The sequence below is a fragment of the Eucyclogobius newberryi genome, unplaced genomic scaffold (assembly GCF_026437365.1).
Source record: "Eucyclogobius newberryi isolate DKJ021-1_F unplaced genomic scaffold, fEucNew1.0.hap1 SCAF_17, whole genome shotgun sequence".
In the NCBI taxonomy this organism is placed as follows: domain Eukaryota; kingdom Metazoa; phylum Chordata; class Actinopteri; order Gobiiformes; family Gobiidae; genus Eucyclogobius; species Eucyclogobius newberryi.
Window position 1 is genome coordinate 9,009,265 of NW_027315801.1, and position 72,089 is coordinate 9,081,353.

Consider the following 72,089-nt stretch of genomic DNA (forward strand, 5'->3'; position numbering starts at 1 on the left):
GTCTTTGAAGACCTCAAACGAGCAGGAAGGTGAGGTAAGTGCAGAGGACCCCGACACACGCTCTGCCTTCCCTCTTCTGTTTGCAATCACGTCTTAATATGTCTGGCGGACTCCCCTTGCTGTGGCATTGAAGTCCAATTTTACTGTCATAAAAATCACCTGGCGAGCTGCAGGCCATAGACTGAAACATCTCAGCCACAAGTCAGACGTTGAGTTCTGGGTAAAGCAGTTTGTTGATTGTTTTGCTGTTTTGTGCGTGGGTCGTCTGAAAGCCGCCCGTTAGTGTGGAGAGAGGGTCAAGAGCGCTCCATTAAAGTGCGGTGTTTAAGAGGTGCTGGGGCCTGGGCGGGGGAGCAGCTGCCAAACATGTGCTCCCCTGCTCCTCATCTGCTCATTGTCTGTGCATCTTTTCCTGTCACACAAATCCCCTTCATCCACACGCACAACTTCAAAAGATGCTATGGGATGTAGCACCGTTTGAGCGGCTTTGTTAAGCAAATAACATTAAAGATGCACCGTGTAACTTCTTTAGTGAAATGTTCACCACCTTCTTGTCTCTTGGAGGTATTATTGGGTATTTTTTGTCTGTTTGGATTCAAATGTACACTAAAGTGCGGCAGTGTAGTAATACATAGTGTAAAACAGTGCAAACTAAACAAACAATACAAAATATTTTATATAGTCTAGTCCTCCATCCATAGAGACAAGCAGTGGCGTGATCAGGCCAGGTCAGATCTGTGGAGAGGCGACCCGGCATACGGTAAGAATACATATGTTTAAAGGTGTTTTTGAGCACACATAGTAATATTGACAGTCCAGACAAGACAAGCAGGTGGCGGACACACCCCAGCAGGAAAGCAGCGCACCTTTAATCATTCAGCCACGTGAACTTCGATCTTGCACCTGCACGAGAAACGTAGGCTGTTTTTCAGTTTCAACATCATCAAACAACGATTATATTCCATTATTCCATTATGAATGCAAACATCTGCACCACTCTGAGCGCTATTAAAGTGACACCACGTGCGCCTCTATAACAAACTATGACACAAATGCCTCTCTAATCCACGTTGCGTTTCGTACACAGCGCCCCGGGACCTTTTCCGATCGGCAACAAAAGCCACTACGAAAACCACAAATCCTCTCTCTCCCTCCCTCTGCTCCTCTGTCTCTTTCCCCCCGCTCCTCCCAACTCAGAGCGCCTCCTCGCAACTTCTTCTTACCTCTCCCGGTGTTTTGGACGCACACGCTCCGCTCGGCACCAGCGCGTCCGCCTCCGGGGTCGCGCGTCAAGTCAGTGAGGTTCGCGCGCACAACACTTGGCGAATGAATCGGGGAATCGACACGTGAGTTTACGTCGATGCGTCGTTCGGGACAGCTTCAGGGAACATGCGGGCGCCACACTGACCATGGGACATCACTGAGCACATGCCGCCTCTGCCCCCAAGTTGCTCCCAAGTTCAACATCCACGTCGCCCCAACGCCTTTTCGCCGAAGCGCAATTACGCACGTTCCCAGCCATGGCACCGGTGTGGGACAGACGCGGGCCCGCTCTGCTCCTGCTCTGGAGCTACTGCGTCCTGGCGGAGTCGGCGTTCACGAACTTCACGCTGGACAACGAATTCCACTCGAGTTTCATCCACCGCCGCCTGAAGAGCCAGGAGCGCAGAGAGATGCAGCGGGAGATCCTGTCGATCCTGGGGCTGCCGCACCGGCCCCGGCCCCACCTGCACGGGAAGCACAACGCGGCCCCCATGTTCATGCTGGACTTGTACAACGCGATCACAACGGACGTGGAGGGGAGATACTCGTACCCGTACAAGCCCGTGTTCACCACGCAGGGGCCCCCGATAGCCAGCCTGCAGGACAACAACTTCTTGAACGATGCAGATATGGTCATGAGCTTTGTCAATCTCGGTGAGCAGCATTTCCCCCCCCCCTGTTTTCTATAACTAAATCACAGCTGTGCAAATGTCAAAACACGCGGTTGTCTTTCTGATTGTACTGTGTGATCCACAGCTGCTCTGATAGTCCATAGAAGAACATGCGTTTCCATAACCTGGGTGCAGTTCTCCGCTAATGTGCAGGAGTGTCACATTCCAGTGTTTCTCTCTCAAACAGCCTTGCAATCAGCTAAAGGCTCAGGTGCTGGAGCTTCAGATGCAGGACTAATATGTCAGCCACATGTTATCTAAAGAATGAGCAAGTCAACAGCAGATAGGTTCAAAGTGCACCCTGACTTCCTTAGACTATGAACATGATTTCTTTAGTTTACACTTTATACTTTTGGTTCATTAACATACCGTAATATTGCACGGACTTATGTTTCTTTGGGGCACATTCTTGGAAGTGCTTTTCGATGGCTCAACACCAGATATGTATTATCTTTATATTTCCACATAAACATTCTTATCAATGTGTTTATTGATGCCAATTGGCTTTAGGTGATAGAATTACCCGAGTGCAAATTAACACAGCATTTGGAAATAGTTAGATAGTGACATTGTACCTGTCAGCTTTAATAAAAAAAAATAAAAAAAATCTTTACACTACTTGTGCTGCGCAGTTTACTTCTAATATTCCAATTTTGACAACATTTAATTTAAAAGTGGAAAGAGAAATACTTACTATTACTAAGTAAATGTACAGTTACACGGCTAAAATACTCTCAATTACAAGGTTGTTTATTTGGATTCCCACCAGGAAACAAAAAGCCACAACTACAACTACTGCTGCCAAATTTGTGTTTGTGTATAAATCTAAAGTACACATGCAAAATTATCTTATAAGTATTTTATACAAAACTCAAGTTATTAAACATTTTAAAGCTCAATTAATGATGGCAAATCAGAGCAGACAATGTGGTGTCATTATGTGATGTTTAGAAATGAGCAGAGACAACATTGAGACAGCTGTGCTTTGGAATGATTGGGACGTGTAACTCATCCTGTAATGAAGTACATTTACATGGCTAGAAATATACTCAATATTACTTGAATAGTAGTAATACAATTTGTAATTAGTTACTTTCCACCCCTGAAATTCTAAATACATTTGCTTGTAACCCTGAAGGAAACTCATTTCTGGGTCACATTGGCAAGTAAAAGGGAGGTGACATATAGTGCAGTGTGTAATTACTGTGGGAGCTACTGCATTGTGACTATTTTTGACAGGCTGTGACACAGATGGATTCGACCACAGAGGCTCAAAGTCGAGGGCTTGTGTTGTAAGGTAGAGCTTAAGAAAGGAAGTATGGAAAGTCACAGTTTGGACTCATTCATTCAGACAGCATCTATTCATGGTACAACGGTGTATATGTGTATTCATAAGTTCTTTATCACAAGAATAGTTGGTAACTTTCGGGTTATGTTTGGCATCCTTTTTGTGAGAATATAATATACGGTATATAATATGTACATTGCCAGTGAAAGAGAAGTTCATAGTTAGGCTATAGGTCCTGACCCTTGTGTGATGTTCAGTAACAGTGGCAGATATTTTACAGCTTTTCACAGTCACTGCTGCTGCTGAAAAAAATTGACAGTTTCCTCTTGGAGTTCCATTTTGGCTCAAATTTGTTTTCCATAAAATAAATGTGACAGCTATTTAAATTTTCCCCAAAACACCAGCCCACAGCTTCCATGCCAGCTTGTATTAGTCAGACTTGTTCACTAAAATCTTTCCTGTTTTCTTTCATTTGGGTCATTTGTCATATTTTTCCCGCAGAGGAATAGGAAATGCTTTGATGTATTTTACTATCTTGCTCCTCTAAGAGCACACATCTTCCATGTGGATGACCTATTAAGAAGCACATTGTCTCTGTGCTGTGTCCAGTGAGGGCGGGTGTGGGCTCTGGGACAGACCCCAGGCCAGGGACGTCCCCTCATTGAGTCACTTGACTTTAGGAGAGCCAGCTGTGTAAATGGCTTACTGCATACATCCAGAATGTACACGGCTAAATGCAACGCATGTCGCCCTGATGCAGGGCGTGTGCCGCGTGCAGGACATAGGCCAGGGTCTTAACACAACACATACGGCTAAAGGGGCATATATTCTCTAAATTAAAGCTGGGGTCAAAAGTTTAGCATTACTATAGTTGTTTACTGTAACCAAGGAGTTCATTTGTAAATATTCTTACATAAGAGTTTTTATTAACCGAGGTCATCTGGCATAAGCCCCTGGCCACTGTGCATTAAGGCATTTCCTCTTGAACAAACCACAGCTTCCAGGCTTCTGGCTGCTCCTCCTGCCTGCCCTCCACTTCATTCACTTCCACTCACCCAAGTCCATCTGAGTGAGGCATGCTCACTCACTGCCTCATCTAACTACCTGTTACGTTTATCCCAAACCACAGAAAAGGCACATGACTGGGATGACTGTTATCTTCTTCCTGTGTGATTTAACGAGGAGCAACTTCGTCACCTTTATTTACGTGCGTAGCATTAGTCATTCAATTTTATTTACCTATTCTTGCAGTACACATGTACGTACAACATTTTTAGAAGGTCAAATATTTAATTAAAGCCGCGGTAGCGACGATGATGGCTCTCGCCACCCCGCGACCGCTTTCCCAGACTTGTTGTTGTTGTTGTTGTTTTATGGCGGTTGGCATCCAATTGTTGCATTACCGCCAGACTTTGTTCCTCAGACTTTTCGTAGTTGTTGTTGTTGTTGTTGTTGTTTTATGGCGGTTGGCATCCGAGTGTTGCATTACCGCCAGACTTTATTCCTCAGACGTTTCGTAGTCCTCAGACTCTGTCGTAGTCCGTAAAAGTACTCCTTCCATTGCTTTGGTGTTACAAAGCCCATGAGGTCATGATATGACTTTGTGACTAGAATAGTTGTTGTGTTGTTGTTGTTGTTGTTGTTGTTGTTGTTGTTGTTTTATGGCGACTTTTCGTAGTCCTCAGACTCTGTCGTAGTCCGTAAAAGTACTCCTTCCATTGCTTTGGTGTTACAAAGCCCATGAGGTCATGATATGTCTTTGTGACTAGAATAGTTGTTGTTGTTGATTCCAGACTTTATTCTTTAGACTTTAGACGTTATTCTTTAGACTTTATTCTTTAGACTTTTTGTCTTTAGACTTTATTCTTTATTCTTTAGACTTTATTCTTTAGACTTTATTATTTAGACTTTATTCTTTATTCTTTAGACTTTATTCTTTAGACTTTTTTTCTTTAGACTTAAAAGACTTTATCTTTAGACTTTAGACTTTATTCTTTACATTATTCTTTAGACTATTCTTTAGATTTTTATTCTTTAGACATTATTCTTTAGACTATTCTTTAACTGTCTGAGGAAGAACAAGCCCTGGACTAAAACTGTGAGGAGACCTTGCTCAACACCCGGTCTGGAGAGACGGGAGATGGCGGAGGAGAGTGGATCGGGGATGGAAGACGTTCTGGACGGCGTGGAGGAGCAGCCTTTTCTGCCTGCACGTGCCCGGAAACGTAAAAAGTCCCTTAGCTCGTCCGAGGGTTCTGGGAATGAGCAGCAGGATGAGGCTGAAGCTATTGATATCCGGAGTGAGAGCAGAGACTGTAAGGTGATCATAAAGCTTGCACAGGATAGTGCATCCTTTAAGGAGTGGAATTCAGTGGCATTGTCAAAGAGCCTAACTGTAGCTGTGGGAGTGATCAAGAGTGCGAGTGTCCTTAAAGATGGCTCGCTGCTGGTCGTGTGCAAGGACGCGGCTCAGCAACGGAAGGCGATTGGAACTAAACGTCTGGGTGGAAAGGACATTCTTGTGTCTGATGCTGAAAGAAACACGGTCAGAGGAGTTATCGTAGGTGTCCCTACGGCGACGTCTGTGGATGAAGTTAAGGAGAATTTGACTGGAGCTACGGTGGTGGACGCTAGGCGGTTGAAGGTGACCCGGTCTGGGGTAAGATGTGATAGCTTGTCGGTAATGGTAACGCTTGAAGGGAGGTGCCTGCCTAGTAAGGTGTTCATTGGGTTCATGTGCCATGACGTTAGGCCATATGTTCCACCGTCCCTGCGTTGCTTTAAGTGCCAGCGCTTTGGGCATATTGCAGCGGTCTGTAGAGGGAGGCAAAGATGTGGTAAATGTGCAGGAGATCACGAGTATGGGAAGTGTGACGTGGGAGCAAAACTGAAGTGCTGTAACTGTGGGGAAGAACATAGCTCTGCCTATGGGGGATGCATGTTTAGCAAAAGAGCTGCTGAGGTGCAGAAAATGAAGGTCTCTCAAGGTATATCCTATGCAGATGCAGTCAAGAAAGTTTCAAGTAACGAGTTTAGAGTAAATACAGAGAGAGGAGCCAGCGCTGCTCCCAGCCAGGGCGAAATGAGAAAGGCCAGCGTGGCTCCCAAGAAGTGTGAAGGTTTCAAGAGTGGAGGTCCCAAGTGTGCAGGTTCCAGAATTAATGAGAATACCTTGGTTGTGGATAGAGAGGATTTTGTACTCTTTATGGTGGATGTTGTAAACTGTGCTGCTCAGACTCAAAGCAGAACTGAAAGGATCAGGATCATTGCTAAAGCTGCAGGGAGATTCCTTGGAACAAAGGAGCTTGATTGGGCAGATATAGAAAACAGGCTTAAGGCGCTAAATGGGAGTCGGAGTGATGGGGGTCTGCTTTTGGGGAGTCAGAGTGATCAGAGTGACGAGATGGGGGTGGGGGTGGTCTCCTGTCCTCGTCCAGTCTCGTAGACGCACGGCTACCAAGCAGCGACATCAGTGGAAATATTAAAGCCTATAGAATGAAGCCTAAAGAATAAAGCTGTACGGTGGAAGCACCGAACGTCAAAGAAGGAGAGGAAGATGAAGAAGAGTCTCCCTGGAATAAAGCCGGTTGGTCTCTGAAACAACAACAACTATTCTAGTCACAAAGACATATCATGACCTCATGGGCTTTGTAACACCAAAGCAATGGAAGGAGTACTTTTACGGACTACGACAGTCTGAGGACTACGAAAAGTCTGAGGAATAAAGTCTGGAGGTAATGCAACAATTGGATGCCAACCGCCATAAAACAACAACAACAACAACAACAACAACAACAACTGGGCGAGGACAGGAGACCACCCCCACCCCCATCTCGTCACTCTGATCACTCTGACTCCCCACAAGCAGACCCCCATCACTCCGACTCCCATTTAGCGCCTTTAGCCTGTTTTCTATATTTGCCCAATCAAGCTCCTTTGTTCCAAGGAATCTCCCTGCAGCTTTAGCAATGATCCTGATCCTTTCAGTTCTGCTTTGAGTCTGAGCAGCACAGTTTACAACATCCACCATAAAGAGTACAAAATCCTCTCTATCCACAACCAGGGTATTCTCATTAATTCTGGAACCTGCACACTTGGGACCTCCACTCTTGAAACCTTCACACTTCTTGGGAGCCACGCTGGCCTTTCTCATTTCGCCCTGGCTGGGAGCAGCGCTGGCTCCTCTCTCTGTATTTACTCTAAACTCGTTACTTGAAACTTTCTTGACTGCATCTGCATAGGATATACCTTGAGAGACCTTTATTTTCTGCACCTCAGCAGCTCTTTTGCTAAACCTGCATCCCCGTAGGCAGAGCTATGTTCTTCCCCACAGTTACAGCACTTCAGTTTTGCTCCCACGTCACACTTCCCATACTCGTGATCTCCTGCACATTTACCACATCTTTGCCTCCCTCTACAGACCGCTGCAATATGCCCAAAGCGCTGGCACTTAAAGCAACGCAGGGGCGGTGGAACATATGGCCTAACGTCATGGCACATGAACCCAATGAACACCTTACTAGGCAGGCACCTCCCTTCAAGTGTTACCATTACCGACAAGCTGTCACATCTTACCCCAGACCGGGTCACCTTCAACTGCCTAGCGTCCACCACCGTAGCTCCAGTCAAATTCTCCTAAACTTCATCCACAGACGTCGCCGTAGGGACACCTACGACAACTCCTCTGACCGTGTTTCTTTCAGCATCAGACACAAGAATGTCCTTTCCACCCAGACGTTTAGTTCCAATCGCCTTCCGTTGCTGAGCCGCGTCCTTGCACACGACCAGCAGCGAGCCATCTCTAAGGACACTCGCACTCTTGATCACTCCCACAGCTACAGTTAGGCTCTTTGACAATGCCACTGAATTCCACTCCTTAAAGGATGCACTATCCTGTGCAAGCTTTATGATCACCTTACAGTCTCTGCTCTCACCCCGGATATCAATAGCTTCAGCCTCATCCTGCTGCTCATTCCCAGAACCCTCGGACGAGCTAAGGGACTTTTTACGTTTCCGGGCACGTGCAGCCAGAAAAGGCTGCTCCTCCACGCCGTCCAGAATGTCTTCGACCACCGATCCACTCTCCTCCGCCATCTCCCGTCTCTCCAGACCGGACAATCATGACCTCATGGGCTTTGTAACACCAAAGCAATGGAAGGAGTACTTTTACGGACTACGACAGAGTCTGAGGACTACGAAAAGTCTGAGGAATAAAGTCTGGCGGTAATGCAACAATTGGATGCCAACCGCCATAAAACAACAACAACAACAATAATATGAATAATGAATAATAAGAATAATAAATAATAAGAACCCTGGCAAGAACAAAGAATGGCTCGAGCCAATTAATTGCGTCATATTGCTATAAAGTTGTACGTTGCTGCTGACACGTTTATGAACTAGGACGAGATGTTTGCTATGTTTCTTATGACGGAGTTTTCTGGGAGGTTCTGTTGTAAATAAAAGCATATAAATATCTAACCATTGACAAGCATGTGCTACCCAGTTTTGTGTAATTGCAGGCAGTTCGGCTCCTGTTAATCCAGAGCAGATGTGGCACATTTAACAGAAAGTGGAAAACAAACATGTCGCCGGTGTTTTATTTATTTCGCTGTTATTATGCATCAATTAGAAATCCATTGTCTCACATTAGCTAATACTGGATTACACGTTTCATTTATGTACACAATGAGTCAGTGCCCATAGCAGGTCATTATTTTGTGTTGCCTGGGTGACCTGCCACCTGTCTCAGTGCACCCACACCCTTCATGTGCTCCCCAGAGCTCCTCCTGCAAAACTAGCAACATAATTTTATTTCACAAGGATTCGGAACTAAATTTGAGCAGGTTTTTGAGAACTGCTCAGGCTGAACATTCTCAAAATATACAGGCTTTGGACAGTGTCTAGTGTGTATTATCCCAGGATTTGTTGATGATGGAGCATAGTTGCATCAATGAAATTTCCCCATGTGGGACAATAAAGGAATATCTTATCTTATTTTATCTTATCTTATCTTCGTATTAATTCAAGTTTCTTCCACACTAGTCCTAGTTTGGGCCTGGTCTGAGCCTAGTTTAGTTCTGATATAGACTTGTAGGCCCTGTATTTGTCCTGTTGTTGTCCAGGTTTAGTTTTAGGTTAAGTATTCGTTCACACTTATCGTTTTCTTATCCTAAACGGAGCCCATTTTAGTCCTGATGTCGACTTGGTTTGGTCATCTTGTTTAGTCCGATCAGTCCTGGTTCAGTTTCGTCATGGCTTCGTACCATTTTTGATTTGGTGAATGTGCAATTGTGAACGCACTTAGTCCCTTTAGTGATGTGTGCGTGTTTAGTTTGAGTCATTTAATTTAGTGTTTTAGTTTTGAGCTAAACGTACAAAAGTTTAAAAGTATGTGCAGTAAGAGGCATTATACATTATACTAAGAGGGCTTACATCACAGCCTGTGCCTCATAAATATACATCATTAACATATAAATATTAGATAAAACTTGCTATAAATGAAACACACAATACAAGTTTCACTGAAAAATAAGATCTCTGAAGGAGTCTGGATTGCATCTGTGTTAGAGGCATTGTTGTTTTACAGTTAAACACATTTGAGCATATTTCTAGTGACGGTATAACCTTCTTAAATCTGTCCTGTCATGTGATTTTTCTCTCTACCCCTCCTGATTCTCATTGCTCCCTAAAATCTTCACACTAATGCAGATGTTTCCCTGAAGGCCTGTACAGATGTGCTTGGAAACTTTATCTTTTCTGAGTCCAACAAGTCCCCTCATCTTGACCTCCAATCTATCTCCCTATCTTCACGCACGAAACAACATATGATACAACACCTTCCCTGCGCTCACCTCCTCGAATCAACATTGATGATTGTCAGTGAAATCCCGGGTTTAATTAGTGAGATTCAATACGCTCCCTTCAGCGTTGCGTGATGTTTGGTCTCCCGGCTTCTTCCTCTGGAGATTTGAGCCGCCTGTGCTCAAAGACATAAAATATTTCAACACTTTCTCAAGTTCTTTTTGTGTTTTTCCACACCCCACCCCCTGCACTTTCGCACATGGAATCCTAAACTTCCCAAATGTGTTATCTTTTATAATTTAAATTCTTTGCCGTGCCAGACATGTTTTTCACATGAAGATTAAAAAATGTAGACTCAAAACATGAACGTAAGAGGAGCAGTGGTAGATAAATAGACAGTGCTACGTATTCCATTTACATTGTACAACTTTAGATGATACTTTTACATAAATCTATTTTCAGACAACAATATTTGGATGATACAGAATATAAACTTTTTTGCGGTGTCAGACATATCCTTGAAGTTCACTGTTCTGACTGGTTGTAATCACTTCTTTGCTCTTTCTGTCAGTGGATAGCTTTGTCTGTCGCGCTGACTGCCACTGTGAAAAACACTTATGGAGTTTGGCCAAAAGGAATGTTTCTGGAGCTAATTAGTGTTATTGAGTGCATGTTTTATGGCCTTCTGCTGGTCAGGGAGTGAACAGCAGCGGAGGAATGTTACTCTTGGTACAGAGGATCTTAGCGTTTTTAAGGTAATATTTGAAAGCAACATAGTAAAGTTTACTTTTTGGAGTGGTTTGTAAACTGTTTGTAATCAGTATTTCTGCTGATTTTGTCTCTTTACAGCGTTACAGATTAGACAAAGATGAATAATGCATGATTCAAATCAATCGTAATGCAAGATTAACTCTTATCTTGTGTTTTTATACTAAGGAATAGGTTTGATATTCCATACAAATTTCATAACCCACACTGATAATTTAAACTGCTCTTTTTGGAATGTCATTTCAGCACAAAATTTGTATCGATCAGTATCTGATTTTCTAAACTAAAATATTAACATTGTTTTAATTGTCTATAGTCTGTATTTCCATAAAACTAGCTACATACTGTCATACCAATTCTATTGATATGGTTCAATTGAGCGTCGTCTAAAGTTACGCAGCCCCACATGATTTTCAGACCTTGTTAGATTCTTTTAGTGTATTATTCTTTATTTGATAGTCACCTGTTGAGCCTGGGAGTCCTGTATGACATCTGGCGGTACATAACAGAGACTGGGCCAAGCAGAGAAGACAGTTGCTGGGAGAGATGATGAAACACACTGCGGGTGGGACTCGATATTGTGGCAAGTGGTCAAAAGGCCCAGATGTACAGAGCAGCGGGTGTTCTCGCTATCCCTGTATGATGGACTGAGCGCGGTCACTGCCAGGAATGTAGAACCCGTACTAGTTTCTCCAATCAATCTCCGGTGGCAGGTTAACTTGATCTTGAATCTTGAAATGCCTCTAAATGAAGACAGAAATGGTTGGAAAATGAGCCACAGCATGATAAATGTGCCGTTTTTTTTTTTTTTTAATGGAAGTTACTTTGGCATTGCCTTATCAGGAGTGCATTCAGACTCCCCTCCCTGCACATCTGCAACCCCAGGTACCAAGCAGTGAAATCCACATGCGATTGCAGCCGGGGAGCCGAGTTCTTTTCAAACAAAACAAATAAAACATTTTTAGAAAGCATATTAAAAGAATACCAGACATTTTAGGGCAACATCTACTGGCTTTGTCTGTTTACATTCTGTCCGATTTCTGTAGCCAAGCCACCTAGCTCTTTCAGTCACCAGCTGCACCGGTGATGTATTCACCCTAGCGGAAATTGCGTTAGCTGAACCCTGTAATACTGGCCAGATTCCTGTGCAAGATCCAACAGCCAAAATCAAAGCCCATAAAAGCCTAGGAACAACTATACGCAAGTGTTTTTTTATGATTGCTAGTGAAAAATAACATCCGTGCAATGTGCAATATGAAATTTTGCTGTCCGGTTGCTATTTATTTTTATGCAGTTCAGTCCAAATTGCCGGAAGAAGAGATTTAGGAAAAGCTGTTAAAATGTGTCAGTTTTCCTGTCGATTGTTAATAGTATTGCAAAATCCTAAGGTTTTATGTAGTTGTGCCACTGTGCTCTTAAATGAAAGTCTTAGAGGTCTTTAGGAAGAGGGAGACTTGACTGGGTGAAATGGGTGTGCCCCATTCAGTCACCAAATGAAAGAACCTCCAATAACAAGAGGTTAAAGGGAAGAGTGAGAGGGGGAATGTCAAAAAGCTGTGGTTCCATAAGTTGTTTTATCCTGCCGAAGAGAGGAAGTGCGCTGGTTATGGAAGGATTAGCAGTGGAGGATATTATTCCTTGGCATGGTAAGGTCTGTCACCACATTAAATCACATGCCAAAGTTGGGTGACTGCACAAAGTTAGGCTGTGGTTTCCTTTGCCCCAAGGCAAAGGAAAGTGCCTAATGTACAAGCTGTGAGATTTATTTTGTCAGCGGTTAAGTAGACATAAGATTTGATCCAAAAGCTAAAGGATGTTGTTGGTAAAGCACATACGAAATACATCTCAGATGACCAAACTCAGGTAAATGTTACTGTAAAGATACAGTAGCTCAAATGTGTGTGAACTGCCAGGTGTCATGGGATCAAAGATGAATGCCCCAAAGTCATTATCGTACTTTTTTGTACTACTCTACTTGTAAGTATCGACTCATCTTACCTTGTGTCCGGCTTTGATTCGGAAAAATCATAAAACACTTGCCATTTAGATTCCAAATGAATGTATTTTAAGCATGTTATATGGAGTGTAAGTGATATAAGATGTTTTTTATTCATATCTTAGCTGAGAAATTCACAATTGAGTTCTATACACCAGTGGTCTATCTACCAAGAAATGACTGGTTAGTACAGGTACCGTTTTTAAAAGCTCTTGAGAAAGGAAGAAAGTGGTCAGTAATGCTGTGTTTCATCTTACCCAGGCCCCAGTGCCTTTAGGCTGAGGATCTCACAAAGGTTTGATCTGACCACAAGTCTTAAATGTAAGGACTCCTCTTCCTGTGGTCGCTGTTTATACGTGAGCACGGGCATGAAAGCAGCTGAGAGGCACAGGGCTGTGGTGAGTTAATGGTCATTAAGAGCGAGTAAGTTATAGCATCAAACTCCACTGACCCTTTCCCTACAGCGGCAGAAATACATCACAGGAGCATGATGTCATCACAAATTGCCAGTGGCCAGGATGTTTCCAAACCTGATAATCACCCCACTGTGTGTAGTCACCAGATCCTCAGAGATCAGACCCTCTGTGTTGTACAAACACGTCTTCTTCAGGACCTGTATTTCTTCCATTTCCTCTGTTTACTGGATGGAAAGTTTGACTTGTTTTGCTTTGGTTTTAGAGTTGTGAGTAATGGAGATGCTACTGCACATCCTTTTATAACTATTATGACCATTTCATGCAAGCGTTAATATTTGAGAACGATTTTCCCCCAATAACTAAAATCCAGCCGTAATGTATAATTTTGACAGTTTTCTTTATTTTGAACCAATCCCTTGTGGAAGAGAGGTGAGAGCAGGGTGTGATCTCTTCCCCGCTGTGCGGCGGAAGCAGACATGTTTAGACTGAGGGGTGTGAGGGCGCCGGACAGACACTTGAGCTAATGTGAGCCGTCATGGCTGTCCACTGCTGCTGTGGGACCTGAGGTGTGAGAGAAGTGTCCTGGGCCAGCCAGGCACAGCAGAGCCGATGAGGAAAAACTGTAGAAGGAAAACAAGGCTGTGAGAGTTTGGCCTTGAGCTGTGCACGCTGCTAAACAAGATGAGGAAACGGAAGTTCTGTAGGAGGCATAAATCTTGTAGATGCGAACGAAATACAGTAGTAGCTCTCTTGTTGCCAACGCCTTTTGGGATGAGAGAAAAAGCAATCACCATTGTCCCGGTTCCTCAGATGTGTGCACTGTACTGCTGTGTAGTTAAGCGGAGAACACAAACCAATGATATGGCCTAATGTTGTATCATCAGCCTATCATCAGGAAGATTACAGGTTTCCTCAAACTAAGAAGAGATGCCCAGTGGCAAAATGTTTACATTCATCTCAAATGATAGTTTATCAAAGGCCAGCATGTTTTATTCATAAACATGCTGGAACATTTGGAGGCAATTTCACAATGTGTGTGTGGGAACACCTGTGCCTCTTAAAGCTAAGGGCTTATCTGACATGTTTGTGGTGCAGTCTCTTTGTGACACAGGGTGTGATGGCTACTCACTTCCTTCCAAAGGAAGTTATAAAGACACCCGCTTGAGTCTAAGTACTATGGTCCTTGTCTAATGACTACCATATACTGTGAAGAAAATGGATGCAGAAATGTGGCAAATCCTAGAACCCTTTGGCTCTCTGAGTGATGGTGAAAGGAAATGATAGATGGAGTGTCTACAGACGGTTCATGAGGAATGAAAATGCAGAATGAAGTGATAGAAATACTTGGTGTGGGTGTTTCACAGCGGCAGCCAGCTGCTCTCTCAAGCAAAGATAAAGAGCTTTACAGTAAAGGGCCCGGCTGCTCTGGAGGCAGAGGTCTGGGGTTAAAGGGAGTGCACCTGCTTTGAGCTGGTAACGAGCGCGCACAGCCTTTCAAGGTTTAGAAGGACATAAAACTGTGAGACAACATGTCACTAAAACTTGATGGAAACATGTTTTCTGAACATGCATGATCTAAGGGTATGTCTTTTATTGTTTTTATTGCCCTCTACAGTTTATTCCGGTTGCCTGCAGTCTGCCACCTCGCTGATGTCTCTAAATCCCACACACCGATCAAGTGGTAATTACACTGGTTCAGCGATAAGTGTGAACTGAGCATTACCATGCTGCTGATTGCTGCCAACAGCTTTAGCTACCAACAACCTCAAAATGTATGCACTGTCAACACATTCAGCGTCATGTTGTAAGAAGTAATCCCGATGAAAGACCTGATAGATGCGACGCCCACCTCACAGGCCGGGCACAAGTGTGGACAGAAAGTGGGATGTAGTATAAAGGACTGGGTGATGCAGAGCGTAAGTAGGACAACAAGTTGATAATGAGTTGCAGTGCTGTTATGAGGAGCTGGCCTTGAACTGTATTGTTTTCTATAGGCGAGTGTTTAAACCATATGTGTGCCTGCAGAAGAGGAAGGACAATGGTTGAGCCCAAAGCCAGGCTCCTTAATGACCAGCAGAGAGCCAAGCGGTCCCTCTCTCAGCAGTAATTAGATCCTTCTTTACTCCGGCTCTGGCCAATCAGCTCACAGTGCAGCCTTTGTACCCACTCCGTCACCAACTGGCTTTAATAGAGATGCAGAGTCTGTGGGCAAAGCATGAACTCAAAGCCATGCTGAGAAAGTGGCAGGTGTGCAATAGGAAGTCACACTGTACTTTTCGCACTTACCTCACTGCACCTGCACGGCAAACAGGACAGACTAATGACATTATAGGGTATCTCTTATTTAACTGTTGCCTTAATTGTGTAACAGGAGTAAGAGGTTACTACTAAACATTAAAACAACAAAATATCCTGTCTCTTTTGGGTGTTAAGTATACAACTCGCTTCTTGTAATTCTTCTTGTAAGTTTAGAAAGTCATATTTCACCTCCAATTTGGACTGTCAACAGAATCCCAGCTTAAAAATATAATTGCTTTCAGATATTTCTTACCCAAACTTATTCAGGCTTAAATCTCAGCCTTATCAGTCTCTTGCGTTTTGAGGGATGTACATTGAGGGAAGTTTTATGTTAGATGCCAGTCATTTCCCCAGGCTTTGTTCCAGCACATTGAGTACACTGGTTGGTACCTTGTGGATGTCTTATTTGGATCCAATGATATTCAAGCGTTTTAAATCAAATGTGTTTAATACATGTTCACTCACATGTGTTTGTTTATGCGTGTGGGGTCCGACTGGCAGTTGAGAAAGAGGCAGCCTGAGGAAGAAGCGGGACACGATGAGAGACGAGGCCCTGACCTCTACGACGTCCCGCTGAGACATGAGAGGTTTGGGGTCAGGGGGGCCAAGTCTGGGGGGTGCCGCGATGGAGGGGATGGAGAGTTCGACTCATGAGAACCAGATGAAGGGCAGCCTTGACGACTCTCTGGAGCGTCCAGAGGAAAAGAAGTAGAAGAAACAGAGGTCGTAAAGCTGTCAGAATGGGCCCGTGTCTCTCTATCATGGTGCTGTGCACACCAGCTGCATTTCTACATATTTTCATGAAAGATTCAATCATGAGCCAACATGTGCATTGCACATACAGTATGTAGTAATACTGTAATCATGTAATTTTTGGGATCAACCCAACTAGTTTTGTCAGTATCTCGCTAACAAGTGATGGAGCGTGGCAAAATATATACAGTAGAAATTTAATATGGCAGCTGCGAATGTTTATTCCTATATAAAATGGAACCTAATATACCTTTTATAGTTTGACTTCCCTGTGACCTCTGTAAAGTGGTCTAAACATGCATTTCTTGATGCCTCTCATGTGTTATACCTTTTTTTTAATTTTGCAGTGGAGCATGACATAGAGTTCTTCCCTCTTCGGCGGCATCATAAGAAGTTCCGCTTCGATCTGTCGAAGATCCCAGAGGGCGAGGCCGTCACTGCGGCTGAGTTCAGGATCTACAAAGACTTCATCCACGAACGATTCGACAACGAAACCTTTCGCATCAACGTGTACCAGGTGCTGGAGGAGCACTCTGACAGGTGAATACACGTTTTATTGACCAAACGTGTTTTAGCCTACAAGTGACTAAAAGGGCCAAAGCCAATGAAAACATATTGTAGTATTGCTTGAAATAATTTTACAGATTATTTATTTATTTTTATTTATATTTGTACACGTTAACAAATTAAGTCTGTAAATAAGATAAGAAAAGCTTTTTTTCCCTCCACAATGGAGAAGTCTCTTCTTAGTTCCATCTCTACCTTCCATCTTCTTTCCTCCACCCAATACCACTGCAGCAGCAGAACCATCAGTCACCTCAGCCACACAATCCTTTCTTCTTCACAACCTGTACCCTTACTGTACTTTTGTTGAGGAGATGGAAGTTTCACCATAAATTTTGGTTTTAATTACAATTTTGATACCTAAAATGCCATAGTTTGAATCAGACAATATCCTGAGCCAAATCAAATTGTAGCTCCACCTTTTTATGCCTCTATATGCATAATAATCAGACCACATGGTTTTACTAAAGGTTTCTGATGTCCAAAGGGAACAACAAAGCCATTTATTCCTTTGCCAGGGACAGGCCTGGATACACAACTGAAGCAAAGCTCTGACACACTATCTGCCTTCGTTGAAAAGAGGTCAGAATACACAAACGGCCCTGTGAAGCGTTTTAGTTCAATCCTCTTTGTTTCTGGACAATACGGTGGACTTGGACATGTGCTGTTTCACACACTGCACTTCACAGTCTCTACTCGTGCAGCTGTGTTGAGGAGCTGGCTCTTTATTTTGGACTTTTTATGTAATGTAATTTTATGGCTCTTCATCAAAGTCTAGTAAATAATGGACAGTGTGTGCTGTATGAAAGGACATAATGTTTATAAAGCCATTATTGTCAATTAAGAAAATGAAGTGTTCCCCTGGGCCTCACCATCTGGAGTTCTGCCTCGCTACCTCCTCTCGCGCTCTGCTCTATCTCCTCCGCTGTTTCGCTCGTCACACTCCTCGTCACACTCCTCTGACCGCCGCGCTCTGCCGCTTCAGCTCCGGTCACTTGGCTTCACTTTGTTGTCCAGGCCGGTTCTTGTAATTGTGCATCCAATACTTGCGGATACATGTGTGTGAAATGTGTTGGCTTAAACTAGGATTGTGCAATTGATCACATTTTAATTTACAACCAATAATTTGTAATGGTCTGATCAGCATGAGTCCTTTTTATTGAGCGGTTTACAATCCTCTGGCAGTAAAAGCAGAAGAAATGTGACTTTTTTGTGTGTTAATGGTAATGATTAAAAGTTAGAAAATTAATAATGGAAGCATTACTTATCCGAATCTAACATTTTGATATATTTTTTCATATCCTTCCAGTCCTAGGTCAAACTTGGGAAGTCAGAAATAATCAGACTTATTCATTATAATTAGGGCTGTACATCTTTAGTTTTTTAGTTTATCAATCAGTCGATGGTGTTTTAGTTGATTACATTTTCACTTTAGCCAGTGTTATGCCTCGTTGCATTTCAGTCAATTAATCAATGCACAGGCCATGTCTTTATTTGATCAAAATTGTCTTTAGTCGACTACAGCCATTATCATCATCATCATTATAGGTGAGGATTTAACAACAGTACTAATCAGATTCTTTGTTTTGTAAGTGTGTAACCTTTCCCCCCCCGTGTGCTTCTTAGAGAGCCGGACCTCTTCCTGCTTGACTCGCGGGTGATCTGGGCGGCGGAGGAGGGCTGGCTGGTGTTCGACATCACAGCCACAAGTAACCACTGGGTTGTGAACCCCGGGCGCAACCTGGGCCTCCAGCTGGCCCTCGAGAGTAGCAGCGGTGAGTTAAATACATGTACTACTATTCTACATAATACTATAGCCTTTATACTGCTAGTGATGCTGAAATATTTGTAGATCTATCAATCAAATAATTGGCAGTTTTCATTAGTTTATCTACAGTATAGTTATAGTTGTTCACTATTATTTATGTTTATTGCATTATATAAAATGGACTATCACAAATGTAATTGTAATGCTGTTCAATAATTAGAGTATTGATTTTTTCTATCTTTCGTTATTTTTGACTGCTTTTTTACAGTTCTTTGAATACACATGTTTCTTTCATTCCTGCATCAATGTTTTTGAATGATGTCATCATATGATGGCTGATATTGCATTTGGTTGAAGCCGTAGACACTGAACTCTTGTGTCAGCACACGCATAAATCAAACTGATTGTCATCAGTCACATCACTCTTTCTCTTCTGTCTTTGATAATGCCCTCAGTGTCATTAGCAGTGGAGCAGAAAATACATTGCTCTGTGGTACAGATAAGATCTGTGGTTCGGATGTTACTCAGAGAAAAGTAGACTAGTTTCTGAGATTATTTTGTCTTTTCAGGGTGACACGATTTTACATGAAGGAAGTAGTAGAATATTTCTTTCATGGCGTGGGAAAGGGTTATGTGTATTTGCATTGGATTTGATCTTAAGGGTTATGGGCGAGCGTGTACAGACAGGGGCATGGGACATCCCGCCGCCAGAGGCGACCCAAAGCCTGGGTTTAGCACTAAACAGGGATCAGGCACATTCTTCAGTGTGTGACGAGCAGATTGTTTGCACGCAAATGCATGTCTTGTACACAAATACACCTACACAAACAACAGAGTTTAATGTGGTCAGATAAGGTCAGAGAAAGAGAGTGAGTGAGTCTGTGACTGCCTGGCTCTGAGTGAGGGGAAGGTCAGGCATACCACTGATTTCACAGACTCCTCTGATTGTATACATTGGCCTTGTACATGTACCGACACCTGTTTGAACCTGCTCTCTGTCTCCCCCTGAAGGTGAAAGCATTCATCCTCGTGTGGCCGGCCTGATTGGCCGCAGCGGGCCTCAGAATAAACAGCCCTTCATGGTGGCCTTCTTCAAAGCCACAGAGGTGCACCTGCGCAGCATTCGATCAGCGTCCGGGGGGAACAAACAAAGGAACTCCAACCGCTCCAAAGCAGCAAAGAACCAAGAAGCTCTGAGAATGGCCAACATCGCAGGTATGGTCGCTGTTGTGGCTGCTGGTTTAATTTGGCTCCGGTTGTCACAAAACAATGCAATGATGCAATTTCTACTTGTGGTCCTTATTTGCATAACACAAGCCAGGACTACTTGAAGTGTATACAGACCAGCACCAAGATTTAGAGCTTTCTAAAACAATAACGAATGGGCTGCATGTGTGTTTCTTTGTGATGAAGGTGCGAGGGGCCAGAGTTTATGTGAAGAGCTGAAACACAAGACTATAATGCACCAGCTTCAAATATCCCTCTGCTCTTTTTGTTTATTTACACAGAGCAGCCAGGCCAAGTTCCCTGTAGTTCCCTGTGTGGAGGTAAAGCAAAGCTGGCTTTTATGGCGGAACACGTGTGGGGCTCTGCAGGCCAACGCGGGGCCACAACACATGCTCCAAATGGAACTTTTTGGATACCGGTGCTGTGCTAACTGAGTGATGAGAAGCAGTTGTACTTGATCATTCCCAGTACACACCACTCTAATGCAATTGAGGGACACAGGGGTCAATGAAAGAACACAGGGAGGATGATAGCGTTCAATCACAAACAGACAAGCCTAATCGCATGAGCATGGGGAAAATATGAGAGAACATATCAAAGGTTTTTTGTCAAACTTAGTGAGTGCGCACACATCTGTTTGAGTCAATGTGACCTCTGTACAGGGTGGCCCTCATTTAGAACAACTTTGAGTGTATCTGGAGGTGATTTACTCCCAAGACTTGTTTATATGTTAACATTTAGTCAGCGATTCTTAATGTCCGATTGTCTAAACTATCTCTGTCTAATGAAGGTCTGACCCTGTAAATAGTTAGTGTTGTGGTTGACCTGAAGAATGGGATTTGTAATTTATTACGGTTGTGTCCTTGTTTGTTACACAGAGAACAGCAGCACTGATCAGAAACAGGCCTGTAAGAAGCACGAGTTGTACGTCAGCTTCAGAGATCTGGGGTGGCAGGTAAGTGCGCTCCACAAAGTCCTGTTTCTGCTTGTTTTACTGATCCACGGCTCATAATGCACTGTTGTAATCCTGGAACATGTTTGTAGTACTCCTGCAAAGTAGTTCATGGCCTTGACCTAAGCTTTTGAAACAGCTTTAAAGCTTTTTCCAGTTGTAATAGTCTGTTCAAAGTCTGACCCTTTGGGCTAAATGTTTGTATCAAAACGCTGTATGCAAGAAGAAATACGCTTTCTCTCTTCATCACCAGGAGTGGACCATAGTGACTAAAAGAAATATCTAAATGTTTTTTTTGCATTATCACAATAACGATTTTTTTAACAATGCATCAGGAATGTGCTAAAGTTTGACTGTTAATGTCTTTTTAGGTTCAAGTTTCACATAAAACATGACTGGACCATAAAATGAACCACAAAATGCACTGGAAAATCATTTCATTCCCTTGTTCAGAGGAATATATTGCATATTTCTGTCTCTTTTGTATGACATTTTTAATAGTTTAAACGCTAGAAGACATATTTGATATTATAATTTAGCATATTAATAATTTGATGTGTCCTCCTGAGAATTTTTAGAAAACCACAAGAAAATAACCTATTATATTCATTATTTTATCTGCTTTTTAAGAGTGTCGTATTGTGCATTTGAGCTGCTTATTATTGCACTAGGTATACGCTTGCAATTAAAGCAGTAGAGGTAAACAATATGTATTATTTCCCTTTGAATTTCAAACATAATTCTATATCTTTTATTCTCAATCCCTCTTTGTTATTCGTTGATCATGTTGCCAGTCGGATCGATCTTGACCAAACTGTGTGTGGTTGTGCCTGGCAGGACTGGATCATTGCTCCGGAGGGCTACGCGGCGTACTACTGCGAGGGCGAGTGTGCCTTCCCATTGAACTCCTACATGAACGCCACAAACCACGCCATTGTGCAAACGCTGGTGAGCCAGGCTTCCAGGAACAGAGGGCGAACACACGCTTTAATCATCCCGGCTATTGTCAGGAAACCGTGCCTGCCTTTTTGGAATTTTGTTACTTCATTGTACTTTTATCCAGTAGAAGTAGCAAACGAAACAGTTGTAATACAAAAAATTCAAAAGTATTCAAAATTACAAGTTTGTATAACTGATTTAGAAAGATTAGAACTCTAAAAGGAGAGAATTTCATTTTTCAAAACTTAAGATATAAGAACAAACATATTTTTTCCCCATAATGCCATTTTAGAGGAAACTGACTTACTAATAAACACTAGATTAGAGGAAAAAATAGGCAAACATTTCACCCAAGTAAGAGTATTGCAACTTAAAAAACATATTTCCCAAGTTGGCCTACAAGTAAAAAGTAGATTCCGCAAAAATGAGTCTCAAAAATGTTTTTTAAAAATCTGAATCCGATTACCTCAGAGCATTTCAGTCTGTGGCTGTGGTTCGGAAGAGTGAAAACGCTTCCGCAGTAAATGTAAAGCAGTAAATGTAACTAATGCGCTCCGTTACTCTATTTCCCAGGTACATTTTATCAACCCGGACACCGTGCCTAAGCCGTGCTGCGCTCCCACGCAGCTCCATGCCATCTCCGTGCTCTACTTCGACGACAGCTCCAACGTCATTCTCAAAAAGTACCGCAACATGGTGGTCAGGGCCTGTGGCTGCCACTAGGACTTTCCGCTTTAGTCTTAAAAACTAAACATAGACGACAACTTCCACTCCGTAGTCTGAGGACTGAACCGAGAGAGACGTTTTTGCTTTTTTTCGACTGAAGAATCTCACAAACAAGCCGACTCTTTTCCTACACACTCTCCACATGTTTGTGCTGTCTACTGTGTATTACCGGGTTCATAAAACAACACTAGAAAGGCCTGCGGGGTGCAATTGAGACGGAGGAGGGCAAATGACTATTGTTGAGTGATTTTGTGGTGTGGTCAGATAAAAATAACAGAAAAAATTAACTCTGTCACTTGTATTAGAGCTGCAGTCAAATCAGGATCGCAGTTTGAGTTGGTGCGATCATCGAACCGCAAAGGCTGCAAATGTTTAGATCGTGGAATGTCCTTCTGCAGTCAAATCCATGACGTTCTGAAATGTATGGGATTCTTGCATTGTGGTTTTGTTTGTCAGTCCTCTCTCAGATGTCGATACCTCTGGAGTTGTTCACGACGCGCACTCCAAACAGAATCTTACTCATTCAAACATTACATTCCGTACGATTTTTAAACAACCCGTGCCATTTCCAGCCTCAACTGTGCTGTATAATCTTTTACAATCAACAATACTTTGTTTAGATCAATATTTTTATAGTTTTTTTTCCCCAGTGATCTAAATATATTTTTTATGATGACCAACCAGGATGAAGATTCTGAATAATTCTATGTACAATATCGTGTAAATATATTTTTTTTTTTTTCAAACAAGATCTGTATTTATTTCCACATGTGTTAAATATGTAACGCTGCATTTTTTTTTAATCCACACATGAACTACAGATGCACAATAATGCCTTTGATCATTCGTCTATTTTAGTGAGGCAGATTGAACTGAATTGAACTCCAGTCAAATGTTTTAACTTAAAATGGAAGATTCCAGATTCCTCTAAAGGTGCACTATGTAACTTTTCTGGTTTAGAGGCTGCTACTTCCTTATTTCCATGAAAATGTAATTGCTTTTCTTGAAATGTTTCACACTGTGGCATTACACTTATATGTCATGCATTTCTTCAATTAAATGTCTTTCTAGTGCTAAAAATGCCTTGAAAAACATTTAATTTAATTGGAACATTCTCAGCAAAGCAGTGACATCACTATGGAGACAGACAGGTGACAGACCCTCCACCAGAAATGTTACACAGTGCACATCAATCAGAGCCACAACATGTCTATCGTGTCATAACTTTTTTGTTTCTCAACATCTTGTCCTGCGCAAGACTATTTCAGGTTCCTACGTCTCTGCTGTAAAACAATCTGTCATATTTAAAGTGGATTTATTTATTGAGGGCGGCTCACCTGTTTTTGCAGAGTTGCCCGCGTCTCAACCAGGTTTTTACTGCTGAACTGCTACAACAATAAACTGAGAAAAAGAAAATATGACCATCGTGAAATGTTTTGTTTTATTGGGAGAAGAAGTCGAACGAAAGTGCCAAGGCAAAACTAATACCGTTTTGTAACACATTCTTGCACACGCCTCTGGTTGGATTGCTGGATTACTGACGTCCAGGAATCTGCTTGTCATAGTTCACATTTTGGAAAAAATATGGTTACAGTTTATGTTCAGATAGCTCTTTGTGTGTGTGTGGTCTGAATGAGAGTCCTATGAAAAACATTGTGCCAACATGTGTCATTTTATCTGGATCCCTGCTTTTGTGTAACACTTCGGGCTCCATGAATCCTGTTTCGTTGGGTATTGTAGGCTTTATCGGGTGTTTTTATAACTCCACATAACACGTATTACATTCCTCTAAGAAACAAAACCTATGTATCGTGATAATGAGTCAGTTCTACGAAAGTTTATTCTGGTGAAATGCTGACCTCTGCTGGTCAGTCACTGGTACTGCCGTGTGTCCAAAGTATAACTTTTCATTCCCATTTTGATAAATAAAAGGAACATTTGAAAAACAGACTTTCTTTAGATGAGTGTATGCAGTTAATCTCAACATGATTCTGCTTTGAAATGCAGAAGAATCCCTAAACATTTTAACAGCAACACTTATACTTATACTACTTTATAGTGAGACGCAGTTTACAGATTACTGCAATTAATGTTAAATTAGTGTGAATCTTTTTGTCACTCATTTCTTGTAGACTAGCTTTAACCATACAGTTGCTATATCCTAACTTCACAAAAACTCTATACTATTTTAATCAATATCTTTATTATTATTAAAATATTGATTATTACATAGATTACAAGGATTTACGCAATGATTGTCTGATTTTTTCCCCTTTTGGAGGCAAGTCCCTGTTATTCAAATGGCCATACAGATTTCAGCCCTGTAATTTAGCTGTCATTAATGCATCTAACTTAAGGAGCGAGTGTTGCAACCCAAGCAGCAATCATCATGTTATGTGGAAACCGAAAGTTCTGAGAGGCGCGCAGACTTTCGCTTTCGCTTCAAAAGGCGCACTTCACTTTTGACACTACTTCTGCATTAAACTTCAAAGAGGTGAGATCTCTTTACCTGGACTATTAATCAGTCACAAAACCTCCATGGAGTAGGTCATTATAAATATTGAAAAACAGTAATTGACATGATAACCTGGCTTCTGTAACTGTTTCTGTAGAGAGGAAACGTCACGCATGGCATTATTGAGACTACATGTGGAGGGACAGGAATAATGCGCTGAAGATGGAAGAAAGGGCAAAGTTGCACCTGAAAGAGTGGCTCATCGTGCAGGTGGAGAGCGGACAGTACGAGGGTCTGTGCTGGGAGGATGAGGACAAAACCATGTTCAGGATCCCGTGGAAACACGCAGCAAAGAAGGATTACAATCAGAGCGAGGACGCGGCTCTCTTCAAGGTTCACTTCATTACTGATCTTAATTATTGTCATGTTAATTATTGTCACGTTCACTTGATTTGTTCTTTTGGGAATGCTGTGAAGTGATTGCTCAATTTAATATTCTCTAATTATACAATTTAATAGGCCAATTCATTTCAAACTAGTCTACTTTTTAGGTTATTTGGATTTACATATCTTGACAAATGAACATTGACGCACATGTGTATTCATTTAATAAAAATATATATTTTTTAGATTTATTTGTAATTTTCAATAACTTAAAAATACCTGAAACGTTGGCTATTTTCAATCCATCATAAATCAATCATTATTTTTTAATCAAAGTTTTATTCGTTATGGTGCATTATTTCATCATCTTGTTTCTTGTTGAATATCTATTATATTTCAGAAATATTTGCCTAAAGTTATGTGGTCAAATTTGATTTGTTAAAATACTGTGAAGTGGCTTCGTTGCTCAGTTTATTATTCTTTACTTAAATATACAAATGAATATGGAGTGATAATTTTGGCTACATTTTATGTCCTAAGTTTACTAAATTGTAGGCTAAGAGTTAATCCAAATAAAAATAAAACCAACATTGACAGATTGATTTGATTTACAGATTTTATTTATAGATTTAATAAACATATATTTTCAAATTATTTGCTGATTCACGCCTATTTCTAATCTTACAATAACTGTGGCTTTATTTTATCATAAGACAACTATATACATAAGACAACAATATTTTTTCTTTCAAAAATTAAAGATTTATTCAGAATGTTGTTAAATATTTACAATCAAAAAGTAATCTGGTTAAATAAAATGGAATCTAAACCAAGGTTCCTGTTGAGTGAAGGTTCAGTTTATGTGTGTTTGTGGCGTACCTTTGTAATAAATGACCTTTGAACTGTTGTCCTTTCTAGGCCTGGGCCGTGTACAAGGGCAAGTACAGAGAGGGCAGGGACAAGGCCGACCCGACCATGTGGAAAACGCGCCTTCGCTGTGCTCTCAACAAAAGTACAGATTTTAAGGAGGTCCCTGAACGCAACCAGCTGGACATCACTGAACCTTATAAGGTCTACAAGATCCAAGAAGAGCCAGGTTCAGATAAAGCGCCAATACTGTACAAGGAAATGTTGACACAATGTTGACTTTTATAACATGTCCACATTTTGCAGAATTATTTCAGAAAAGAGAAGCAGTGAAGATAGTGTCCCGACAACATCTTGACTCTTTGGGCATACGGGAAGAAAAACAGGTGATATACTCGACATGAACCTGTCCAGAAATAATGTTGATTCAAAGCATTTATATTTACATAAGTCTCACTTCTTAGCATAGGCTTTCCTTCTGCTTTTTGACACAGGCATAAAGTGTCGCTGGCTTTTAGCGATGGGACAAGATCTCATAAAACTATCTCCTAAAAATAACCTTATATTTACATTTGGCTTGCACAAAAAGTGAGTTTCGTCTCCCGAGAAGCTGTACTTCCAAAAAGCAGTAAATTACAGCAAAAATATGAAATAATCTCTTTCTTCTGGACCCAATCTTGTCCCACCCCTAATGCCTTTTGAATGTGGTCTGCATGAAATCCTATAATAAAAATAAGAATAATTTTCTGTCTGTTTTAGCTTCATCAACAGAGAGAATTAATGCAAAAACTACGTAAAGAAAGAACTCCAAGTACTGGTAAGAACCTTAAAGTTCTCCCAAACATCTGCAACACGACTGAATTGTTTTGTTATGTTAAAGAAAATCCCCTGAGGGAGCATGTGTATTGTGAGGTCAAAGAAAACACATCTTCAAATCTGCCCCACGCTCGTGTACCATTCTTCAACCCTGCAGTAAATATATCAGGTACCTAGTCACTTTGTCTTTTCCTTTTTATTGTGTCAAAATGTGTACTTCTTACTAAAACTCAAATTTCTGCTAGGTCTAAAGTTAGTTAATAGACTCAAATAACTTGAAAAACCAGTTCCCTCATTCCATCACTGGAGATTTGTTACACAATTAATGTTATTATTGTATTGTATTTAGATTTCCGCATACATGTTATGGGCACTTTGCCAGTTGTACTGACAAATCCAAACTAAACCAGTTCTAATCCTCTAAATAAGAACTAAGATAATTAAGAAATGGGATGAATGTGAAGTAGTTGGAGATGCTGAATAAAAAAACAAAAAACAAACTTAAAATATATTTAACTTGGACAAAACATATCTAAATCAACCATTAGATAGAAAAATAAATAATCAAAATGAAACAAATAAAAAGTGACTAAACCAGATTAAACCAGCTGATCTTAATGTAATTATATAGTTTGAAAAAAAAAACAATTTAGTAGAAAATGAAACTACTTTATGTCCAGATTTCCGGATGCAGGTGACGTTGCTGTACCAGGGCGTGAGGGTGATGCAGCTGACCACCGAGAGTCCGGACGGCTGTTTCATTCTGCAGGGCCGCGTCCCGTTGGGGAATGAGCAGATCTACGGCCCATGCACCGCTGAGCAGCTGTCCTTCCCTGAGCCCACACGCCTGGCGCTGCCTGCGGGGATGGCGGAGACCATGGCACGCCTCCTCTGTCACCTGGAGAGAGGCGTAGTGGTGTGGGTCGCCCCGGACGGAATGTTCATCAAACGCTTTTGCCAGGTAGAGACAACAGACATATTTGATTTTGCACAGTTCAAAAAAGACCATTCTAGCTACATGTTTATAGGTTTATAGTACATCAATGGATATTCTATGTTTTATTATGTAAACTACTGCAATACACTAATATGTACTTTGGTGGTCTATATGTACCTTTTGTGACCCAGCTGTTGCCATAGGAGATGCATGGCTCTGTTGTTGGTTAATGTTGTAACTGTATATATATATATATATATATATATATATATATATATATATATATATATATATATATATATATATATATTGCTAATTATAACTATTAGATTTTCTTATTTGAATGAATCTGTGCTGCCCGGTCGAGGGGTAAATGTAGCAGCACATATGTCAAGCTTCATGTGCAGCTGATCACACTGTTGTGAGTTCAAATCCTGGTTCTGACAGTTTATTGCATGTCCACAGCAGTATATATTTTTGACGTTAAATAATAGTTAGGAATAGAAAAGTAATACAACAATATTTTGCAAACATGAAATCACCTTTATGTTGCAAAGTAAAATGATAAAGTTTTCTGTATTATAGCTGATTGCATACTGTGGATACTTATAGTTTATAAAATGATCTGCGTCAAGGTTTGCAAGGCTTCTTTTTGCAGTAATGCCAATACTAACAAATGACGGTTACGTATTTACAGGGGAGAGTGTACTGGCACGGCCCTCAGGCTCATCACATCGACCGACCCAACAAACTGGAGAGAGAAAAGACCTTCAAACTGCTGGATGTGCCGGAGTTTCTCAGTCGTAAGATAGATGGCATGTTGAATGTGAACATGTGTCCGTCTGTCCGTCTGTGAGAGTCGGATCTCTCCTTCACTGGAACTCCTCCAGGTTTCTACGCTTTTTTCCCAAAGAGGTTTTTTTTGTAGTTTTTCCTGGCCGAGAAGGAGAGTCTAAGGACAGAGGACCCTGGGACATCGTCCCTCGCCACCACAGACATTGTCTGACTTCATCGCCACCACAGACATTGTCTGACTTCATCGCCACCACAGACATTGTTGATTCATTTCTCCCTGTGGCCCTCAGAGGCAACTGTTGTTGTGATTTTGGGCCTTACAAAAATAAATTGATTTGATTTGATTTGAACATGGATTAATGCAAGTTATCATTCATTATCATGTATGTTCACATGTTTGTGTGCAGAGCTTCAGAGGTGTATTCAGGGCAAGGGGCCTGTTCCATTGCATAAGATTGAGCTGTGCTTTGGTGAAGAGTATCCAGACCCTAATGTTCCAAAAACAAGGAAACTTATCATGGCAGAGGTCAGTAAATTATAATGATATCATTGTGTGCTGACTATAGATACGTGTTTTGGATTTGATCATTTGATTTAATAAAAAAGTATTTCGAATTTTTGTTTAGAAAAAGTATTGACAATGATTTTTTATTATTATAATATTTATTATTTTAATATTGATATATATATCTATCTATCAATATTATATATATATATATATATATATATATATATATATATATATAGAATATTGCTATTGGTTGCATTCAAAATAAATGGATCAATTGTATAATTATTGTAACATCTTATAAAGATGCTTGAACCATCTAACATTGCACTTTATTACTTTGCATTATTTGATAAAAGAATTGAACTACTGAAATGAATGAAGTTTGTGGTTTTGGCCACATTTGGTTCAGCTTGAAGAGCTGCAGTGCCACCATGTCTCCAGCAGAGGTCCTCAGTGACACGTACTGTATGTCTTACTGTTTTGTGGCAGGTGGTGCCTGTGTTTGCAGAAAAGCTGCTACAACAGTTTCATGTGGGGGACCCTGAGGAGAGGAGAGGATCGGAGCACAGTGAAAGAGAGACAGAGCCTTAGCCCGACCTCCAGTGGGACATCCGGGTAAACAAGGGCATTATTCTATCTGAACAAGTAGCAAAATGTCTGTATTTAGAGGCTAAAATATATGATTTGTACTTTTTATCCACTTTAAACTAATTGTGTATGTACTGTGTGCAGTGTATATGTAAAGGCATATTAATCTATAATAATGTGATAATGTGAAGTTTTGTGTTCTCTGTATAATCATTCAGCTTTAACTTTTAGTGCAGAAAATAAATCCACACCTAAGATGAAATCTATAAAGCTTTTTGTTTTTTATTTTTAGCGAACATCATAAAACAGAGTCACAATTTTAAAAATATACATTTTTGTAGCTATAACATTTAAAAAGAAAACAAATCAACAGGTCAAATTTCCAAAATAAAAAAAACACAAGAACTAAAGTGAGAGAGTGTGCTGAATCAGAGGATATACCCGTATCTGAGTTTAAAATACTTTCATCATGTCCCTGCCTTCCGACATACAGTACATCAAATGAGATGGGAACAGAAGCGACCGCACACAGGGGTCGAGAGCATTCACAAAGCATCGTGTTCCAACGTGTTATTAGCACCATTACTATTAAGCCAGTGCACTTCTACCTTTCCCATCCGTACTTTTTAATGGAAAAACACCATGAGTGAGGAGGATGTGACACAGCGCGGTCTGCCTGCCTGTCTGTGTGGGTGGGACTTGTCATTAGTGTTCTCCCTTTTTCTAGAGACAATGTTAAGAACAGATTGGACGGTAATGCCTTGATGAACGCCGCACTGCAAAGACTCCTGGTGATGAGAAGAAAAAGGCGAAGAGTTGTTTATACATTCATCTTGCCTCCCTAGGCCGACTCGGCGGCTTTGAAGCAAGAAAATAATCATAATAATAAAAAAATAAAACAAATGCATTGCAATACTGACAGAGATTGCATTAGTTTAGCATATTTACTGTATACAACATCAGTTATGTAATATATATACTGTATAGTCAATTATCTTCATATGTATATTTATATGCACTTGTTCCATAGCCTTAACACTGGTTGGTAACCTGGAGAATCACTGTTAAGTTTGTGTGGGACAGCCATTACAAAAACAGTGAACACAGACAAGTGCTTTTGATTGTCTCACTAAATGTGTCTCTAAAGAGCCATCTTCAGCTGCTCTGGTCAGGACTGAGCTAAGGTGGTTAATCATTTTGGGCACCCGTAAAAATCATGACATTAAATCCTTCCCTGCAACCCCACCTTGCGTTCTCTCGACTTTGCGAGAGACAAGCAGGGTGTGTGTGTGTGCTGCGTGTGCTAAATGTGCAAGTTTCTACTGCCACTTCATCAGCTTCGAGCCTTGAGGTAAATCCAAAACGCTTTGTTCAGTTCCAGTGGAGGGGAAAGTGTCCGGGGCAGACCAGCGCCGCTTACGTGGACGAGGCTGCCCCTTACTGTCTGTCTCTGAGGTGACGGAGGAGTGCGGAGTCGCCGGGGCGATGGGAGGCGTGTGGTGAGGGAGGGGCGGCGGAGGAGGCGGAGGCGGCATCTCCTCTCTGTGCGTTCTGGAGGAGGAGGACTGCGTGCGGTGGGGCCTGGGACGGGCCCGTTGGGAGAGGGTCGGGGTGAGAGCCAGGCACACGTCCCCCTCTGAGAGCTGGCGACAGGACAGGCCGTAGAACTGCAGGGTTTTCTGTGGACAGCAAGAAGACCAGCCCCTGTCCCGCACAAAGAAGGGGTACTCCACCAGAACCTTCAGTAACTCCTGAACAAGACAACAATGCACTGAAGTTAAAGGTTTCTCACAATTGATGCATAAACAAGAGTAGGAGAAGGTGGCAGGGTCAAATTTAAAGTGCATAAGACCAGAAGAGATTGTATTCAAGAAAACAGTTTGACACTGTTGGTGACATTTACAATTGCGCTTCCTGGTACGACACAACTGCTACCTAGCAACCATATGGTAAACAAGGGCTAACATCCATATAAATAACGCTATAATTACGATTTGACAAATAATGGCATCCAAGAAAACCTTCAGAACTCAACAGTAGTTCATTAAAACTCTTTTACATTTTTTCTTCACAAACTGAAATGTGACAGATGTAAAACTATGATCAATATTTACCACGGGGACTATCCCAATAAATCATCAAATCAAATCAATTTATTTTTGTAAGGCCCAAAATCACAACAACAGTTGCCTCTGAGGGCCACAAACAAAATCAAACTTAGAAAACCTGTTAAATGCACACAAAAAAGAATAATCCCTGCAATCACCAAATGAGAAAATATAGCAGACATTTATACCACAAGGTTTAATCATAACTTTTTTACTCTTGCATCAGAAAGTGTTAAATATCTCACAGAACAGAATAGACAGTAATATTGGGCGAGAATTATATTGAGTTTGTCGAGTTATTTGAGTGACTTAAAATAAAAGTGTATCACATTAACTCTCACTTTGACTGTGACTGACCTGAGTGTTGCGGTCCGTGAGGTGCACTTGCAGGTGGCTGAAGCCGTGGATGCTGCTGGGAGAGATGAGCAGGACTTTGCAGGTGCTGAGGTGAAGGTCAGGAGAAGTGTCCGCGCTCCTCAGAAAGTCCTCTGTCCTCAGCTCCTCCACGCGCTTCAGCCGCCCTCCAGCCAGCTCGATCAAGGACCCCTTGGTGAAGTGAGGTAGGAGTGCAGGGGGCGATGAGTGAGTGCAGTCCGGAGACGAGTCCCTCGCTCTGATCCTGTCCCGTCTCCGCTCGGGCTCACTGTCCCTCTGTTGGTCTTTGTGATGTGGTAAGTGCTTGTCTTTGTCCTTACTTTTGTCTCTGTCCCTTTCGTGTTCTCTGTCTCTTTGGGGCCGGTCATGATTGTTGGACACACCCAGAGGTGAGTGGGGGGTGCTCCGAATTGCATGCTGCCTGGGCCCTGGGTCCCTGTGCAGGTTGTACAGAGGGGTTCCTGAGGGACTGTAGAGGGGATAGTTCTGAGACATTCCTAAAGAGTAATAAACCTGTGCTTCAGCTGTGGACACTCCTAAGTGGTCTAACAGCTCTCCTCTTCCAGGCCGGGCGTCTGGTCCCAGAGGATGGCCACTGGGAGAGAGCAGATTTGAGCTGCTCTTCACTTGTGCGTGTGCATGTCTTTCTTGCAGGGAGGAATGTGGCTCTTCCTGAGCAGGCGACTCTGACAGGAACAGCCCTCCAGACTGGCAGAGAGAGGACAGATTCTCCTGCTGTCTGCGCGCTCCGTTGGCATGAGTGCTGTGTGGACTGATGTCCAGCCGGCTGCTGTCGTTCCCATATTCTCCCATCAGAGGCTTGGAGGAGGTGGCAGTCCTGCTGCCAGGACCATCCAGGCCATTGGGCCTCTTTCCAACATACCTGTGCCTGGGATCTGCTAAGGTTGTGTCCGGTGAGTACAGAGAGTGGTGCCCAAACAGATATGTCGGGGGGAAGAGAGATGAACTGTAATCCCTGCGCCCGCTGTTCATGTAGGACCACATCTCCCTGGAGTCTGCCGGGAAGGGGGCTTTAAATGATGAGCTGGAGGAGGAGGATGGGGGCAGTGAGAGGAGGCTGTCCCCTCTGTGCCAGCGCGAGTGGTGAGGTAAAGCTGAGGCCAGGGGGTCATCTCTCCAGGCCGAAGAGCCCGCGCCCCTCCGATCCACCTGCCCAGGGAACAGGGGCAACGACACTGACGGTGAGTAGCCCAGATGCCATGGCAGAGGGAGGGGCAAGCTGGGGGCTGGAGCGGGCAGAGGGGGAGGGGTGTGGAGAAGGTGGCTGTTGTGGTGTGTCAAGGCCCTGTCACTGGCCTCCCTGCCCCCCTCCCCCCTCCCGATGGTGGGCCTAACCCGCAGCGGTACAGGGGGTTTAAACTCATCCAGGGGCAGTTCTGACGACCCTTGTCGAGACTCCCTCTTCTTGGGAGGGAGGCACTCTTTGCCGCGGTCGGGACTGGGATTCATGGATGGGCTCCAGCGGTGGTGGAGACGCCCCCTGTGAGTGGGTGTGGCTAGGTCACATGAGCCTCGCGGGAGAAGAACGGGGGGCGATAGAGGAGCATCCCTGTCAGATCACTGCGGAGCCTTCTGCACTGAAGCGCCACTCACCTGCAAGAGAAACACGAGGGATCACAGCACATTTCAAACAATCACGCCTCCTCAAACATGGAGAGGAATCCACCAGCTCTGGAACTACTTGAGGTCGTGGAAGGTGACAGACCCCGACTTCACGACTGTTGCTTATTAGTCATTATCTGAGCTCCTCGCCACGGTCCTGAAACTGCCCAACTTACTCGTTCATTCAAACACATTACTCCCACGACCAGGCTAAAAATATGATATGCAGCCAGCGAAGTTGAGAGCCAGCATCGCGTTTGAGCGTAGAACACTCTCAGCAGGAGTGTTTTCATCTATGGCTCTCGGGGATGATTGGAATATGTAGATATGTTTTTGCAGCACTTTCCTGAACCACCCCCTCGACACCCTCACTGCCTCCTCATACTCTTGTAATCTTACTACTAGCACCCCTGTCTCTCCCTCTCTCACACACACAACATGGGACTCAAATTCTCCCTCGGGCGACTGCAGCCCTCTAGTGATCGAACTGGTTGCCACCCACTTTAAAGCTTCAGTAATAATATCATAGTGGCAAGTGTGTGAGGCTTTGCATAGTAATTATCTGTCACAGCAGGGGACATCTATGCATTTTTTTCCTGGAGTAATACTGTTTATTTGTTTAGCGTGTTTGTGTTCCTCAAAGTGTCAGAGATTTTGCAGCCTCGTTTCATTCAGCAAGAAGTGCGGGGGAGCCAGGCGAATTCTTCCAACATTTTAGCGCCGCCATGCCCAAAATTATTTCTAATTTTAAGTGATGATTGGTACGTGGCCTACCCAGCTGTTCGGACGGAGCGCACCAAAACAGCATCATCATCACCATCATCACCGCCGCGGCACACGCCATCGCCATGCGCTCCGACTTTACCCGGTACAAGTCTGTCTCAGCGAGCCCGTACCAGCTCCCCGCCGCCACACCATCCGCCACACGGTTGCCATGGCAACTGCCTCCCAGACACACACACACACACATACACAAACACGCGCACACCGTCACATCCAGCCGGTTAGACGAGGTTAGATGGGGATACTCCGGTAAAGATGGAGGGATGGAAAAAGAAAGAGGCGGGTAAATAACTGTTGCTCATCAAGCGACTTGGTCCAAAAACAGAATAAGTGTTAGGGAAAAAACAAGAAAAGTGGAGCAAGTTGTTTGTGCATCTGTGTGAAAAGCTGCAAACTGGTATGGCAGCGAGAGGAGTGGGAGACACTGTCGAAAACAAACTTACTGGACAAACAGACAGACGCGGGGACGTGGGAAATTCACTCAATCTGACAATGGTAAAAGCAATTCAACAAACAACCATAAAACATTTAATAAAAAACTATTAGATAATTGGCATATTCATGAATCCTTTATTACTTTTTAATTGTGAAGCTATACGATTTTTAATTTTTTTTTCAAACCCATTTTGTAGGTTTCCTGAGAAGTAAGCGTACATTTCTAACAATATATGATAAACTAAAAGTGGAAAAAGTGTCTCGCCCACGTCATTCCATTGGCGACAAAAATACAAAATATCCCTGCATATTTAGTACGTACATTACATTAACATTTGATTAAATTATATTGGTGATAAAGATAACAAATATAAGAAAATAAAAAAACAAATGTCACTTTTCACTGTGACCACAAATTGACATAAGCTTGCAGGAAAGACAGTAATGACTAATAAGCACGAAAAAAATGACAAAAATATGTATATTTCTGGAAGAAGAGACAATAATTTCAGTAAAAAAAAAACTTGAATGAAAAGTATCTAGCATTATCTTAAAGTCACTGATCTGCCCACTATTTTGACCTTAACATATGCATGATAATGGAATACATACTGAATACTGAAGCTGAAAAGCACTTAAAGAACATCCATACTGCCCTGTTATGGAGTATTGTAAACGCAACAGGAAACAAACCGTCCCATTGTGCCTGCAGAGGAGTTTGCAGATAGAGATAAGTCTTCTATAACACAACACTCCTACACTTAAGCTGGAACTGCTGTGGTTACCGTGCATCGCAGACAGAAAGAGTTCCAGAGAAACGCCTTTGATTTGTAAACATGCCACAGCTTATCTCAAATGAATGAACAGCAACAGCAATCAGAAACATCCCTCTGCAAAGTCGTACACTAAACGCAACTTCACAATTGTCAGCTTTCATCATCGCCACCTTTATTTTTATTTTCTGCACTCCTCCTCTTATTATCCCGCCTTTTCTCAGGAGAACCGGCCGACCCCGCCACGGACACTTATGACACTTGTGACTACAGACCGCAAGCAAAGCAGAACAGCACATTTCTATCCACAACATTTTCATTTTCACTCACGAAAGTCAAATTGCCTCTTACAAACGCGACATCCATCTCCTGTTCTGACACGCAGACACATCACTGACATCAGAACTGACCTTTGTTTTCCCGCAGAGAGACATCAAATGCTGTCCACAATTCACTCCAATTCTGTCCCCAAGTTGTCCCCCCCTTTTCCTTTCCTTCCGCCCCCTCCCAGTAGAGTAAAAAAATCCCTCTAGACTTGAACGTGAACCTGCTCCTTCTCATCTGAGTTGCAGCCCACCAAAGTGAAGTAAAGGAGAGAAAGCCCGTATCAAAGTGTATGTGTGTGTGTGTGTGTGTGTGTGTGAAGTGTGTGTGTGTGTGAGAGCAAAAAGGGCTAAGGAAATGAGTAATATCTAGCACTGTGAAACATGTCTGCTATGCCGAGCTACACAGGCAGACCAGTTGCTTGCTGCCGCCCACTTGCTTTTAATCAGTATACAAACATGCATACATATATCATATACCGTCTGGCCCTATAGTCTGAGAGGCGGCTTGTGAAGGAGTGGAGTGTTTTCACAATTCAATGCAAAATTCAAACAATTAGCCTGATTTACCTGAATTAATTTCCTTTCGTTGAAGGAGACAGTTGATTCGGGGAGGGCCGTGGACCAGAGCTCCATCCTACACACTCTCAGACTTAGGCTTTTTCTACTGCCTCTGACTCAAAGCTAAACCTCAAATCTATCACATATGTAAGAAGAAAAAAAACAAAAAACAAATGTTCTGTCACATATTTGCAAGTATGCCTTTGAAAAAAAAAAAAACAGGGCACGGTGGGAGAGCGCAGAATGATTTGATTTGAATGATTCAGCGGCTGAAGTGAAGTGGAGTGCTGGTATGGCGGGTGCAGCTTATTAGGAGTTGAGTTCATTCACAGTGAAAAAACTACAGAGAGCGCAAAAGGCTAAACGAGGACAAGGGCCGAGGCGAGTGTCTTTGTCTGGGCGACTTGGGAGAAATGGTACTGTGTGAGGCAACGTTTTATAATAATGATAATAAATGCAGTGGTTACAGAGAGACATGATCACTTGTTTTAAATACACTGATTGGAGAACAGTATCAAAACATTATTAGTTTTATATATTTTTTTCACCCTGAAACAAATAATTGCATATTATTTTTACATATTGGACATAATATAATATAAACTAAATCTATTAACTAAAAATAATCAAATTGATCCATGGATAAATCCTAAACACGCTAAACTGTAAGGGTTTAATTAGTGCAAACTCATTCTCTTGGTAAATCAGTGGTGGAAGAAGTACTTAAGTAAAACTAAAGATACATGTGCAAAAAATGTACTGAAGTAAAAGTGAAAGGAGCAAATGGAAGAAAAAGTATTTAAAGTATTCATTTAAAAATGTACTTCAAAGAGATAAAGTATTTCACAAATATTTTTAGAACTGTGTTAAAGTGTTAAACATAGTGTGCTTTTAAATACATATAAATACAAATACTAATCTTTCTGGTGAATCTTATTTTAACTTGGGCTCAAAATGCTTTATGCAAAAAATAACTGCTCAAACCATATGAAAAGTACTTTCAACCTTTCAGTCCAGTTGATAAAAGTAGTAGAAAGTACAAATACCTGCTCTTAAATGTGAAGTAAAAGTGAAAAACATCCATACTATACAAACACCTTAATGAAATACAATAGCTTAACATTTCCACCACTGAGGAAATTGCATTATTTGTAGGAACAAAATATGTACTTACCCTATAAACTGTGCTCATAATGTAAAGTCAATATTGTATGAAAGTGTTGTCACCACAATACACAGTCTGCCTCTAATAGTGAACTACATATTGACTAAATTGAATCCCAAAGAGCAGACACATTGAACTCTGGTGACTCGAGGAGGCAAATACTGCACACCATAATGTGATAGTGGTACAATGCCACCCCAGATGTTAAATCTCATTGCACAAAACACAATACAGAAGTGTAAACCAGTGGAGCACGGGGGAGGAAAACTGAAAATAATGAAGCAATCAAATGGTAATAGCTATTTAATTACCACACACAGCATATGTTGTTCTGTCATTGCAATAAGTGCAGCTTTTTAACCTCCTAAACTGACTGAAAAGGAAGAGAATACAACCAGCCACAGTCAATTGTAGGTTAACCTTGTCCAACTTGTCAACCTCCATCAAGTGAAAAGCTAATCAGACAGGGAAATGTGTTTAGCATCCAGCGCAAGGCCAGAGTGAGCAGAAAAGACACGTACACGCTCTGCCAACATGGAGCGTCTGGTGACATTTTGGGGAATACTCTTTTCTCTCAAACTCAATGGGTTTTTGTGATGTGAAAGATTGCTGTGTGGGAATCTCAATGCTGTCGGCAAATGTGACTGAATGTGTGGGCTCTTTACAATTTTTTTCAATGAGGAAGAAAAAGCAATTGTTTAGAAAGCAAACTTGTTGAACACAACAGATGAAACTTGAAATTACTTCTCCAGCACTATATTTATATCAATTTAAAGGGGCAAACCACATGCTAAATCAATTTAAAATCATTAAAATAAATATGCACATCACAAGATTAACTCTTACAATTAGATTAAATCTAAGATAAAAATTACTGTCAGCAGGTCAGTCACAAACAAGATCATTTTCTACATCAAACTAAAGGAAACATGATCAAATCAGTGATCGTGGCTGTAAATGTCACCGTAAAATTAGAAATGCTCTAGTCATAATGAAAGAAATGAAATAAGTCAATTACAAAGTTCACCAAAGGTAGTGAAAATAAGAAGATTAGGAAATGACTATGCGGTGAAATTTAGCAACCGACTTATGGAGAGTAACAAAAAAATATGTCTTAACAGTTTTCATCACTTTTTCCATTTCCTTTGCTGTGCATAAAGTCACAAACTCAAAAGTCAGACATGAGTCAGGCAGCACCCACCCAATAATGTAAAGCAGGGACACAAAAGATCTGACAGTTACTTAATCTTTGGCTCCCTTTGGCGTTTTGAAATCAAACTGTCGTACTTTCCTTGCCCCTGGCTGTGCCCTCATGCACAGGCTCATATCGGGTGTCTGCTCACGTTTCAGTGTGTGGGGGGCTCTAACCCACGTCTGATGCAGCAGAAAAGTGTTGCTGAATGTAACTCATCTGAACAGAGAGAGTCAGAGAGGCAGAGGGCACAGCCGTAGTGAACACATGGGGCGAGTGACAGTGACAGGACAGAGGGAGAAAGGCACAGATGGGGGAGAGAGAGGGGCAGGTAGTACTACTAGGCCTGTAGTACTACTAGGCCTGTGCTTACTCCAGAGGAGCCTAAGCTGATAAAGGACAGGTGATACGGCCCAAAGCTTATGGGCAGAAGGCCAGGTCAGCCGAAGAAGAATCAGTGACCCATTCTTCAACAGGATGAGCCAGCAGCACTGCCCAGGTTCAGTACAATGAGGATGGACTTAGCGATACTATAAACACCACCTTCCTGTGCACACACTGACACACATGCATGAGACACAGCGAGAGAGAGAGCACAGTCAGGACTATACCTGTGTCACAGGATGAGAGAGGTTCACACTGACTGCCGTGTATTGCAGAGTTAATCCATGAGAATCCTAACTGGTGCGGCCTAGTGCAGGCTCAGTATAGTTCTGGGAGGAAATCCCCCTGTTTAGTGGTACAGGCCATTAGCCCCTGGGTATAAATAGGGCAGCTATGGCTCCTTAAGCTGGCTTTTACGCAATATCAGTTAAAAATATGACTTGACTAATTACACACTGGTCAGCAGTCAGCAAAAGCAGAAAGTCATCCTGGAGTTCTCTTCCTGTGAATGCACCAGACAGAGTAAACATGTTTGACGTTCACAGGGTCATTAGAACAGCTCTGCACACTCGCTGCAACCCTCATGTTTGACATTTTCTGAGACGCTCTTATGCTCTTGTCATCTATTGACATTTAAGTGTTGTTTGATGAAGTTTCATTTCTGCACTTTTTACACGCCTCTTACATCTTTTAATGTGGTTTGAAAAAGGGCTGTTTTTTACCACAGAAAGCTCATATCACAAAGATCACAAACAGTAAACATGTTACAATACAATCACAGTATTGTAAATATATATTTAAGGGGGATTTCCCAGTAGAGTCCTGCCTCTTATTAACAGCCATCAAAGTCAGCCTCACGCACAGATATCAGAGCTCAGAGCCCTACAAGGTGCTGGACGCCACACGACATGACAACAAGCGAGATCCGCTCTAGAGTGGAGGGTGTTATTTTGGGATTAGTCCGAGTGACTTTTGTCAAACTTTGTTGGGAGATAAAAGTTACTGATCTGTAACTATAAGCAAAGCAAGTGGTGACATCAGTCTGTAAGAGAGCATGGCCATGTCTGCCACCGATAACTGGAGTGCCATTCATCCTCAGAGACAGTGTCTAGACATTCTGCACCAATGCTGTCTGGAGTACCTTTATCCCACACCCAACCTGCTAAGCCAGCACGCTCATCTACTCATAAAATAACACGTTGTAAAGACATCAGACACTAAAATATGCATCAGTTAATTTCTTCCATTACATTTTTACAGCTATTGCAAAGGGCAGAAGACATTCAATGACATTTTCTCCACTGCAACCTCTTTAAATGTACATCAAAGAAGTAGACATGGCGCGAAGACTGTATTGATGCTCAAAGCAACCAGATATCTTGGAGGTTACAATTTCTCTACATTAATATCTAGAGGCTAATACTGCAATAATAGCCGGCCCGAGAAGATATTTTCTGTCTTCAACACAACATGCAGTAAAGTATTCAAAAAAGACGGGGCCGGTTCAGATCGTGTGGGCGTAAAGTGGTGGGTGGCAGAGTTTAAAGGTCACGACCCCTATTGTAGATAAAGTATGGAGGAGGAAGAGAACATACTGCTTTATCATACACACAGGTTAGCAGAGTCACGGCCAGAGAAAACGATCCATGCAAACACAAAGAGCAAAGAGAAACAGAAAATAAACAACAAATGCCTATAGAAATTTAAAAAGGCTGCCAAGGTCAAGCAAGTGAAGTCTTAAAAGTGTTATAGTTACTCTACAAGAAAGCAATATGAAACAATGCACTAAGAAGGATCTTGGAGTCGCATTCATTATTTATTACATGCATTACTACAGACCTCTATAGTTATTAAAATAAGTGGTCATTTAGTTAACGGTATTGGAAATGTAGCAATTAGTGCTTCTTCTTTTTGGGGTCAATTTGTAGGCTTTTTTCTTTCTATGTTTTCAGATTGTAGCAATTAAATTGAGAAACAAAACAAAAAACTATTAAAAACAGTTAAGGCTTTTGATGTGGATTCAGGATTTTTTTTGTTCTTCACCAAGGACAATTTTGACTTTTATTAACACAAATGAGAATGTTTCATTTTTGACATACTATTTTTGACTCAAGAATTAATTAAAATTGCTGATGTATTTTGATTGCCACATAATAAACATTTGTAATATATTGTTGATGAAATGTCTGTGTCTTTTAATGTGAAGGCCACAGCCAGTCTGTCAGTAAAATCAGAAATCAGACATTGGAGGAAGAAATTTAACTTGTATTTGTGTTAAATGAGAACAAATAAAAGTCTGGATTGCTCAAGAATGACATATTGAAAACCAAAATTCTGATAAATCAATATGATAAAACGATATATGTAATTTTGTTTGTTTGTCATATCTACCCCAGCCCTACTTCAAAGTCAGATCACCCTTGATTAAAAAAAGGGGGGAAAAAGCTGAAACTGCATTTAAGAAACCGCCGTTCCTCCGCCTCACGGGACATTCCCCCTCGACAGGTGTGTATGCCGCCTTAAAGCTGTTTGGGATTATTCTTCACAGGCCAATTCTAGCCTCACTCCAACTGTGATGCACCAAAACTGTGACACAACAGAGTCTTTTCACTCGCTCAGCCAGACACCGAGCGAGAAGAAGAAATGCATTAAACTAAATGTATAGGACAGTCGACCTTGATGTTCATTGTGTTACATTACTGATGTGCAAATTAAAACACATCAATTACCACTTTCAATCTTCACTTACTCGGTTTATTTTGTCAGAGCGTGATAAAGATAAAGCTAGTTATTTCAGCTTGACATTATGAAAACTTGCAGAGAGATCTGGGCGGCAGTCGACGGCAGGGGCCTCGGCGACCAGATCTCCGGACACAGAGACTAACTCTGGGGACATGGAATGTCACCTCGCTGGGGGGGAAAGAGCCTGAGCTTGTGCGGGAGGTTGAGCGATACCGACTAGATATAGTCGGCCTCACCTCCACGCACAGTTTGGGCTCTGGAACCCATCTCCTCGAGAGGGGCTGGACGCTCCACTTCTCTGGTGTTGCCCGCGGGGAGAGGCGGCGGGCTGGTGTGGGCTTGCTGATAGCCCCTCAGCTCAGCCGCCACGTGTTGGAGTTTACCCCGGTGAACGAGAGGGTCGCGTCCCTCCGCCTTCGGGTGGGGGACAGGTCTCTCACTGTTGTGGCGGCCTACGGGCCGAACAGCAGTGCAGAGTACCCGGCCTTCTTGGAGTCCTTGGGAGGGGTACTGGACAGTGCACCGACCGGGGACTCCGTTGTTCTACTGGGGGACTTCAACGCCCACGTGGGCAATGACAGTGACACCTGGAGAGGGGTGATCGGGAAGAACGGCTTCCCCGATCTGAACCCGAGCGGTGTTCAGTTATTGGACTTCTGTGCTAGCCACGGATTGTCCATAACGAACACCATGTTCAAGCACAAGGGTGTCCATCAGTGCCAGGACACCCTAGGCCGGAGGTCAATGATCGACTTAGTTGTCGTGTCATCAGACCTCCGGCCGCGTGTCTTGGACACTCGGGTGAAGAGAGGGGCAGAGTTGTCAACCGATCACCACCTGGTGGTGAGTTGGATCCGCTGGCGGAGGAGGAAGCCGGACAGACTTGGCAGACCCAAGCGCATTGTGAGGGTCTGTTGGGAACGTCTAGTGGAGCCCTCTGTCAGTAGGGTATTCAACTCGCACCTCCGGGAGAGCTTCTCCCATGTCCCGGGGGAGGCTGGGGACATTGAGTCCGAGTGGACCATGTTCTCCGCCTCCATTGTTGATGCGGCTGCTCGGAGCTGTGGTCGCAAGGTCTCCGGTGCCTGTCGTGGCGGCAACCCCCGAACCCGGTGGTGGACACCGGAAGTAAGGGATGCCGTCAGACTAAAGAAGGAGGCCTATCAGGCCACTCTGGCTTGTAGGTCTCCGGAGGTCATCGACGGGTATCGGCAGGCCAAGCGAGCCGCGGCTCGTGCTGTCGCAGAGGCAAAAACCCGGGCCTGGGAGGAGTTCGGGGAGGCCATGGAGGAGGACTATCGGTCGGCACCAAAGAAATTCTGGCAAACCGTCCGGCGCCTCAGGAAGGGGAAGCAGTGTCTCACAAACACCGTTTACGGTGCGGGTGGAGGCCTGCTGACCTCGACTGGGGATGTCGTCGGACGGTGGAAGGAATACTTTGAGGATCTCCTTAATCCCTCAGTCACGTCTTCTGAAGAGGAAGTAGAGACCGGGGACTCGGAGGCTGGCTCATCCATCACCCAAGCTGAAGTCACTGAGGTTGTCCGCAAACTCCTCGGTGGCAGGGCTCCGGGGGTGGATGAGATCCGCCCTGAGTACCTAAAGTATCTGGATGTTGTAGGACTGTCTTGGTTGACACGTCTCTGCAACATCGCGTGGCGTTCGGGGACCGTGCCTCTGGACTGGCAGACCGGGGTGGTGGTCCCTCTGTTCAAGAAGGGGGACCGGAGGGTGTGTTCCAACTACAGAGGGATCACACTCCTCAGCCTCCCGGGTAAGGTCTATTCCAAGGTACTGGAGAGGAGAATCCGACCGATAGTCGAACCTCGGATTCAGGAGGAGCAGAGTGGTTTTCGTCCCGGTCGTGGAACACTGGACCAGCTCTATACCCTCCATCGGGTGCTCGAGGGTTCATGGGAGTTTGCCCAACCAGTCCACATGTGCTTTGTGGATCTGGAGAAGGCTTTTGACCGTGTCCCTCGGGGTGTCCTTTGGGGGGTGCTCCGGGAGTACGGGGTCCGGGGCCCTTTGCTCAGGGCTGTCCGGTCCCTGTATGACCGGAGCAGGAGCTGTGTTCGCATTGCCGGCAGTAAGTCAGACCTGTTCCCAGTGCATGTTGGACTCCGCCAGGGCTGCCCTGTGTCACCGGTTCTGTTCATAATTTTTATGGACAGAATTTCTAGGCGCAGTCAGGGGTCGGAGGGTGTCCGGTTTGGGGACCACAGGATCTCATCTCTGCTGTTTGCAGACGATGTTGTCCTGATGGCTCCATCAAACCCGGACCTGCAACATGCACTGGGACGGTTTGCAGCCGAGTGTGAAGCGGCTGGGATGAGAATCAGCACCTCCAAATCCGAGGCCATGGTTCTCGACCGGAAAAAGGTGGCTTGCCCTCTCCAGGTGGGTGGGGTGTCCTTGCCCCAAGTGGAGGAGTTCAAGTATCTCGGGGTCTTGTTCACGAGTGAGGGAAGGATGGAGCGTGAGATCGACAGGCGGATCGGTGCAGCGGCTGCAGTGATGCAGTCGCTGCATCGGACCGTTGTGGTAAAGAGGGAGCTGAGCCGAAAGGCAAAGCTCTCTATTTACCGGTCGGTCTACGTTCCTACCCTCACCTATGGTCATGAGCTTTGGGTAGTGACCGAAAGAACAAGATCGCGGATACAAGCGGTCGAAATGAGTTTCCTCCGCCGGGTGGCTGGGCGCTCCCTTAGAGATAAGGTGAGGAGCTCGGCCACACGGGGGGAGCTCGGAGTAGAGCCGCTGCTCCTCCACGTCGAGAGGAGCCAGCTGAGGTGGCTCGGGCATCTGTTCCGGATGCCTCCTGGGCGCCTCCCTCGGGAGGTGTTTCAGGCATGTCCCACCGGGAAGAGGCCCCGGGGAAGACCCAGGACACGCTGGAGAGACTATGTCTCTCGGCTGGCCTGGGAACGCCTCGGGATCCCCCCGGAGGAGTTAGAGGAAGTGTCTGGGGAGAAGGAAGTCTGGGAGTCCCTGCTCAGACTGCTGCCCCCGCGACCCGGCCCCGGATAAAGCGGCAGAAGATGGATGGATGGATGGATTATGAAAACTTTATAACTTATTCACTGTTATTGCCAAACTGGGGGGAAGAGAGTTCAATTCAGTTTATTTTTATCTTAACAGCAGACAAAACAGTCAAAATGAATCATGTCAAGCTTTAATGTCAATTTACTTGTATATGTAATTATTCATTAATATGGTTACCTTTTCAAGCATGCTTTTTTCAAACAAAACTTGATTGTACGGCTAATGATTCTTGGTCGACTAAAGGCAAAACTTGTGCGTTAATCAGTCTTAAAACTCTCAAAACTCTTGCTATAATTCGACCATATATTTGACCCAAAGTGGCAAAGAAAGGTATAAATAATAGCCTATTTGTATGTAAAAAGGCAGAATAAATCCACAATTAATTCCCAAATCTCCGTCCAACTTATTTATACTTATACTTATTTATGCCTTCTCCTTTCTGCTGTGGTCAAAATAAATCCTTTACGAAACCAATGAAATAATATTTAGCTGCGTAATAAATATTTTGGTCGCCCCATAACCAATAACTTGACAAAAACGACTAAATGCTAACAGCCTAGTTTGACTGAATCTCTTTATCTATGATTCACACACAATTGCTATACTACTGCATCATTATCACAACGTACATTTCATCTGTCTTGGCCATCTGTGTCTATTAAAAACTCAAAACGCAAACGTCTAAACAACATATTTTAACCCTGGTAAACTTTCATGGGAAACTTGCGGCCCTGATTCTTTGCGACATGTAGGTCAGCGTTTGTCCAAAGTCCAAAGGTGTGAACATCAGTGACATGTTCTCTGATTACCCTGCACTAACATCCTGTACTAGACTGACAACTGTCCCCTCCACCCAAACACTCAGCCTATGATGTGGGACTCCTGCCTGTATCCCGAAATAACAGATCCCAACCAACGGACCGCTGCCCACTCTTCCAAGTACTGACAGGATTTTTTGTACAGACATCCATATTCTCATGCAATAGCCTGAATGTACACTTCAAGTTATTTTCTTTTTTTTTTGTTTCCCACTCATTGTCAACCCTCCTACTCGCTGTCTTTCCCTCACTCAGGACTGGCAGTTCTAGGGGACACACTCGGCGTAGGTGGGAGCGCTAGTGGAGTATGACTTTCAATGCAAGGTGTAAGGTGTGTGTGTGTCTAGTGTGTGTAGTGTGTGTGTGTGTGTGTGTGTGTGTGTGTGTGTGCTGGAGGTGGAGAGGCACAGCAGGACGTGAACGAACACTGTGATAATGACAACCCATGCATTATATAACATGTAGATTGCATAAGGCCAAGAGTATTTCCAGATACAAGTGTTTTTTATTTGTGGGTAGAAAGGAGGGCCTGCGTGTGCGAAACCATGAAATGATTTTTTTTCTATTCCCCTTTCAAGAAGCGTGTGGGTGTCTGACTAAAGTGTATTATGTATGTTTGTAAGAAGGGGCACGAATGTTTGCAGAGATTTCTTTCATCGCTATCTGCATATCAAAACAAGTATGTGGGAATAGTTGGCACGTTGGCGCACACTGTGTAAGGGTGTCTTTACTGCACGCACCCACTCATTATCACTTTTAGACTTCAGAGAGATCCAATTGAAACAAATGAAACAAAAACAACAGAAAAATAGCACTTGTTGGGTAATACCTAAAAACTGGTGTGATGTTTTGCTTATGGATTGGTACTGATGTTAGTAGTAGTCTATAGGATGCATAGTGTGGAGTCATACAAGTGCGGATATGTACGTGCCACTGCTGCCTCCTCTGCGCTCCTCGCTCCATGCATGAGTGTGCCCCTGTAAAAATAGACTTCTTAAAGGGCTAGGCGCCGCGCAACCTTCTCCCACTAGAGGCCTGTTACTGCTATACAGGGTGACACAACTCTGAGAGGCGCCGCGGGCAAAGGAGGCGGGGGGGGGGGGGGGGGGGGGGGGGGCAGCGCGTCTCTAGCTTAGCCCTACCTTAAAAAGCCATCAACCCATATTCACCCTTTTCGTTTGCATCATTCATGACTTCTACAGTGCCGGCTTTCCAAAGTAACTTACGCAGGGAGTTTCCGAACGCTTTGTCATTCATTCACAATTCTTTTTTTTTCTTTTTTTTTTTACATCATCAGCAGCAGCATTACTATAAGTCACTGGCAACAAGACAAGCTTCCTGTTCACTCTTGCTGATCGGCCTCCATAATTAAAATAAGTTAATTAAAGTCAGCAGGGACAAATGTTGTGTCGCAGCTAAAGCCTGCGGAACACTTTGAACCTGTGAAATGCGCTTGTATTATGGAGCATATGGGGAGGGATGTCACCACAGCAGACGGACACTGCCTGATGTAGCAGGAAAAAATATATATAATTACTGTATGGTGTAATATGTGTCTGTGCCAGATGAGAAAAGAAAGGACAGATAAACACAGATTGAATTAAAAGTAGCTTAGACAGTGCACGTGAGTCTGCTTTTTGTTATTTTTAAATGAGAAAAAGTTTAGGATCCCACTGCACCCGCTTTATTATTAGTCCTTTCCTCACCATCTCTTTCAAACTAGTCAAAATAGTCACTCCCCTCGCTCTCCCTACTCCTTTCTCTCATCCATCCCTCTTAAACTTGTAAGTGCACTCCTCTGGGGCACCCCCCGTTTTTGGCTATCTGCGCACTGTGTGGCTATTTCAGCCCACTGCTCTAATTCTGAAAGCGTTGGATCTTCCTTCACACTGATTAATGAACCTCTCTCTACCTCTTCCCCTTCTTTCTCTCTCTCTTGCTCTCTTGCTTTCTAACTATGTTCCGTCTCTCCTGTTCACAACATGTCCCATGCACAGGTGCCCACTTCTGCCAGCATGTCATTCACATCGCACTTTCTCCACAGACGTGCACGCCGGCTTCTTTGATAACACTATTTGTTTACAAGTTGACACACACACACACGCACACACACACACACACACACACGCACGCACGCACGCACGCACACACACACACGCACACACACGCACGCACACGCGCACGCACACGCACACACGCACACACACACAAATGCACACATGCACGAATGGGCGACGGAGTGAAGTGCTGCTGCTGCTGCTTACATACCTTGCTTTGTGCCTTTGCGGAGCCGGTTACAGACAGTCTAGTCATTGGATAGGGCAATGGCAGTGGCAGTGGCAGTAGCGGTGGAGGTGGTGGTGGAGGTGGTGGTGACAGCGTGGAGAATTATCCAGTTTGTGTTGAAAGTCTTCCTCTACAGCTCAGCCTGGTTCCCTGCCTTCATCCTCTCCTGCCTCCTTCTAACACTCTCAACGCCTCTCTGACTAGGCTCACTTTCTCTCTATCTCTCCAGCTTGCTTGATCTCTCTCCCACACCCCCCTCCCCTCCTCTCCTCCCTTCCTCGTGCTCCTTCACTCACAGCTTTACAACTTCACTCAGTCTGAGAACTTTTTTTTGTTTTGGTTTGTTTAAATTCTTCCCCTTTTGACCAGCACTTCACTTCAGTCAGTCCCTGGCCACGCACTGCTCCTCTGGTCTAATTATTCAGTCATTGTGGAAGCTTTTGCATTAGCTGCTGTAGCTCATGTCACTTGGCTCAAAGCCCAACACCGGCTTCGCTCATTAACCTCCCTGAGAGCTGCAGAATGGACCGGCCCGTGGATCAGTCTATTTGCTGCAGGCTCTTTAAGCCTGGTCAGCCAATCAGAATGCACATCAGGTTAAAGCAAGGTGTGCTCGTAGGAGGACGTCCCAATAGGTGACATGGGCTCAGGGTAATCGCTGACATGTTATGGCAGGTCAATGGTAACACCAGCTGGACAAATCTGACACGTTGAGGATACAGTTCGGAAAAATATAAAAGAGCAAATATAAGCATTGTTATTGAAAAATAATAATAAAAAATATAAACGCAATTTCTGGAATGCAAAAATATTTATGACAATAATAATGTATTTATATTTGTCAGAATAAAAGGGAAACTCTTGAATTTTATAATGTAAAAATGATTTACTAAAAATGATTCAAGTTTTGTAAATGCTTAATTAATATCCTACTTCCTAACCCTTTAAGTCGTTACAAAACCTGAATCATACTTCATTTTCTTTTATTGATATTTTCGTGTTTCGTGTGCCTGAATCGTTCTTATAAAACATTTGTTCATTATAAATTAAGTCTTTATTCATGCTTTATTAAGGCTTATTAAATGTAGATAGTGTAGATGGCACCAAAATATCAACGTCAAAAGTTGTGTTTTGATTTAATTCTTATGTTGCCTTGTTTTAACTTAACTATAGCCATAAGTTGTTATCTAAGTAGTGAAGTGTGCGAAGGGATTTAATAAGATAATGACCTGGAATTTCTTATTTTTTTTACACAATATATTATAAGTATTTTTCAGTTTCACTGGTGCGGACTGAGTGACTAATTTCCCTGTCAGTGCCATCATGTGCGCTGCTCCTAAGCGAATGAACCACAAGGGAATACATCTTATTGTGAAACCTCTATGAGAACGTGTACTAAGGAGTCATATGCTGTTTTTCACTGTACCGCCTGCCCCAGTTCCCATCACATGACCTGGAGTAAACCCATCACTGTAAATTCCTCTTCACAGGCAGCGCAGTTGAGCCCCAGTCTGTCACCCAGCACAAAAAAAAGCCAACCTGATATGTCCCACTGTGTTTCATATCCTCCTTTTCCCAAACGTTCTGGACGGGACACGAGGCTGAAGCCAGGCTGGGTCAGAGCAGCTTACACAGCATGGATCTTTTACAATGCAATGTCACAGGCAGCGGGAATCCAAGACCCAGGGATGAAAATCAAGTGAGAATTTGATACATTTGCTGGTTTTGAGGGTGCGGAACAAATGGATGACACTCAACTTTGTATTTAACCTACTTTAGACGGACCTTTATAAGCAATAGTAGGTCAAGATGATTGTGACAAAGCCTGAGGTAGTTTGACCCTGAATGTATTTGTCAAAAAGAGATACTGATACAGAGAACAGTTTTACCGTTTGAGAAGTTCGATGTCTAGACAAATGAATAAGAATTGGGCGATATTTAATACGTATGTTAAATCAATATGTGTATTTTGGCATTCTAGGAAGCATAACATTGGCCTAAAGTTTTTTGGGAAAATAGAAAATTACAAGTACTATTACTTAGAGGCAAAAAGTGTGTTTTGGCTTTAAAATCTTTCTAACTGGCGGAGGGTGGAGCCAATGTCACATGCAGAGGCCGTAGGGTTCGGAGAGAAGTCGATTTGATTAAGAAATAACATAAAAAGGGGGTCAACATGGGTCACGATGCAGTGTTCTCATATGTTTTGGTCCCATGCCTGGACAAATGTAAAAATAATGCAAAAAAATATGTTGTATTTTTTTGCATTATTTGTTGTAATTATATGTTGTAATAAAATCTATGTAAAAAAAAAAAGAGGGATACCATGCACGCGTTTACACAGTGCATTTCCATGTAGACAAGCACATGACACCACCAGGTCAATTTACAGGTCAACTCTGTGGAGAGGCGCGCAGTGAGAATGCATGTTTTATTTATTTTTTATTTTTTGGTTGTAATTTAAAACACATACTGTCATACTTTGGAACATCCCAGGCAAAACAATGACATACAGTACATTTAGTACATTTTATTTATATAGCACCTTTCACAGACAGAGGTCACAAAGTGCTTCACAAAACACAGAATAAAACAATAAAAACACAAAAAACTTACAGTGAACAATACATATACAACAATATACAGTAAAATCAGTCCGTAAAACAAGTACATTTAAAAGGCTTGACTAAATAAAAAGGTAGAACGGAAGATCGTTCCAGAGTCTGGGGGCAACTGCCTGGAAGGATCTGTCTCCTCTGGTCCGAAAACGGGTGCGAGGAACCAACAACAGTTTCTGGTCCAAGGACCTTAGTGAGCGAGAGGGAGCGTACGGTTTAATCAGATCGCTGATGTACAGAGGGACCTGACCATTTAAAGCTCTAAAAGTTAAAACAAGAATTTTAAACTGTATCCGGTAGGAGACCGGCAGCCAGTGAAGGGCTTTAAGAATGGGTGAAATGTGGGCCCTTCTATTTGTGCGGGTCAAGATCCTCGCTGCAGAGTTCTGGACCAGCTGCAGACGAGAGAGTTCCTTCTTGTTAAGACAGGAAAACAAGCTATTACAATAGTCTAAACGTGAAGACACAAATGCATGAATTATAACTTCCAGGTCATTTTGAGACACCATTTTCCTGAGCTTAGAGATTTTCCTCAACTGAAAGAAACAGTTCCTCGTCAACAGCTTGGAGTGGTGCTCTAAAGACATGTCTTTGTCAAAGACAACACCCAAGTTTCTACAGACAAGTAGTCCAGACCAACGTACATTTAACTATGCAAAAAAACAAAAGGTGCAAGGTTAAAAGGGTCTTAAAGCAAACTACATTAGTTCTGAGGGGGGGGGGGGAAATCTTTCAGCTTATTATTTGAGTCCACCCATAAAAAAACTGGAGTCATCACTTCATTGATGTCAGAGCAGTTATCTTGTGAAAGTTTCTGTCTGACTGGAGCCATGAAGTGGGAGGAGGATTGTAATCAAACAAGTGTGGGAGGGTGTGACTCCTGCACGCCACTACTGCATGTGTCTTGTGCTCTTGTGATGATTTGGCAGGGCTCGCAGGCCAAGCCAAACATCTTAGTATCATTTCCTCCTCCTCTTCTCTCTCTCCTGCTCTCACTTCTGCATTCACACTACAACATCCCATAAACACGGTTGTAAATAGCAGTGGGAACAAGCACCACTCGCTTCTTGCCAAGTGAAAATTAGTTTGACACCCCGAAAATGAAAAACATACATAGTCAAAAGATTCGGGAGCTTCATGTTAAAATGTGTGCTGCTGTAGTTACTGGGCAAAGACACATGGTGTAGGTACACATGCTGTATGCAAAATAAAAACATAACGCTTGCTGTTATTTATGATCATCAAGTACAGTGAGTACAAAAACATTATTTATTAGATTTTAACTACCAGGGTAATCACAGCAAGAATATGGTCATTTGCATATCGAAGATTCCTTTGCCTTTCTCGTGATATAAATGTATCAAAACTATGGTGTGCCACTAAACTCCTGACAATAGTGTACCACATTTATTCAAATGTTAACTACAAAAGGTTTACCAATGTCAACCTTTAGTGTTACGGTTGTGAGAAGAAACATCACGATTTAACGATTATTCACGATTACTGAAATCATGACCAAACAACAGTGAAATATTTCAATTTAATTTCCCAATGTTTAACACAGTACTATTCTTCATGATTGTGACCAACGTCATGAAACCAAACTTTCTGAATGACAAAATATAGTTATTGTGACAAAAACCTAGCCAGATGAAGGCCACATTGTTTGGACTCTTGACTGAATTAAAAAGGCTTCATTTAGCTTCTTAAATAGTCACAAATACAATTTGTTTTTAATATTTACAATCATATTGTGACCTGGATAATCACAATTATCAATAGCCAAATAATCTTGACATTCTTACATATATGTTTGTAGAAATTCTGTCATATTCAAACATTTCTATTCAAACACGTCAAAAGGCAATACTTAAATGAGGATAAAGACATTCTAGTTATTGTAGTTACTATTACCTGCAGTGTGTCTACTACTGTATTATAAATTATAAAAAAACTAGACCATTTTACATATTGCTAGTACTAAAAATATCTTTAGGTCTAACGTCAGTCAATGACTTCATGCTGGACGGTGTCAGAGGCAGAAGTTTTAAAAAGGCAGTGGTGCTTAAACAGGAGTGATGTCGGGATCACATGCAATGGTATTTATTTATTTATTTGTCTATGGGAGTTTTTATTTATTTATAGTAGATCTTCTACTGAAAGTGTTTTTCAGACTTCCTATAAGTGATCTGTTCTTCTGTATCTATCTCTGTATCTACCTGCGTTGCACCAATGAAATTTCCCCATGTGGGACAATAAAGGAATATCTTATCTTATCTTATCTTACCTCTGTGAACATAATACACAGTGGGTCGTGGTGAGTCCAGCCTGAAACTTGACCCCAATGACCCCTTAAATCCGGTGCGTGCTGGGACTGAGCCGCTGGACGGGAGTTTGTGGTAGTTCAGCTCCCACTGAGAGACTGGTCAAAGTAAACGAGATTACCAAGGATTTATGAATGCTCGTTGCTTAAGTCGGCCGGGTGGGAATCTTCTTCTCAGCCAATTACACGACAGCATACGGCCGTTTCACACAAGAGGGGTCCAAACCCAATGAAACAGGAATTGACAAACTGTTAGCAGATTCTCAGATTTTTCAGAGGAAGTATTACTCTATAAAACACAATTTTCAGAAGTCTAAAATAAGAACAAGAGGAAGGACAGAACAAATAGTCTACATCAAGGCCAAGTTAGGACATGCCAAGGACAAGACTAAATCTTCAAATGTGAAAGCAAATGCAAACACACGTAAAAATACTCCAAATTAAATTATAAGGACTGCAACCATGCAACCAGTCCTTCTGGTGGGGGTCTTATATGTTCTATGTTTGGTCTGGAACGTCCCAGTGTATGACATTAAACTTGTCTATCTTGTATTTAGTCAATTCCAGGTCCACGAAGGATAAAAGTAAAAAAAATAAAACGCCTTATTGCGCTTGTCGCATCTCCACAGATCTGACAGGTAACTTGGCCAATCTCTCTTGTCGCCACGAAAGATAGATACATTAAGTGCAAAATGCGGATTATTCCAGGGAAAGCCGATACAATCTCCAAAGAGACAAGCAGGAGGCAAAACCACAAACGTTTTAATAACGCACCAAACTTACAACAAGTTTAGAGGAATAGAGGACTAAAAATGCTATTCCTATAAACTTGAAGCCAGGTTAATTCTGTTCGGCATTAAATTGTCTGGTAAAAAAAAAACTAAATCACATCTAACTACCAAAGTTGACCACCAAACAAAGCACTTTTAAATGGCAATATTAGAAATGTCCCCATTGTGTAACAAATAAAGGCTTAACTTATCTTAACTTATGACTAAACCATAGTCTAACTTGCTTTAATCTATCTATAGGTTTAAAATGTTCCAACAAGGACTAAGCAATAGTCCAATTAGAAACAAACCTTCATTGTAAATAAAGTGTAACCTGGTTACTGTGTCCCAGATTGAGAACCTCAGCTATATATCTTTGTGTACTGTATTCGCCTGTGAGCAAGCCCCACGTGTTTTGTGTGTGAAAGTGACTCACCAGTGTCAGTTACTCCTAAAACGTCTTTTCCTTTTTTACATCACACCTTTGCTATTTTAGGTTAGCAGAACTAGTACTACCCCCAGCGCATACTCACAATGCAAACACTGTACAGCCCCCATCGGGAGACTATTTGAGCGCATCTTTTATAGCACAATAGCTGATTCGGAGGAACACAGACAAAAATACCCATGCAGGGTTACGTGCAAAGTGAAATATATCACATTGCATAAGACGGAGAAAAGATCCTAACCACCGTAAATGCAACAGTAGATCTTATGCCACAAAAGCAGACGCAGACGCACACACACACAAACACAAACACACACACACACACACACAAATACATGAAAACACACACACACACACGGACACACACACAAATACACACACACACACACACACAAACACAAATACACAAACACACACACACACACAAATACACAAACACACACACAAATACACGAACACACACACACACACACACACACACAAATACACAAACACACACACAAATACACAAACACAAATACACAAACACACACACACACACACACACACAAATACACAAACACACACACACACACACACACACAAATACACAAACACACACACAAATACACGAACACACACACACACACACAAATACACAAACACACACACAAATACACGAACACACACACACACACACACACACACAAATACACAAACACACACACACACACACACACACACACACAAGCGGTGATGTCCTAATAGTGTCCCGGGAAACTTTAGCTGTGTCGGAGTGCTGAGTCAGGGAACAGGCCGAGTGAACAGGGGGGCAGAAGGACATTGTGCTACACCGAGAGCTAAAGTAGAGACAGACCCACAAGCACTGCCCAGGATGGAATAAAATTGTGGAGCTTAAAGGGCATAAAACAGCTTAGATCACTCATTTCATGTAATTAACATACATGGTTTGACTAAAAATCCAGCCTAGTTTATCCTAATTTGGCTGTCCTGGTGAAGTGTATTATAGGATATGGGCAGCAGATGTGGCATATTATGTAGAGGTAATTCTATAGCTGTTATCAAGCACAGCCATACTGTAGACAAGTGTCCAAGCTTGTTTAATTTACACAATAGCTGTTATTTGACAAATAAAAATAATAAATACATAGTTTTTCCTTGTGCGTAAAATACCTCTTCATTTTGGATGTATTTTTGTGTATTATTTGCATAAATAAACAGATCCCTTCACAAAGCTCAGAGCTATATTATGTAATTTAAAACTTTTCTTCATAAACTGACACTTGACTGATGTGAAACTATGATAAATATGCGGCATGCAAATCTTATGGTACAATTTTATCATGATATTCATTTCACGGTACATTATTTATTGTGATTTTGTGGAGAGGCTTAAGAATTGTAGAACTTATACTTTTTCACTTATGCCTGAACAAGCCTTTGATGTGAATCATAATCCAAAGATTTAAGAAGTAAAAGTGCTAAATAATAGTTATTTCTTCATGTTGTTTTCTGCTGCAACAAATTGCAGTCAATCAAAGACTAAAGTATTTCAAAATATAAGCGCAATATTATAATAAGAAACACAATGAGAAAAACATGAAAACTTGTCATGGCTCTAAAATTGCCAGATTAAGGTTTAACAGCAGAATTAACCACGACTGTCTGAAACTCATGAGTCCATTGAGCAAATTGGAGAAGTCCGAAGAGGAAGTCATCCTCAGTCATGTTGAATAAGTAGTAGTGTTTTCGTTCAATGTGGTTTAACAATTGTGTGAAGATATATTAAAACAAGTTGGTACATTGTGCAACATTACAAGGCATCTGATTTTATTCTGGGTTGTGGTTGTCTAAAGCTGCTTTTATACATTGCTTTAGTGAGCGGTTCAGGCCTGATTCTATTGTTAATTGTCTAAAACATGTTGAAACATGACTAACACAGATGACCACAGTAAACCTCAGCTGTTCATATGCTGTGGGTTCAGATCAGCTGAGTCTCGTCACACAGAACACTGCCCCAGCGCCATCATTAGTGGTTAAATCAAGTGAAAAACATTATAACACACAACGTATATTCTGTTTTCTGGTTTGGGGCATTATCTTGCAGTCCACAGCTATGTCGATGATACTTTTGTAACAATCAAGAAACAAGAGCTGGAAACCTTCTCTGATCACATCAATGCTGTGGACCCACATATTAGGTTTACAAGAGAAGACGCTAAGGAGAATCGCTTGGCCTTTCTTGATTGTTCCACAATCAGAGGAGAGGACGGGAAACTCCAAATAGAAGTATATAGGAAACCTACACACACAGACCAGTATCTGCTCTTTGGTTCCAACCACCCACTACAGCACAAGCTGGGGGTGATCAGAACCTTACAACACAGAGCTCAAGGTGTGCCCACCAGCTCAGAGGGCAAGAAGAAAGAGGAAAAACATGTCCGAAATGCCCTCTCAGCCTGTGGTTACCCCGCTTGGGCTCTCAACAGAGTGAAGAGAACCAAGAAGCAGGACAAAAGGGAAACTGAACAGAGAAGGAAGGGTGTTTCTATCCCTTATGTGTCTGGCCTCTCGGAAAAACTGCAGAGAATTTTTTAGACAACACAAAGTCCCTGTTTATTTTAAACCAGGAAACACTTTAAGACAAAAACTGGTTCACCCAAAGGACAAGTTGCCGACTCAAAAACAGAGCAATGTAGTTTATTCGATCCAATGCAGTGAAGAAAGCTGTAAAGAACGGTACATAGGTGAGACGAAACAGCCTCTACACAAGAGGCTCTATCAGCACAGAAGAAATACAAGTTCAGGACCTCAGAGTGCCGTGCATCTCCATCTTGAAGCCTCTAATCACTCGTTTGAAGACGGTGAGGTGAAGGTTTTAAGCAGGGAGAAAAGATGGTTTGAAAGAGGAGTCAAGGAAGCTATTTTTGTTAAAAAAGAAAGACCTTCTTTAAACAGAAATGGAGGGCTAAGGTTTAATCTTCCTGTTATTTATAATGGGTTACTGAACCCCTGGAAAGGTAGAAGACCAGGACCAGGGCACTTAGATGCTAATCAGGTACTCAGGGTGGTTGAGCCAGGGTCTCACAAAGACAAAGAGGATTCTAATAGGCCATTAAAATTCTGAATAGGCTAGCTCGGTAGATACAAGGGGGGAGTTTCTGTTGAAACAAACAACTCTTTCTACTTCAGGAAGGCGCCTCCCAATGTCTTACCACAGAACAGTATTAATATCGGAGTTCTCGACCTAAATTCTGTTATTGACAATGACTCTTGGATGAGAGTCGAAACGTCTACTTTTTCAAACTGAGTCCAGATGACTACAACTGAAGCTTTTTCTACTATTAAAACTAAAACGTAGATGATTACATTATATTTATAGTTGCACTTCCTGGTTGGACATGATGTGACAAGGTAGAGGTAATTCCACAACCGTTACCTAGCAACCATAATGTAAACAAGGGCCAAAATCCATTAAAGTCACACAATAGTTATGACGTGACAAATAATAATAATACCCTGATTACACAGAAATTGTGTTTGCAAGTTTTATTCTCAAACTGCCACTTGACTTGGTGTAAAACTGTGACAAATATTTACCACAGGTTAAATCCCACCAGACAGAGTAATAAGAAAACATTTAAAAATACGAATGTTGAATGTTCTTAAAATTTAAACCAGACTGAACGTTTGAAGGATGAAGTCATATTAGAGAGGGGTCGTGTCATGGTATCTGATGTAAAAACTAAACAAAGGCTCAAAAACTCAAATAGTAAATGATATGGTGAATAGCGGGAGTAAAGTGTTTGGTTAGTATTTATATTTAGTAACATTGGACCATTGTGTACTGTTAATAATGATGAATTAGTAGTAGTAAGTTTCCCATCATTAGCCATTTTATATATACACAGTACGTCAACAGATGGGAAATAAACCATGATAAAAATACACCATTACTAATGTGTCAATCCAAATCTGTTTCTGCTACCACCAGTGTGTACTTCAATGCCAACTATGCGCGGCTATAAGCGAGTATCCAGTACGTGATGCTCTGTATATATAGCCCGTGCACTAAACAGCGAGAGCGGCCAGTCAGCAACATCCAGGTGGTTTTAGTTTACCCTCGCACTCCCTCTGTCCCCTGTTGTCTCTCCCTGTCTTTCCTGCAACATTATTTGTCCTTTGTCTCTGGCTAAAAATACTCGCCTCCCTGTCACTATAACAGATTGCTTCGTATGGAATTTGCTGCCTGCAGTGGACAGTCTTCTGTTTGCCTCGCGCACATACACACGCATATATACCATAAGCTGTGGGTCGTGTTGGTGTCAGCGGCGCGTTGGCAGATGATGTGAAGTGCGAGGTGTGGGCGTGTGTCGGCCGGGCAAGTGCGCTGACCTCAGGAGACTCAATGGGCTGTTATAGAGGGGACTACTTGAGGTCGCGCACAAAACCCAGAAAGCATCGTATCTCACTCGGACAATGACTCGCACCTGCGTTTGACTCGACACAGTTGTGCGTGTGTGGACCATGGAAATGTGCTGAATGAGTGCTGCCCGGTGGTCCGACAATTTACTGCATGTCCTCCTCTCTCTCATTCCGCTGTAGAGAGGTATGGAAGCAGGGTTTGGACAATAAATGTTACATGACGTACTAAAACTACAAACCATTCAGTCACAAACCCTCCTTTATTGAGGTGAAAGGCATACAAATGTACTAACTATGATACTTAGCTACCAAAATAAGAAGAAAAAGAACCTCATCAGGCATAACATTATATATAGGCATGTAAGTATAACACTGATTTTATATTCCTCGTAGGATCCTTGTTTTGATAAATGGGACACTTATTTACTTCACACAGACCAAGTAAGTAAGTAAGTAAATGAGTAAAGGAGTAAATAAGTAAGTAAGTAAGTGAGTAAATGAGTAAGTAAGTAAGTAAGGAAGTAAATGAGTAAGTAAGTAAAACTTTATTTTTAGAGCACCTTTTAGGGATGAAAATTACAAAGTGTTTAAGAGAGCGCAATAAAAAACAGTAAGAAAATGAGACATAGCTCCATTGGCCAACCAGAGGTTTGTCTAAATAAAAGTGTATTTAGCTGTTTTTTAAAAGGATCCACAGAGTCTGCCATACGGAGGGCCATGGACAGGGCACTCTATAATTTGGGAGCGACTGGCTGCAAGAACAGGTCCCCAGGTTTTAAAACAGCTCTTTGGGACCATCATGAGGCCCTGACCTGAGGACCGGAGGGCTAGAAGTGTAAGGGCGCGGCAAGTCAGTGATATACTGAGGAACCTGTCCATTTAGAGCTCTAAACCAGGACTTTGAAATCAATATGAAATTGAATAAGAAGTCAGGGCAATGAAGATAATGTTAGAGTGACGTGTGTTCATTTATAAGCTCTTGCTAAAAACCTTGAATCAGGCGTTTGTGAGCAGGGTCCAAGGTATGGGTGATATTTCATAACTATTGTGTTATGAGTGTTGCACAACAGTTATTATGATCAAATATACCCTTAGGGTAGACTACGAAAAAAGAGAATTACAAAAGTCCAAACGAGATGAAACAAAAGAGTGGACATAATTTCAAAGTATATTTCTATTTCCAAGAATAGTAATGTTCTGTAAATGGTAAAAACGTTTTTTGACCGCATGGCTGCAGTGACCATCCAAAGACATAGATTTGTCTGAAAAGATGAAGCTTGATTGTACAGAAAGGCCCAGCGAGCCAAGGTTAATTACAGACATTTTCTCATCTGGTGCCAGAATCAGAGATTCTGTTTTTCCATCATTAAGTTGCAAAATGTTTTCAGCAAGCCAATTTTTGATACCAGAGAGGCATTGCAAAAGTATTTTTAGAATATATCAAATGATTAACTATGCCTTGATTTGCCTTAACCTTGTACTTTATTAAGAATCATTCAGGCTTTGTAACTTAATTAAGGTTAGATGGTAGGGTTAGGAATGAGGGTCGGAGCATTAGTTAAGTCATTACTAAGCCTGAATCATTCTTAATAAACTACTAGTAAGTGTAATTATTATAAAGTCTTGAACTAATGTTTGGCGGGTTGGTGGGTTTGTCTCCATAACTGCATTATAGTGTGGTGTTCACAGTCTTTTAGTTTTAATTTAGTCATATTCAACAAAAATGTCCTGCTATTATAATCAACTGAATACATAATAGATTTAGTAAACAGGAAAATATATATATTCTTAATTTTGCTTTAGAAGGTTATTCTTAAGAAGTTAGATATGAAAACCCATCATATTTATTTCCTGTGCATGTTTGTAATGCTATCCCCTGTTTGGTGTGTGTTTTCGAAGCGGTGTATTTGAGGTAACAAAAAATCTCAAACGTATAGTATCAAACTTGCACCTGCGCTTGACTCCACAAAATAACATGAATGCACAATGTGAGAGGAACAATGCCGACTACGAGAATACGTGTGAGTGAACGTCCACGAGGTACGTGTGAAAATGGGTTTCGGTTCGGAGGAGAAAATGAGAAACAGAGAGTGTGAGAAGAGATGAGAAGAAAACGCAGGGTTGACAGGCCACTCTTGTGACTCGTAAAGAGAATTAAATAAACAACAACTTCGCACTCCGGCGTTCACACTCCAACGTGCAACTCAAGCGGCAGTAAGGTGTCACTGTTTGGAGCCTGCTCAGGAGAATCTGTGCCTTTTCCTTCACATCGCCAGCTCCCATGGCAACCAGGCGGTGACCTGCAATGACCTGGTGGCACGTCTGGAACAGGGCCACGCAGCCATTTAGGTCAACTTATGATTGTGTTTAATATAGTCTGTGGTTCATTTGAAGACGTCTGTAAGACTGAGTCAGACATGGCAACTTCAGCACCTGTAGAGATATGTCTAGTAGGATTGCTTTATACTTGAGTTAAAAAGTATGGCATCATTTTCTGCCTCTTTAAAGTGTAGCCAAATTGACATAATTGACTTAAATGTGACAATATTGACTGCAGTAATAGCTTGTAGTACTAAGCAATAATAATAACGCCTTGTGTATAGCGCTTCATAGGCTCGTCGAAGCCTGCACACTGTAGTCATTATGTATTCATTACACACTGTGGTGTGCAGCTGCCCTGGGGCAGACTGACAGCGCCGCAGCCGTCACTTTGTCAACCACCACCAATCTTCCAAACACTCAGCACATTCATATTAGACAAGGAGGATGAAGAGTCTTGCCAAAGGACACAACAATAGAACTTGGTGTGAACAGGAATCAATCCTCCAACTAGGGGTGGGCGATATGGCAGAAAGATTTATAGGATTATTTTATTGTAGTCAGATGACAATTGCGATCTTTATTACATATCGTACCCTCATCTGAATGTTCACACTTTGCTGTGATTGGTTAAATTCTTCACAGAGCTTTACAGAGGAGTGCGTGCCGCTGAAACTTAATTGTGTTTCAGCAGACAGCATCAATAAATACAGAAAAAGAGAATCTTAATATGTTGATATGACAAAAAAAGCATCACAATTTGATTTTTATCGCCACATCGCCGGGGCCCTTCCTCCGAGCTTGGGCCGAGTACTCTAACCACTGAGCCATCATTTATACATATACTACGAAAACGTTCAAATTAAAACAGCATAAAACATGCATTCTCACCATGTGCAAGGTTTCCTCTCAACAACTTCTAAACTATTATGTGGCTTGGCGGTTAAACTATTTTCAGTTAGCGTGAATGCTATTCTTTGGGACATTCCAGGCAAAGCAATAATGTCTCTGTGTAAAAAAGCATGTGGTGTGCCCTCCTCCAGAAAAGTTACACTTATCTGCTTCTTAAGAGATTTCACACTTCGCCCTGATGGACAAAAACCTCCTGCCACTCACTGGGAACATTACAGAGGCTGACCAACAGGGGGAGTGTCAGAAAAGCGCTCAGCAAGTGTCTGTGATTGAGCACAGAGCTGCTTTAAACCTTACTCAGAGCGCCATTGTATCTTTCACCACCTGGACACATATAGTAATTGTGTCTAGTATGTATTTAAAAAAAAAAATAAATAAATAAATCATGCACCCTGGCCCGGTTACCTGCGCGTCTTGTGCAGGCCCTGTTGTCTCATTATCAGAGTGACATTTGTGCGGTCCTGCCGAGCCATCTGGATTCGTCCCACACACATGTGATAGAAAGCAGGCTGGGTTTGGATCTGACTCACATCAAACAGCCTCTCTGCCCACACACATTTAAACGCACTCACAATACGCACACACTCTCGCACAAACAGCAAACACAGACGGCACAAAACAGAGCAGTTTCCACCAAGCCAATATCTGAATATCTGACATTTAACGCCTTGTGAGGTGACACACACAGACCAAGACAAAGATTCCAACAGACGCTATACACAAGTTCACAGTTGGATAATTCTGAAATAAGCAAAAAAAAAACTGTATTGCAACATTATTTGAACCGAGATAAGAAAATAAAGGAGCAACTTTTTATTGCAGAGAGTATTTTCCTCAGATTGTCTTTAGAAAACATATGAATGTTGTGGCTTTTGAACTTGAAATAATATATATTTTTTCAAATTCATATGTGATTATAGGCTCAACTTCCACTTTAAGCAGTAATTCACAGTCATTGTATTGCCAATGCCAATATCTCCATTAATACATTTAATATTTGTGTCATAATTGTATTTTTTAAAACTGCCAAACGGACCTTTCCTATTTTTAATGTATTAATGTTTTGGCCAGGTATATTATGATATTTAAAAAACACTCTTTACTTTTCCTTATAGATTTATATCTTTAATTTGACACTAAAACATAGAGCGATAATACTTTGTCTCTTACAGTACTATAACTAGAATAACTAGAATATCAAATACTTCTTGACCTTGCTCTGGAGCTCAAGGGTATGTTCAAGATAAAAATCATCGTCGCCACAGAATTTCAAAATCATCAAAAGAACAGCTAAAAGGAAGAGTGAGAAGTCGTCAGGTCGGGATTACTACGAGCTTTATCTGTCTGTGGTCGAGCAGATGTGAGGCATTCAATGGAAGTGTCGACTGAGTCCGAGTCAAAACACAGACATGTTTTAAAGTGCAGCTGCTTCTTGTACTGATTTGATATTGGAGATTCAGAACGTGCTGAAACTCACGACGGGGCTGTTATGACAGTTCTGCAACAGTTTGGAGTTTCACTATGAGTGTGTGTATCTGTCAACGCTCGGCGCGTTCAACCAAAGCGAAGAAAAGCCTTTTATAGTGGAAGACTGAACATCACCACAAAAGGGAGATGCTGCTACTAACACCGACAACAAAGAAGAAGAAGAAGAAGAAGAAGAAGAAGAAGAAGAAGAAGAAGAAGAAGAAGAAGAAGAAGAACATTCAAATACTGGAATAGAGCAGACTTGACTTTAGTAAATCGTAATGGTGTCTATAATGGTGCAGTCATCATTATCTTACTCAAAGTTGTGATTTGATTGACTACCCTACAATCTCCGCCTGTACTTTTATTATTTATTCCAAAAAAGATTGGATTTATTTATTTACTGTATATATTTGTTTATTTGGCAGGGACAATGCAGTCAGACATGGGTACAAAGCAAAGTGCTAATTTTCTACAAAAAACACATCAAAACATTCAACTTTATAAATGCACAGTGCAATTGTAAAAAGTCATTCATTCAGAGGTATTATCAGGAATTGGGAACAGTTTTGATTTGTTTTCAGCCAACACTTAGGTCTAGAGGTGAACATTTTGAGCTCAGAAATGCTTTTAATCTCTGGGCAGTGAGTTCCACAGTTTACAACCTCTGTAGGAAAAGACGTCCTGCACTGTGGGGTTTACAGTTTACAGACGGTTCTGCATTTTGGAACTGGAAAAATCGATGGACGAGTATCTATTATCCATCCATCCATTTTCTTCCGCTTATCCAGGGCCGGGTCGCGGGGCAGCAGTCTGAGCAGGGACTCCCAGACTTTCCTCTCCCCAGATACTTCCTCCAACTCCTCCGGGGGGGATCCCGAGGCGTTCCCAGGCCAGCCGAGAGACACAGTCTCTCCAGCGTGTCCTGGGTCTTCCCCGGGGCCTCTTCCCGGTGGGACATGCCCGGAACACCTCCCGAGGGAGGCGCCCAGGAGGCATCCGGAACAGATGCCCGAGCCACCTCATCTGGCTCCTCTCGACGTGGAGGAGCAGCGTCTCTACTCCGAGCTCCCCCCGTGTGGCCGAGCTCCTCACCTTATCTCTAAGGGAGCGCCCAGCCACACGGCGGAGGAAACTCATTTCGACCGCTTGTATCCGCGATCTTGTCCTTTCGGTCATTACCCAAAGCTCATGACCATAGGTGAGGGCAGGAACGTAGACCGACCGGTAAATAGAGAGCTTTGCCTTTCGACTCAGCTCCTTCTTTACCACAACGGTCCAATGCAGCGACTGCATCACTGCAGATGATGCACCGATCCGCCTGTCGATCTCACGCTCCATCCTTCCCTCACTCGTGAACAAGACCCCGAGATACTTGAACTCCTCCACTTGAGGCAAGGACACCCCACCCACCTGAAGAGGGCAAGCCACCTTTTTCCAGTCGAGAACCATGGCCTCAGATTTGGAGGTGCTGATTCTCATCCCAGCCGCTTCACGCTGCAAACCGTCCCAGTGCATGTTGCAGGTCCGAGTTTGATGGAGCCATCAGGACAACATCGTCTGCAAACAGCAGAGATGGAATCCTGTGGTCCCCAAACCGGACACTCTCCGACCCCTGACTGCGCCTAGAAATTCTGTCCATAAAAATTATGAACAGAACCGGTGACAAAGGGCAGCCCTGGCGGAGTCCAACATGCACTGGGAACAGGTCTGACTTACTGCCGGCAATGCGAACACAGCTCCTGCTCCGGTCATACAGGGACCGTTCAGCCCTGAGCAAAGGGCCCCGGACCCCGTACTCCCGGAGCACCCCCAAAGGACACCCCGAGGGACATGGTCGAAAGCCTTCTCCAAATCCACAAAGCACATGTGGACTGGTTGGGCAAACTCCCATGAACCCTCGAGCACCCGATGGAGGGTATAGAGCTGGTCCAGTGTTCCACGACCGGGACGAAAACCACTCTGCTCCTCCTGAATCCGAGGTTCGACTATCGGTCGGATTCTCCTCTCCAGTACCTTGGAATAGACCTTACCCGGGAGGTTGAGGAGTATGATCCCTCTGTAGTTGGAACACACCCTCCGGTCCCCCTTCTTGAACAGAGGGACCACCACCCCGGTCTGCCAGTCCAGAGGCACGGTCCCCGACCGCCACGCAATGTTGCAGAGACGTGTCAGCCAAGACAGTCCTACAACATCCAGATACTTTAGGTACTCAGGGCGGATCTCATCCACCCCCGGAGCCCTGCCACCCGGTCTCTACTTACTCTTCGGAAGACGTGACTGAGGGATTAAGGAGATCCTCAAAGTATTCCTTCCACCGTCCGACGACATCCCCAGTCGAGGTCAGCAGGCCTCCACCCGCACCGTAAACGGTGTTGGTGAGGCACAGCTTCCCCCTTCTGAGGCGCCGGACGGTTTGCCAGAATTTCTTTGGTGCCGACTTTGGTGTCCTCCTCTATGGCCTCCCCGAACTCCTCCCAGGCCCGGGTTTTTGCCTCTGCGACAGCACGAGCCGTGGCTCGCTTGGCCTACCGATACCTGTCGATGACCTCCGGACACCCACAAGCCAGAGTGGCCTGATAGGCCTCCTTCTTCAGTCTGACGGCATCCCTTACTTCCGGTGTCCACCACCGGGTTCGGGGGTTGCCGCCACGACAGGCACCGGAGACCTTGCAACCACAGCTCCGAGCAGCCGCATCAACAATGGAGGCGGAGAACATGGTCCACTCGGACTCAATGTCCCCAACCTCCCCCGGGACATGGGAGAAGCTCTCCCGGAGGTGCGAGTTGAATACCCTACTGACAGAGGGCTCCACTAGACGTTCCCAACAGACCCTCACAATGCGCTTGGGTCTGCCAAGTCTGGCTTCCTCCTCCGCCAGCGGATTCAACTCACCACCAGGTGGTGATCGATTGACAACTCTGCCCCTCTCTTCACCCGATTCACTCTTCACTCTATTATGCTATTTTTTATTTTTTGTTGTAATAAAGTGGATTTTCTTTTGCCCCAATGTAGACATTATTGTCAAAGCAGCTTTTATATTTAAAATGAGACCGCTGTGTGATATTTGCATCTAATTATAGAACCAGAAGGTGCGCCGCACGCTAGTTGCTGTTAGCGTTTCCATGTTGGCAAACTCGGCCCTGGCCTCTGAATGTTGTTATAAACTCATCGTGGTGAGTAATTACAATGCTTGGAATGTGTGAGGAAAGTGAAGAATAACTTTAGACTAGCATTAGAATAGTGACATTTAAAGTAAGACAGTAATATTGGGGTTTATGATCTACAAAGATGCTACATTTTACTAAATTGGAAAAATATAATCAATTCATTCTTTATTAAGAACACACAGCAGTTCATAGTTTGAGAAAAACAATATAACTGGTCTACTTTAAAAAACACATTGACCTTGTTTATATAAAAAATAAATACAATCAGGACAGTAGTTTTGAGATTAAGCAATAGTACAAAAAGTAAAAGACAGAAATATTACAACTGATGATTAATACAAAATTAGCTAAATTAGCAATACAGCTAAATAATTGCCCTTTTCATGTGTTTTAACTTAAAAATCAAATTGTGTAAAATATAACATGGTCAGAGAGAATTTCAATGCTAACTGCCATTTGTAATTTTTGCATAATGTACAAGAAGTCTTGTTTCAGAACGCACAGCTCGTTGTTGTTGTTGTTGTTTAATCATTACTTATCAATTATCACATTTATTTCTCCCTTCAGCTCTACCTTTCTAGATATTTGCACTCTGCTACATCTGAACACTGACATAACTCTGCAAATCCATTCTGAGGCTCAAAGCTGTCCTCTATACTGCCCAGGCCTCTTTGGTGGCTCACCTTCAGATGTGGTGCACCGCGATGTTCACTGACATGCTAAAGCTCTGCTGCATGCAACGTGCCCCTCTCTGCAGCCCCCTTTATCTTGCACTCTTTCCCTCCTGCCTTCACTCATCTATAATTGATTGCTCCCACTGTACCAACTTCATTTGCTGCCCGTGAATAATGAATGAGACACGGAGAGGAGGCGCTTTTTCCTCTTGGCTGGTTTGATACTCGATTAGCCGTTTACAGTGTATCTATGCTACCGATCAGGCCCCGGAGTTACTAATGTGAGAACTAGGAACCAGTGCCAAGAAAGAGTCTCGGGAGAGAGAGCTTGACATCACTGGGAAATAGAAAGCGAATCGAGTCCGCTGATAGGTTAGCGGAGCGTCTTTAAAGCAACAGGCGATAGCGCGAGTTGTTTGAATACATGATTAAAGCGTGCGGGGAGGTGTTGCAGCCGTGGAGGGCATGAAAATGAACCCTTTGACTTATAGAGTGCATTAATCCCTTTGCACCATTCTCACAGAGCAGCAGCTATCAGAGGGCCTCTACACTTGGGTTGACACATACTGCATGCTGTACACCTGAACACGCTCACACACAAATACACAGAGGCCCTTCTCTTCAGGGGCCACATGTGCTCCTGAAAGGGGCACGACATGTCAGCCTCCCCCCAAGCACACCCAGCACGCACACTCTGACCAGGGTTATTGAAGCTTTTAACACAGACAAGAAACACAGAATACTTGTCTTTTTAATCAGTAAAAAGACATCTAAGACCACTGATGGTATTTTTAAAACAAGGATAAAATAACGTAATAATGTAAATGATGTACCCATCAGCATAGTGTATTTATCATTTACTTGGTAATAAATATTTTTGACAATATTGTCAATATGAACTGTATCAAATTATATAAATAGGAAAAATATAGCGGAGAGAGAGAGCGGGGAAACAGGAACCAAACGTCACGTCACCGGCATAATTCCATGGAAATAGACAGTTTAAAAAAAAAGATTTAAAGTTAAAACCAAACTATGTTTTATGCTGAGTGTGTAATATCATAGCCAAAGGAACAACATTTACCGGTAAATGAAAACCAACAGAAAAGGCTCTTCCAGGGCAAGTACGAGTCAGTTTTGTGGAAATGCAGCTCTCTCACAGTAAGTAAAGTTAGAAAGTTTTCCATTGTAATAAAAGTTCAAAATGGAAATAAATAAATAACGAAAAACAACAACAACAACAGCGTGCTTTTACAATGATCTATTTGGTGGCAAAAAGGTTTAAACTATAGTAACGAAGAACACTGAAACAGTTTGTACAAGTGCACATCAACAGTGAAATTGAGTCATTTATAGTTGCAGTGGCTCGTTAGCTCGTTAGCTTATAGCTGGTAATAAACAACAAGCCTCGTCGCCCCTGTCAAGACCACTGGATATTAAAACAGATGAACAATGTATTTTTCTAACAGGGGTGCTCATCAAACTGTAACAGAAACAACAATATAAGCTCACTTAAGACTATGTTATTTATATAATTTCATTTTTCAATTTGACTAATGAAACCTGCGTAAATTCAGCCTGGAAGACCTAACTCCACCCATCTACGTCAAGGCCACCTGCTCCCCAGCTCAACCAACGCACCCAGCCCGGGCGTCGGCCACCATGGAAGGACCCCTCTCCCCAGCGCCATCATCGCAGTCAAGCGGCGTCCGCCTGTCCGTCTGTGAGAGTCAGATCCCTCACTTCACCATGGACTCTCCCAGGTTTCTGCGCTTATCCCAAAGCGGTTATGCAGTTTGTCCCGGCCAAGAAGAAGGGTGGAAGGACAGGGGGCGTCTGCATCATGGCCCCGCACCTGCTCCTCATCCCCAATCAACGCTCTCAAGTCACTCCTCCCCGCTCCCAATCAGCGCCCAGGCGGTCGCATTTAAGCCCTCAGGCAGATGGCTCGACCGCTCAAACCGTACTGCGACCCACCACCTCCCCAGCTCCTCCTCTGCATCCTAATCATCCTCTACCTTCTCTCCACATCTACCATCACCAGTCTCCAGGCTCCGGGGGGAGACATCTAATACAAATAGATCATGATCGCAACGTCTTCCGCCGGGGTCTGAGCGCCAAATAACCCACGTAATAAAGCTTGCTAAACAGTCCTTTCTGGTCGTCTCTGCGTCTCTCCAGGGTGAACTACTACTATGTTTAAATGAAAGACGTTCATCTATGGAACAAACAAATGGGCAGAATAACAAATGAATTTAACATGAATTTAACATGGGCAACTCATATGTAATTCCCTTTTATATGCAACATGGATTTGATCGCACTTGCTCATCGGAATTATGTTAATAAATAGTGTATGCTTTGTATTACTGTATTACTATGTGTAGTCAACATTTCATATTGTTGGAATATTCATACTTATCAACGTCAATGTCCAACTCTTTGATGATTCTTGATGCAAGTAGTCAGTTGAGATAGCAGAAAAAATGCATATTTAATGTATATGCTCTGTACTTCTGTATCTTCATAAATTCGACTCTCAGCTCCCTAGTGGCCCTGCGGCAACCCCCTGCTTGCCCCTCCTGCCTTGACCTCTAACTAACTAACTGTCCCGGGCACATGCTCACGCACATATCCATTCATGAAAAGAAGAGAGAGGAGAGAACTGCTGACACAGACGTGAGATAAAAGCCCCACATTGTTGCCAATCTGCCGGAGAAGAGCCAACAGAAGGGGCACGGAGCACAGTGAGGCCCTATGACACAACCGCCATTATCAAATGGCTCTGTGTTGCGAGGGATGCTGACGACACCATAATGCCTCGGTACTGAGATAATATAGAAATGACAGCTTCACTTCCAACCCTGAATATCGAAGTCCTTTGGTTCAACCTGCGTTCCTTTTCAATCCGATCAACATCGCTGTCTGAACCCTACAAAGAAATGTCTGGGAGATTATGAAAGCGAGGCCCTGATCCGCAGAGTTAGATAAAGATTCAACAGAGAAGGCAAAGAAAAAGATGTGCGTGAGAATGAGAGATGTACTGTAGAGGCGTTTAAATGCAGACCGGAGCGGAGAGAGAGAGGGGGGGTGTAAACAGCGAGAGAAGGTTCAGTGGGTTCAGCGTGCAGTAGCAGGAGCAGGAGATGGGCGTCAGAAGCTGGAAGCCCAGGGGGTTGGATAGTGGTGCGTGACTCACATCCTCATGCATACATTTACACGCACACTTACATGTACAAACCCAGCATAACATATACCCTGTAGAGCTGCGTGGCTAAAGAACGTATGGCTACACATAAAAAACCTTGAGAGATGGATTTACACATAATAATGAGTGGTTTAAATATGACAACTGATAGACTTCTTAATGGAAATGTATGTTTTTATAATGTGGTGCAGAGGGTTAAGCGTTTCTCAGCCACAAATGGTTATAATCACCTATGTCTCTATAGGCAAGACACTTAACCCACTCACACGTCACAATATATTGAGTGTATATGGCTATAGTTATAACAGGAAGGGAAAATATTTAGGCGAGGAATAAACTCACTGTAATTTATGGTAAGAAAATAGAAATCAAGTGTCTAAAGCAGCCAGTCTCGTTTCCAAGGAGAGAGTATATTTGGATTGTTCCGCACACTTTTTTCCATTACATTTGTTTTCTGACATTGTGACATTTTTTTCAGTTTGTTGTACCTCTTTTCAATGTTCACGTTGATCCGCGCAATGGAAGCTTGATCAATCTATGCGACATGTAATTGCTCAGGTCGCGAGTGGCCTATGATGACAAAAAATATGAAAATTAAAAACATGTTCATAAAAGATGGTAAATTCCCATTGTCCGCTTCATTTATCCAATAATTGTGCACAAAAAGAAAAGACAAAATATATATATTATCAGGCTGCACTAAAAACTTATCTGATCACTGATTAAATGTTGGCTATGATGGAAATTCTTTTTGCATCCAGCCATACATACTTGTGACTATTACAATGTGTATGAACAATGGTGAACAAACACTTAACCTCTTGAGCCACAACTGGGCTGCAACGATGAACCAGCTCATTGTGACTAGTTGACTATGACAAATAATTGTAGTCATATTTTGATCATCGTGATTGTTATCTGTATTGTAAAGACCTTTTAAAACAAACATAGTGACATATTTAAATCAGAAAGTAAAACAAAGTAAAAAGTACTTCAGATTTTCCTCAATAATCATCTTTATTCATAAATATTGTCCATCGAAAAGCCTCCAGTCCCAATATTTCAGTGTCCTCCATATAATATATTTGTAAAATCTCAATGCGCAATAGAAACAAGTCAAACATTTCAGCTCTGACTAGTTGACTACTAAAATAATCATTAGCTGCAGCCGTATAACAAACCACAACCTCTCAACTTGTCTTTTAAAATCACAGTCTACTCATTAACCTGGATGGCAAAAAATCAAAACAAATATTAAGACATTTTGAGCTTCTTGTTAAATCTTGTTAAAGTCACACAGGAAAACTAAACCTTCACTGCTTGTAATATTTGCACATAACACTTTTGTCTGAAGTGTG

The 72,089-nt window shown here is 42.5% G+C and overlaps 3 protein-coding genes across 4 annotated transcripts; 2 read left to right on the forward strand and 1 right to left on the reverse strand.

The window, feature by feature from the left end:
* The first annotated feature begins 1,487 nt into the window (after positions 1 to 1,487).
* bmp7b (bone morphogenetic protein 7b) lies at positions 1,488 to 23,849 on the forward strand. Its single transcript, XM_072448958.1, has 7 exons — positions 1,488 to 1,917; positions 16,605 to 16,797; positions 18,448 to 18,596; positions 19,601 to 19,804; positions 20,695 to 20,771; positions 21,606 to 21,716; positions 22,281 to 23,849. The coding sequence occupies exons 1-7, from the start codon at positions 1,521 to 1,523 to the stop codon at positions 22,428 to 22,430; spliced, it is 1,281 nt and encodes a 426-aa protein (XP_072305059.1). The 5' UTR covers positions 1,488 to 1,520; the 3' UTR covers positions 22,431 to 23,849.
* Positions 23,850 to 25,049: 1,200 nt separating this feature from the next.
* On the forward strand, positions 25,050 to 29,858 carry irf10 (interferon regulatory factor 10). The gene is given in 9 exon segments (XM_072448961.1): positions 25,050 to 25,281; positions 26,191 to 26,381; positions 26,462 to 26,523; positions 26,858 to 26,956; positions 27,020 to 27,124; positions 27,636 to 27,916; positions 28,590 to 28,695; positions 29,095 to 29,213; positions 29,688 to 29,858. Coding segments are annotated over 9 exon segments (1,266 nt in total). The 5' UTR covers positions 25,050 to 25,080; the 3' UTR covers positions 29,790 to 29,858.
* Positions 29,859 to 30,048: 190 nt separating this feature from the next.
* On the reverse strand, positions 30,049 to 48,996 carry LOC140362773 (uncharacterized). Of its 2 annotated transcripts, none has more exons than XM_072448959.1 (3): positions 48,382 to 48,996; positions 32,252 to 33,883; positions 30,049 to 31,537 (listed from the first exon to the last, which is right to left on the reverse strand). In XM_072448959.1, exons 2-3 carry the CDS (start codon positions 33,737 to 33,739, stop codon positions 31,106 to 31,108), a joined length of 1,920 nt encoding a protein of 639 aa, XP_072305060.1. In that variant the 5' UTR covers positions 33,740 to 33,883; positions 48,382 to 48,996; the 3' UTR covers positions 30,049 to 31,105. The 2 variants fall into 2 exon arrangements, with proteins under 2 accessions (XP_072305060.1, XP_072305061.1); XM_072448960.1 differs by lacking the exon at positions 48,382 to 48,996 and adding an exon at positions 36,294 to 36,360.
* Between the last annotated feature and the right edge of the window lie 23,093 nt (positions 48,997 to 72,089).

Excerpts from the sequence above, each read along its gene's own strand:
- bmp7b (XM_072448958.1), top strand. The coding sequence starts at position 1,521 with ATGGCACCGGTGTGGGACAGACGCGGGCCCGCTCTGCTCCTGCTCTGG. Across the intron at positions 16,798-18,447 it reads CTGGAGGAGCACTCTGACAG|AGAGCCGGACCTCTTCCTGC; the intron begins GTGAATACACGT and ends TGTGCTTCTTAG. Across the intron at positions 21,717-22,280 it reads ACGCCATTGTGCAAACGCTG|GTACATTTTATCAACCCGGA; the intron begins GTGAGCCAGGCT and ends TCTATTTCCCAG.
- LOC140362773 (XM_072448959.1), bottom strand. The coding sequence starts at position 33,739 with ATGAATCCCAGTCCCGACCGCGGCAAAGAGTGCCTCCCTCCCAAGAAG. Across the intron at positions 31,538-32,251 it reads TCACGGACCGCAACACTCAG|GAGTTACTGAAGGTTCTGGT; the intron begins GTCAGTCACAGT and ends TGTCTTGTTCAG.